Source organism: Sebastes umbrosus, chromosome 11, assembly GCF_015220745.1.
Source record: "Sebastes umbrosus isolate fSebUmb1 chromosome 11, fSebUmb1.pri, whole genome shotgun sequence".
NCBI classification, from domain to species: Eukaryota; Metazoa; Chordata; class Actinopteri; order Perciformes; family Sebastidae; genus Sebastes; species Sebastes umbrosus.
Window position 1 is genome coordinate 15,912,362 of NC_051279.1, and position 70,387 is coordinate 15,982,748.

Sequence of the window (70,387 nt, forward strand, 5' to 3'; positions counted from 1 at the left end):
TGCAGGGTAACAACAGTGATACACGACTATTAAAAAAAGTGAATATAGTGCAGAAGAGACGATGTCAGATGTGTCCTATCCATGATGCTTTACTGTAACATTTTGAGTTAGATAGATAGATAGATAGATAGGTAGGTGGATAGATAGATAGATAGATAGTAACTTTATTGATCCTGAGGGAAATCCAAGTTTCCAGCATCACAGTTCCATAGTGCAAAACATGTTAGTAAAAAGGCAGTGAAAAAGTTAGTAGTGCAAAGTACGAAAAAATATACCAAACATAAAAATACAGGGAGATGAAGAAAACTGTTAAAACCTAATATAGTGCAGGGTAACAACTGTGATTCACTACTATTAAAAAAAGTGAATATAGTGCAGAAGAGACGATGTCAGATGTGTCCTATCCATGATGCTTTACTGTAACATTTTGAGATAGATAGATAGATAGATAGATAGATAGTAACTTTATTGATCCCGAGGGAAATTCAAGTTTCCAGCATCACAGTTCCATAGTGCAAAACATGTTAGTAAAAAGGCAGTAAAAAAGTTAGTAGTGCAAAGTACAAAAAATATACCAGATATAAAAATACAAGGAGATGAAGACAACTGTTAAAACTGAATATAGTGCAGAGTAACAGCTGTGATACACGACTATTAAAAAAGTGAATATAGTGCAGAAGAGACGATGAAAGATGTGTCCTATCCATGATGCTTTACTGTAACATTTTGAGTTGATCATATCAAGACTTAGATTTGGACACACTGGACTAAACAGCACACTATTTAAAATAGGTAAACATGACACAGGTAAATGTGATTATTGTGGACAAGAGGAAACGGTGGAGCATGTCATATTGCATTGTGAGAGATATGAGGAAGAAAGAAGGCATTTGAGTCAAGGCTTCAAAGAGATTAAAGCACATTTTGATTTAATAGATATTCTACAAAAGAACTCACTAAATGAGTGTTACAGAATATTATTGATGCTTTACAAAGCTTAAAACTTTCCTGTTGGATATCTTTACAGAGATAAACATGCTCTTAGTTTTCAACTTTCACAGTGATACTGCTGCAATGATAAGCTACAATAAGACTGGTGGCAAAGGTCATTAAAGAGGGACACAAATACCCCACACCTCACCTCCATACCATTATTGACACACAGTACACCTGAACTGAATGGACTGTAATCGCAAATAAAACTCTTGAATCAATGTGTTGCAACCAAAATTACACATTTTTGTCGCTCGAGCAGGTTTCTCTTCTCTGTATACTGAGATTCAAATTTTCTTCTTTGGCTCGACCTAATAGTTCAATTCAGGGTTTACATGTTGTCAGTTTTCTCTCACAGGCCTATTATAAATTATTTATTTGTATAACACTTTTGAAAAACAAAGGTTTACAAAGTACAAAACAAATAGTGCAAGATTAAAGAAAACACCAATAAAACAGCAACATAATAAATATCTAAAATAGATAAGGAAATATAATAAATACAGTATAGGAGGGGGCAGTAAATACAGTTTATATGACAAAAAGGCTCAAATACAAATAAATCTTGAAAATATAACAGAATCAGCCATTTTAGTAAAGTAAATGGTTTAGGCCTAAACTCTGAAGTCCTCTGTCCCCATTAGATTTGAGTTTATTTAGACTGTTATCAATTTTCTCTGGGTTACCAGATATGTCTGTGTCGATCTGTCTCAACGGTCAGGTTGTGGTCACTCAGCCTGTATTTAGAAAATGTCTTGCTCAATTTTGTTTTATATTCTGTTGAGCTTCCGTTTAATGTAAATATCAAGGAATTTGTCAAGTGTTGTCAAGGGAAAATGTCTTTCAAGCCATTTTCAAAGTCATAATTGGATGTGAGTGGCACTAAATTGTTGTTATACTGAGGTAGAGACCTGGCTATCTAGTGCGCTTATACACAATATATTCTGTATGTTTATATGTTTTTTAAAAAAAAAAAAAGTTATACTTTAAAAAAGTCATTAAAATCAGTCGGCTGTCCTTAAATTTGTGGGCATCACATATTTATTATAGGGGAGGAGAAATATGCTCATAAGCCCATAATAAAACCAGAGAGAGAGAGAGAGAGGGTCTATTCAGTTGAATTCTGATCATGTGATGAAGTGTCTTCCTCCTCTTTGGTAAAAACAAGTCAAGGGATGTTTGTCGAACTTTGACTCACAATAAATGTATTTATAATATAGTGAGCTTTTAGGAGACCACTGATTATATCTGGCAAGCTAAAGTTTTGCACTTTGCTATCATATCCAGTGGGTGTCACCATTACTCTGTGAATACTGATGCCAGATTCTACCAGTTGCAGTAAAGAAGCAAAACAGCTTTTGAATATTGCTGGAAAAAGGGGGTGTTAGAAAAAGACAGACTGTGATACAGTAATTTAAAACTGTTGTTTGACTGATTTGAAATGTTTCCTTGTAGGCAACTAGTGTGTTTGTTATTTTGCTCCTTTTATTTCCTTCCCAAGCTTTGCGTTAAAGACAACACTTGGATTACTGCTGCAATATAATCCCATGAACTGGATCCATAGACTCTCTCAAAAATGCAAAGCCCCCCTTGAGATCCAACCCCAGGGGTGAAAATCAGTGAGTATGTGCACGGTGAAACAGAAGATGACTGATGTGATGACAGATATGTGCATATCAGAAAGTCTGCAGGAATTGATAAGAGAAGCATGAAGGGTGAATGTGAGTTGCTAGTTGGTGTATGCCCAGCTCTCAGTATCTGACTGATTCCGACACACAGCATCTCCCTCTTCAGAGGAGTATTCCTTTCACTGCATCTCTCACTCACTCTGCTCCCCCTCCCTTTCCACTCCTCTCCCTTCTCCGCCACTGCCGGTATCACACTCTCTCCACTTGTTTTTCTACAATCTTTCTTCCTCTTCAGACCCCGCTCTCTATCTCACTCTCCCCTTTCTTCATTCTCCCTCATCCTCTCTCTCTCTATTTCTCCCTCTTCCTCCACTCTTTCTCTGTTCATACAGAGGAATGCAGTATGTGGCAGGCTGTGGCTCTTTGGCTGTTGATACTTGTAACTCTGCTCCAAGGTGAGTGACTTTCATTGGTGCTTTACTGTGCTCGAACAAGTGTGTGTGTGTGTGTTTCTGCATGTGCTGTGTATACTGTATATGTGCTCTTGCATGCCTAGTGTCAGCGAGCACTCTGTTCCTAATAACTGTGCACTCAGCAGCTCATTTCAGCACTGGGAGAGAGTCTGCTGGGGTGCAGCCAGACAGAAAATAATGGATTTATTTTTGTAATGAGAGAGCCACAGTATGAAATGCAATCATCTTTACTGCAGATTACAGAGCTGAGCTGTGCATTTTTTTTTAGATGAAACAATGCTGTGATAGATAGATAGATAGATAGATAGTTAGATAGATAGATGGATAGATATATAGATATATAGATAGATAGATAGATAGATGGATAGATAGATAGATAGATAGATAGATAGATAGATAAGATAAACTTTATTTATCCCGAGGGAAATTGCTGTGCAGCAGTTACAATACAAAGTACAAAAGAGTGCAAATATAAAAATAAAAAATGCAAAAAAACAATAGGGTGCAAATAAAGTATAAGTAAGTGTAGATTTGCATGGTTACAGTAATACAGAATGGTCATGATTATGTCCATGATATTGCACATATAATGTCCTATTATTGCACATTTTGTCCCATTTTGTCATGTGAGTCAGTTGTAAGGTGTTGAGTTGTAATGATGAAATAATCCGATGTAATCCACGAGACACATTTAGATTGATAGACACTGTAGATAGATAGATAGATAGACATGCTGAGAGAAACAGAAGGGTGATTATGATGGTTAATTTAATATGTCTGGACATTATGGACACTGGGGACTATTAATCTGAATTATAGGCGTACCATCTGTGGAGTCATATTGATATTAATTAAGGTCCAGTAAATGAATATAGATTTGACATAATGCAGCAAGTGCATTAATCTCAGACCATTTAACACTAAATAAAGTGGTATGTGCTGGTTTCCTGCAGAAGAGGCACTGTGGAGCTGTTTAAAGTGTAGGCCCTATTATTTAAAAAAAACAAAAAATAAAACTTATTCAGTGTGCCTCTTATAGCCACCAATGATAGCTCCCTCTTTATCAAAGCGATTGCCTTGTTGAGAATGAATCAAAAGTGAATTGGTGGAGTTATAGGGCGAGGAAAGAGACATAGTTCCCTGCTCTCATCGTCGTGAGTGCTGCTGTGTGTGTCCGTCTGGGGTGTTTCAGTGTTTAATGGCCTCACTATTTCCTGCATGAAATGAAACTGACATTTTTACAGCGGTGGGAAAGACTCAGACTGTCTGCTGGTGATCAATCAGAGACGCAATTGATTAGGAGGAACAGGATTTTTCCTGCTTTCTCTCCTCTCTTTCTCTCACACATTTTCATTCCGTGTTCTCTTGTCCCGTGTAATCTCTACTCTACTCTATATCTCCGTCTACATCTCCATCTTTAAACATTTTCCTTTATCTTGAAAAGTCCACCCTCTGTTTTACCTCCATTGGAGCATGTCTTCTCTCCCTCTCTTTTTCTTTCATTCACCTGGTCTTCCATTTCTACACCACTTTCTCCCAAACTATCCAACAGTCTTTGTAATCACACCGTTTTTCTGCTTTCGCTCTCTCTTCAGTGCTTTCTGCTTGTCTTCCCTGACACAGCTTTCACTTTGTAACTGTCACTTTTTCTCTCTGGATTCAACTCTCCCATTTTTTTCCATCCCATCCTCTCCCCTCAATTGAACTCAGTATCACTGCAGGGTCCTCACCAGCGGTTTCTGCTCAGGGAGCTGCTGAAGGACTACAACCCTATGGAGAGACCGGTGGCCAACGACTCCCAGAGTCTCACTGTTCAGTTCTCCTTCACGCTAATGCAGGTCATGGATGTGGTACGCATGGCACAAATGCACCATAAACACATTTATACACACATACAATCCATTCAAACAAGAAATATACTCTTAATATATCTCCTCCTAATGCAATTCCAACGTGAAAATGCATTATAAAGTTCAGCTGAGGCTAATAAGAAGTTTGATCAGTCTGAATCAGTCAAATCAAATGGATACCTCCCAAACTTGAAGTAATGTTAGCGTGTTTCCATGGACAGTGTTTCCTTGTTGAGGGATAGTAACACAAAGATTGAATTTTATACTAAAGACTGAAGATATCCACTTAATTCTTCACACTGCTGAAGTCTTATAATAGCTTGAGTTGAACTTAGGAGTGCATTTTAACACATTAAAGAGGGATCACTCTCCCTCAATTTAATTCACATAACCTTGATTGGTATGAATGTTAAAGTTGCATTATTGCCAAAACTAAATTGCAAAACAGACATTAAATCAGCTACTCTATGTTTTCTGTTATGCAAGGATGAAAAGAACCAGATCCTCACCACGAATGCCTGGCTACAGATGGTGAGCATAATGAACGATTTAATTAATGACGTGACATTGATCTATGTAGTGAACACCCATGTGTAGGTATGCACACCCATCACTTGCGGGATCAGCTACACAGTTCCATTCCAGTTTGGCTTTCAGTGTCATGATAATGGATTTGGACTTGAGTGCATATTTCTTCATCAAGTCAGTCTTATTTATGTAGCTCAAAATCACTTTACAGTCTGTGCAGCATACAACACCTGTCCTTAAACCCTTGATTTGAGTAAGAAAAAACTCCCCCAAAAGAGCAGGAGGGGCAACAGAGGAGGGACGGACAGACATGCAAAAGATGTTCGAGTAAACTGAAATTACAATAGTAAAATAACAACATGGAAAATCAGAATGGCAGTGTGTTTGTTGTATATTTATGTGTGTCTTCATATTTACGTTCATATGTAAAAGCATTGTTGTGCTTGTGTCTCCCAGCAGTGGTACGACCACTACCTCCAGTGGAACCAGTCAGAGTATCCTGGAGTTAAGAACCTCCGTTTCTCTCCCGGCCAGGTCTGGACACCTGACATATTGCTTTACAACAGGTATGTGTGGCATATAAACACACGCACTCACACACACACACACACACACAGTGCTGCTGCTGATCTCTAAACTATCTCATCCCTGTGTTACTCTCCTCCAGTGCTCATGACAAGTTTGATGCCACCTTTAAGACCAATGTGCTGGTGAACTCCAGCGGCTTCTGTGAGTATCTGCCTCCAGGTAAGTTTTTATTAATCAGCATCTCGTCCTCAAAATCAAACTACAGTCTCCCGTCATTCTGCACACGTACTCATGCTGCAGCAAATTAATCCTAAAATCTAATCTTCACATCCAGATGGCTGCACCAAACAACATTTTTTATCAAGGTTCTTTTGCTCCTAGTACATCTTGGGACGATTTTATTTTATTTTTATATTTTCTCTCTTTCACTTTTCCTGCTTTTCTCTCAAGGAATATTCGTCAGCACCTGTAACGTGGACGTGCGATGGTTCCCGTTTGACATCCAGCGCTGTGAACTGAAGTTTGGCTCCTGGACCTTTGATGGCTGGCTGCTGGACATACAGATGAAGGAGGCAGATGTGTCAGGGTACATGACCAACGGAGAGTGGGACCTAGTGGGTAAGAAGACAGGCTGCCAAGGCCCTGGGAGACAAACAGTGCTGCTTAGTAACAGTGCTTAAATTACATAGATTTTAGTAGAAGTTGAGGTATGCTTAATGAACATTTTGAAGAATTTAGTGGTATACAAACAACATATTCTGCCACCCTGCATCCTTGATTTTCATAAAACCATCCCTCTATAATCTACTTCAGCTCAATAGCATCTTTTTATGATGCCGGTCCTATGTCAGACTTTTCTTTGCCTCACTGGTGTTTTCTGCATTGTAATGCCGTCTTTGCTCCCATCTCTGCCCCCTCAGAGGTCCCTGGAGGTCGTCACGAAGTTTTCTACGACTGCTGTGCAGAGCCCTACCCCGATATTACCTTTGTGGTGACCTTACGAAGGAGGACCTTGTTTTACGCTCTCAACCTCCTCATCCCCTGCGTACTCCTCTCCTGCATGACCCTGGTGGTCTTCCTGCTCCCCGCCAACTCGGGGGAGAAGATCAGCCTGGGTGAGGAATAACAAGAGGAGGGTGGAGAAGAACAGGGGTGAGGGATGGTGTTACAATAAGAACGGTTGAGAAAATATGGAAATCAACATATATATATATATTTCTTGCTACATATTCCTCCTTGTGAAAGCCTTTCACTCTTTTAGTGTTTCTACTATTAATCTCTGTCTGTCAACATTACTGGAAAACTTTCAATAAGCTATGCAGAGCTTTTGTAGTGTGTCAGGGGGGCTTAGATGGAGGGAAGGAGAGACAGAGAAAAGACAAGGCGAGAGGGAAGATGAGATAGACAAAAATCGAATGAGTTTTCCTAGGGGTGTCAGAGAGACTGATGATTGTGCCGAGAAGTCAAGTGCGCCATACCAAATATACTGTTCCACTAAGGATTCTCTCTTCTTTTCCTTTTAAATCCGCTACTCCCCGGTGTCCTGTCTCTGCCTCCAGGCATCACGGTTCTGCTCTCTCTGACCGTCTTCATGCTGATGGTTGCAGAGATTATGCCCGCCACTTCAGATTCTGTACCCCTGATAGGTCAGTTTCTCTCTGTGAAAGCACACGTGTGCATCTGTTTGTGGGTTTTGGTGTTTCTTGGGGAGGGGGACTGACATTGTTCATAGCACCCTAATGAGTGAAACATGCTCCCCTCCTGTCTGTGTCAGGTCAGTACTTTGCCAGCACCATGGTGATTGTCGGGATGTCAGTAGTGGCCACAGTCATCGTCCTTCAGTTCCATCACCACAACCCCAACAGCGGAAACATGCCACGTTGGGTGAGTTTTAATAATTATAATATAATAATAAAATGTATTCATGGAGCACTTTTCTAAACAATATATAAAAACATTTGTTTCAAATACTTTACAACAAAACTCCAAAACATCCACATAAAATGGATAAAATAAGGAGCCAAATGAAATAAAATCATGGTAAGCTTTATGATAAAAGTGGGATTAAAAAGAGGGCACTTTATTTGTCATTTTTCAATTCCAGCAAAGCAGTCATAGTGCTCCAGGGATGACGTATTTTTGTAGGCCAGCCAGGAAGTTAGCATCGCCCTGCATGGTTCCCTCGACAAAAAGCCAATGGGATTTTTCTATTGGGTTTTGGATTATTGCTGAAAATAAGCTCTGTGGCAAACAAGCGTTTATGATACTTACATGGTTTGTTCAGCAAGATAATCTTCACAAATGAACACCACTTTTGTGAGTTTTGAAGTGTGAATGCAATCACTAGAAGTAAAAAGCTAACGTTAGGCTATAAACTAACTGCCCTACGGTCGCTTAAGCGTGAGTATAAACAACGAGGCTGTAAAGGCGGATGAGTCGGCGTGATGATTTTTAGTATAGTCTCATTTAGCCACTTGTTAGCTGTTTTTTAAGACACATAAAGACTTCAAAATTCACGAGTGGGATATTTGCTGACGTTTTTTATGTGGTAGAACAAAACGTTAAAATCACTTAAGCTTGTGTTAACCGCAGACCTTATTTCAGGCATCTAACTAAAAACTCATTAAAAAAAAACATTGACTTCGAGATGAGGGAACCGGAGGTGCTAAAATGCTAATTCATTTTCAGGTTTTAGGACACATTCCTGTCGCACTCTATTGGCAATGAAAATCTTTGGTCTCAGGTTCCTTGAACAATGCTCATAACATTTGTATATATAAAAGGGGAAATCAAACAAGTAAAAGAAAAATGATAATCTAAGGCATAAAATAGTGCAGTTCAAATATAGGGCTTAAAAATAAACATAAGTAAATATAAAAGTAACGTGTAAATTTGTTTGGACTCTTGGATGGCCAAGAGGCCATTGCTTGAGGATCTCAGATTATGTGAAGGCTCATAATAATTCATTAATACAGCAAGGTGGCTGGTCATGCAATGCTTTGAAAGTTAAGAGTGAAAGTATTAAATCAATTCTAAAATGAACAGACAGCCAGTGTAGAGAAGCAAAAACAGCTGTAAGAGTTTTATAGCCTAAGGGCATTTGATCAAGGCAGATGAAAAGGGCATTGCAATAATGTGAAGATGTGATGAAATAAAGGCTTGTATGAGATTTTCAGTGTCTGTAAAACCAAATCTTTGCAGTACCCCTGACAAGACTAAACAAGCTTAGAGACATGTTTATCCAAATTTAAAATGGGATTAAATGCTCTACCTAGAAGATTTAAAGCTAGTGGTTTAATGTGGCACGATACTAGATGTGGTTGAACCTGATGAGCAAAATGTTGAAGGCCAATAAAGAATCCTTCGTGCTCATCTGACGTGTGTTTGTCAGTATTTGTGTCTTTGTGTGTTTCAGGTGAACCTGGTTCTGCTGCAGTGGGTTCCTTGGTTCCTGCGGATGAAGCGTCCAGGAGAGGGAGCGGAGCCGCCTCTTTCCAGCTGCCAGGTAGACTCTCAGAGCAAGACCATGTCCTCTCCTACCACCACCCATACCACCACCACCATCCCAACGCCAGCGCCCTCCATCCACCCCCAGGGGCTCAACTCCCTGCAGGCCAGCCTGGCTCAGCTCAACCACCCTCTGTCACACCCACCGCCCCACCGGCTCAATCCTCAGGCTGTCATCCTCCCCAATCCCATCAACAGAGACCCCAGCCCCAATCCGCATCCACAGCCCAACGGCCATCTGCTCTACATGGGCTTCCAGACCTTCCAGACCACTGCAGAGCTGGAGCCAGTTCAGAGGAATAGAACCACAAGTCACGGGAGGGTTAACAGTGGACTAGGTGGAGGGGAAGGAGAGGGAGCAGCAGCAGGAACAGCTGGAGATACACCTATCCATCACCACATCCAATCTTCTAAGTTTGGGAGCCCCCCACAGGAAACTCCCCTGTCCCCAGACCCTGACCCATTAGCCACATCCTCTGGACCCTGTGGCCTAGAGGCCGGGGCTGGAGCAGGGAGATCTATACACACCCACAGCAGTGTGATCCGATCTGTGGCAGTGGACAACCAGCTGCAGGCTCTCCTGTCGGAGGTGCAGTTTTTAGTGGACCGTGTTAAGGAGCAGGACCGGCAGCTCAGTCTGGCAGAGCAGTGGCAGTTTGCTGCAGCTGTCATCGATCGCCTGTGTCTGGTGGGATTCAGTGTTTTCAACATTATCTGTACCATCGCTATTCTCATGGCTGCACCCAACTTTGGAGAAGCGCTGTCAAAAGACTTCCTCTGACAAACCAGAAACAGAGAGAGAGTGGGGGATGTTAAGGGATAACACAGATGAGGATTTGTTGGAAGCACAATTGCTGTTAATAACAGCGGGACATGCAACTGCAAATATTTCCTATTCAGTAGGATGGAGTGGACTATGATTCAGAAACATTATGGTGCAATTTATTTACATTTTCATGACAGAATAGACCTGACGATGCTCACATTCACACATTCTTTCAAGTTTGATTGATGTGTTTGTTTCTCCCAAAAGGCGGCACTCCAGTCTTAAAAAAAGTGAAAGATCGTCTCATGCATTGATCCTTTTGGTGAGTTTTATTTCCAACTAATGGACTGAAACCTTCAACAGAGCATCACATGTTTCAATGGAATACGGATGATCGTTGGTAGATTTTGATTTTGATTTTTGAAAAACTTTGACAGTTTGACAGAGTTTTGAGGATCCCAAAGGAAATTCATCCCAGAATCTATGTGAAAACCTGGAAGCATGACTTAACTAAATTTGTTATAAAGTATTTGTACTGCCGTCTTTGGATGCTACATGAAGATGCTCAGTAGAGAAACTGGACACTGATGTGCTGCATGTAAACCTGTATTTCCTGACAATACAGACCAGAGTCTCTGTGTGCTGTGTGTCACGACTGATGGGTTTCTTTACAGGATTTTATTTCTAATTTATTTTTTTTAAATTTCAATTTAATTTTTTATTTTCATTAAAGCTTTGCCCAAGGATTCCTTTTCAATAAGATGTCATTGTATTTTTCCCACACAAATACTCTTTATCACAATAATAGAGCCTGAGCATCACCCATGTAATGAGATGATGACATTGGTGATTCATTTCTGCAGCACCTTTAACAATCATGTTAGCTTCAGAGTACACTGTAATGCTTACTATGAAGCAGAAAACGTACTATCCCAGAAAAATACCCTGCATACTGCCATAAGGATAATTTTTTTTTACCTTTGTATCTCTATTTAACATTGAGATTAGGGGTGTGACAATATAACGGTATTGACAATAATTGTTATATTCAAAAATGAAATATTATTCAAGTTAATAATACACATATGATAAGATTGTGGAAATATTCCAGCGCCTTTTAAATCATTTTAAACAGCCTATACAGTTAATGTTTACGGACTCTCTCTCTACCTCCCTACTCGTATTTTGAGTGTAATTAATTTGGCAAAAATGGGACAAAACCCACAATAAAAAAAGTTAAAGATGAATTTGACTGATAGCATTATTATTATTATTATTATTATTATTATTATTATTATTATTATTATTATTATTTCAAATTTTCTATAGAAATCGGTATAATATCGTTTTCGTGAAATCTTTTGGCCAAAATAATCTGATATTGTGACAGCCCTTATTGTGATTAAAGATCTCTTTTTCAAGGGAGTCCTGGACAAGATAGTTAGCCGCACAAGATAAAAACAAGTAAATGTAAACAGACACAAAACAGACAATACTACAATATATGACATCAAGCAACAAAGTGCAGTACAAGCCACACATCCAAAATAGCAGTTTAAGCACCAACACCCAAACAATTCTGTCTTCAGGTCTTTCAAAATGGATTTGTCATCCGCTTTCTATAAAACTGAACTGTGCAATGAGCTGAGAAGGTTGTTTAAAGTACTCTCTCTCTCTCTCTTGTTTCTGAATATGGGATTGACAGTCACAGCTAGAACAAATATTTCAAAGCTCTGATTATATTCATAATGTGGAACAATGTTGTCCTTCTGTGCAAACATAGATAAGGTTCAGATTGCAACATGTGAAAGAGAGAAGAGAAGCTTACAGACACACACATACACATACTACAGCAGGATCCACTCATTCACTCACACTCTTGTCTATGCAGACAAATAATTATCTCTATGACCCTGTCTCTACTCTGAATGTAAATCGCTCCATACATTTCGCAGAAGTGTTGGACACTTTGAATGCCAATAAGTTGTGGCACACCGAGCTGTAAACATTGTGAAATAAACGGCCTTGTCTTTTGTACTCTCTATACACACATCAAATGTTCTATTCTCTGGCTCCCCTCCCTTCAATTGAAGTTTACGCAGAAACAACAGAAGACAAGGAGGAGTGAAGGAGGGAAAAAAAGCCAGAAAGAGGGGAAGAGGCAAGATGGAGGTGATGAAGCGCAGCAATAAAAGGGGCAAAAGGAAGAAAGAGAGATGGAAGGGAGGGCTATGCAGAGGCGCAGACAACGGAGAGGATGCAGAATGAAAGAAAGAACATGGTGGTTGCATGGTTGAGAGAAACAGAGTAGGGAGGGGAAAAAAAGTGCTGAGAAAGCCAATAGCAGCCGATAAAGTTTTTAACTGATTGCTCATTAATGAGAGAGGAAGAGAAGAGGAGAGAATCCCCCTTTTCCTCCACCTCCTCCTCCTCCTCCTCCTCCTCCTCTGGGATGCTGCTAAACTGTAGTTACAGCAGCATTTAGGGGTGACTGGACATATATGCTGAATTGGCAAACAATATATGTAATAAGATCTTGGCAAACATTCCTGTGTAAAATGATTGACTGATATAATGCTAACACTTTATGATGATTGAATTTGCCTAATTGATGTTTTGGCACAGCTGTGCTCAATAAACCTTCAGCCCCGAGGCTATTAATTAGGATTTAAACTTTTTCATTGCAAGTACAGTATATGTGCAGGCAGGGCAGTTCACTATTGCATTGCAATTCACCGTGCATTGAGCTCCTTTTGACTGTGTTGACTGCCGGGGCTGCTGCCTAACACAGCTGAGAGATGCAATACAGCACAGGTAATAAATCTGAGATACTCCCCCCCTCCTCTTCCTCCTGGGGCTCAGTGTGTCGACACAGCTCATGCAGAGCTGTTTGTTCAGAGGAGAAGCAAACCGAGTCATACATTACAGTGGAGCAGCGAGCAGGAGAGTGGGATGCAGGAATCTTTTGGTATCAAGGGGCCGCTGCAACGTGGGGCTGCAGTTGTCGCACAAATTTGCACCCACATCCACAGGCACAGGAAGCAGAGCAACCCACTCACGTAGAAAGTGGTGAAAGTATAGGGACCCTGCTGCAGACCTAATGCAGTCACCTCACATACTCCTAAAGCTCTGTCCCTTTAGTTCTCACACTCACACTGCTGCTTGTGCAGTGCTGTCAGTTCAGTTCTGTGTTGGTCATGTGGGAAAAATAAGAGAGGGAGAGAATATAAAAGAAGGGAGTAATATGTGCTGCATTTTAATAGAGTTTAATTGAACTACTGACATGAAAGAGAGCTATATGACTACACAATAATGCAATATTCTCTTTGTTTACCCTCTTATTTTAAGTCAGTCAGCTTTCCATGCTTTAATAGTGAATAGGCGGACAGGTTGACAGCCTATCATACGATTTCCACAGACAATCACAGTCCAACTGGCTGAAGCAACTGAGCCACTGTAACACTCCTAACTTCATATTTCAGATCTCTAATGTTACATTTTGAAATATCGAAATCTCAATAGTTCGGCAACAAAATCTTTGGTAACACTTCATTTTACAGGTCCGCAAATTTCATGGTAATTAGGTGATAATAGCAAGTAAACTATTTGAAATTTCTTTGGAATTACTGCCAAATTACGCCAATATTTACCTCAACATTTTGCAAAAATGACTATCAAAAACATTATTTAATAATTATATTCTGCTATTTCCCAATAGCTGGTAATTTATTTAATACATTTCCAGGAAAAGAATACAAAGTTAATTGATATCTTTTATTTCCATGTCTGCTGATAAATAGATAATAATTGGCAAATAACTTATTTGAAATTTCTTTGAAAAAAAACCTCCCTGAATCATGACATTAGCTACCAGGATACATTTGTGTAGACAATAAGTCACACAATGGTGAGAATTGTGCCTGATCAGAAGTGTCCTCTATTAGTTTTGGTTTTCCACCTCCGATGAAGAGCAGCGCACCGCCGCTTCTCAAGTGTAAGGGCCCGATTTTTAACGATTATATGCTATTTTAGCATATAATTATTAAATAATATTTATAATAAAGTCATTTTCAATCAATTTTGAGGTAAACATTTGGGTAATTTGGTAGTAATTCCAAAGAAATTACAAATAAGTTACTTGCTAATTATCACCTAATTACCATGAAATTTGCGGACCTGTAAAATGAAGTGTAACGAAATCTTTTTATTTTTAAATTCAATTATCCTTCAAAGCGGCACATCAGCCTCCTCCTGTGATCAAACTGATCAACACTGACGTCAGACCATTTTCAAGACATCTTTCAGGAACGGTTTCCCAAGACATGTGTCCCAAGATAACATCCCAGACCACCGACAGTCAATAGCTATTAATTATAAGGTGCAGGCACTCGATGCAGGTCGATATGGAACGGCCATTTCACTGCCTGTAGGGTAATTGTCTCTCAGATCTCATTAAAATACGTTGGAGTCGAGAGAGAAGAGGACGGCAACGCAGGAGAGAAGAAGAAGGAAAACAGATGTGGTTACACAATGAGAACGAGTGCAAAATCATCTTTACAGGATAAATCTCACTCTGCTCGATTTATTCAACTTCATTTTTTTCATTTTGGTAGTCCTTGAGTCTCAACTCACACACACTCACAGTCATTTCCATCACCTTAGAGGACATTACGTTGACTTACATTCATTTTCTGGAGACTTACCCAAACCCTAATCAATCATAACCCTTTAAACCATGTTGTCACCCTAAAATGTAATGATTTACATTATGGAGACTTGCATTTTGTCCCCAAAAGGAAAGTGAGTCCCCATAAGGGAGATGTGTAAACAGATTTATGTCCCCACAACATGAGTAATATGCACACACACACACACACACACAGTCGTGTTTTCATGAATTTTGAGGACATTACATTGATTTCCTGGACCAACCCTAACTGTACCTGCTACTTGCCTAATCCTAACCCTTACCCTAACCTTAACCTAAATCTAAACCTAAACCTAAACCAAGTTCTCACCCTAAAATATAATGATTTACATTGTTGGGGCGTGCATTTTTTGTCCCCATTTGGAAAGTGAGTCCCCACAATGTGACTGTGTAAACAGGTTTAGGTCCCCACAACAAGGGTAATACACACACACACACACACACACAAAATAAAGAAAAAGAACTAACTTTGCATCAATAAATCGGTTTATTTAAAAGAATATGTTACAATTTATTACAGTAAGCGACGTAACCAAACACTTTGTCTTAAATTTTACATTTCAACATGTCATAGAATCTGCAGGTCGTCAATCTCCATCCTCTTCTTCTTCTTAGCGGGACTCTTCTTCGGAAAGCCAAACCTTATCAGGTGAGAAACTTAACAACAGAGATGCTGAATTTAACATAGTATCTTACTGAAATAAATAATATTAGTGTGACACAAAACTTTAAGTCAGGATGAGAGAGAGAGAGAGAGAGAGAGAGAAGAGAGAGAGAAGAGAGAGAGAAAGAGAGAGAAAGAGAGAGAAAGAGAGCGGGCCGGGGTGAAGGTGGGCAGATCAGACAACGTCAGACAATCGACCGCGTCAGACACGGTCCAGTAAACAGACAAGAATCCTGGGAAATGCATTCAGCCTTTAGGATTGCAATTCTCTCAATTCAAGGCTCAGTACATTCAATTAAGCCTCCTTTGCACAACCACCAAGGTCTGTTGGAGCTCATTAATCACCCAAAATGGCTTTGTTGAACAGCACCATCGTTACAACAAGCACTCTTAGCAAGAGACGCTTTACTTGCTCGTAGATAACAAAAAATACCGTTGATATTCTCATTAGGAGCTAAATAGGAGTCAGGGCTGGGTGATGATTGAATATTATGGTTTACTGACATTCACTGGCATCATATACTGATCATGTGACTTAGAGGAATATTAACATTGCGTAACATTTTGAGGGCTCTATTAGCAGAAATGGAACATACTATTCATAGTGAAATAATAATATTTTTATAGTGTAATATATTATATTTCATTAGTGTATAATCAACTGAAACTAAGAATCGTGTTTTCGTTAGCTGAGAATGAGCCCTTCATATCTACATAGGGAGCGGGTCCTCTTCATGGAGTCCGCCATGGTTCTACAGTAGCCCAGAACGGACAAACCGAACACTGGCTCTAGAGAGCCTTTTGCATTTTTGCGGTACCTGCAGGCCACGGTAGTTCTCTGACGCATTTGTGAAAGTGAGGTAGCGTGAGCCAGTGTGCAAAACCGTGGTACCGCCAGCCGCAGTCTGACTTCCGTTGCTCCTAAAGTAATGTTATTATGGTAAGGATGGCCTCTGAGCATGGCGAACAGCGTTACCACGGTTTTGCACTCAGCGGCTCACGTTTACCACAGTCTTGGAAAGGGAGGAGTGAGCGGAGTGGTACTCAGTTGGTTGCAACCTGCAACCACACCACTAAATGCCGCCAAATCCTACACACTGCCCCTTTAATTAATAACTAGAAAATTTAGTTGAAGTTTTTGTTTTGCACACATGAAGTTTTTTATGCAGTATATTGATTTTGTTAAATTTTCTTTTTACCTTCATGATAATAAACCATAATCACCCAGCACGAACAGAAGGGCTCATTTTGTAAAAGCTAAAAGCAACTGAACATGTAGCATCTTTTGGAAAAAGTAAAAACTTTAAAAAATGTCCTTTTAAATGGGTTCATAATGCAATAAAGCTTCTTATAAGGTAGTACTATCACAATATTGCACTGAGCAATGATTAATGTTTAATGTCAGCATGGAGTCACATTTTAATGATGTAATAATCTGTAACTACATTATTTTATTTTTTATTTAGTTGTCAGCCTGAAGTCAGTATTGCATCATCAGATAATTATGTTATACCTACCTTATCACATTATTTTTATTACATTATTCTAGGAATGAGAGCATTAACTGGGCTCATTTAGAGGGACATTGAATTACACTGTTTATTACATTACACTGCAGTTCAGTTGCTACAAAGCCTTTAGTGAATGTGCACAGTTCATTTCCATATCTATCATGTTGATGAAGTGTGCAAGTTGCCGTTTTTTTGCTAAGAAATCCTCTTCCCACTTAACCCGACTCTGTAGTGCATAAGTGGTTCAACAGTACGGCGAATGTACCAGCTACAGAGATAAATAGTGCTGCAAGTGGAAAGGCCTTCTGAATTGCAGGCCTATTATAAATCCTGTGGGAGCTCTCAGGAACAAAGTAATCAGAGCCTGTAGGGGAGTAGAAAGGAGGAGAAGGACCCCTGCTGTCTCTTAAGGGTAATGCACACTAAACATACTGTACTCCACTGTCTGATCAGTGCTCTACACCTTCACTGCTGCATGGAGTGTTCACGTAATACTATAAATACATAAAAGTGTAATGCATCACTCTGCACACTGCACATACCATTTGGTGATGCAGTACACAATCATACTGTAGTCAGTCAGTCAATCGTGAATGTAAACTAACTAGTAGTTCCAGTATTATGCCCACTATCTGCTTCTTAGGTTACATTTCCCACACTTGGAGGTTGTTAATACTGTTGGATAAAGTGCAACATTAGTCTAAAGTTTAACATTGTTCCTGCTCATGTGTCAAATCATCACAGCTGTGTCTCTGAATGAAAAAAAAAAGAGTCAAAAATGTCCGCTTTCTCTCTCCCGCTTCTCATTTGCCACATTACAATGTTAATAGTTTTCTTTTATAAATGCAAATTGATCAGCAAACAGATGAAAATCTATGTATGTGACGTCATTCAGCTGTGACTTACATTCTGAGGGCCTCGCTCTGGTTGGCCCCAGGCCTTTTTGGGCCCCCTGTGTTAACACGTTAACAACTGGCCAAAGACAAAAAAGACACTGCTGCTCTGATCCGTAAATGGAGAAACTAAGTGTCTTCCTGTGGTCAACGCTCAGTATCGCTGATCTGTGTTCCCCTTTGCGAGCACTAACAGCTTCCACTTTCCCTTGTTAGTCCGACAATATTTCCTTACTCACTTCAGCTTCCTCTTCCCGGTAGGACTCCTTCAGAGGAGGCTCAAAACCACCTCATGTACAAGTCCCATTCCACTTCCAGTCCCTGCCAATAAGAAGAAGGCTTGCATGAATCCATGACTGTAAGTCTATAGAGGCCTCGTTTCTTTTTGACAGAGCTCTGCTTAATGCATGATTATGGTGCGCTGGATTCAAGAGTTCTGGTTCATGTGTCTGTAGCTTTTAATGCTTCGATTTGTTCGTTTGCAGGTGCTTGTTGGTTTGCATGTGTTGGGGGTAGCTTCTCAGGTTGTAGCTGATGGAGTGTAAATGATGACCATGTAGTTAATAGCTGCTGGGTCTGGGGCTAGATGAGGGCCGAACTGAGCCGAGTCGGTGACGACGGTGTCTAGTTAAGAGGTAACAATCTCCCTTCCTAGGTGCCTCCATCCCTTCTGTGCCTCAGCAGCTGGAAAATATTCTGAAACAGAAACAGCAATCAGGAGGAAGACACACAAACTGAGAAATTCACCCAGACTATTGATTAATCATCGACTGGACAGAGGCAGGCAAAGCCTTACCTTGCCACACATACCATCTTTACTGCAGTTCTTATTGTCCTTGTCTGTAGCCTCCTCTTCCACCTGTAGAAACACACACGTTGCAGGTATGATGAAGGAAAGAAATAAATGGTTTGTAATAGAGCAGGTTAGTCTGTTCGTAGATGGTCCTTACCTCCTTCCTCCACTTCAGCTCACAGAAGACTCTCTCAAAGCACTCATGCATGTAGTTAAACTGAACAGCACGACAAATACAAAGAGAGAAACAGAGATTGAGATTTAAGACGAATAAGATTGATGTTGATAAGGTTCACATATTTTCCTTTAAAGGAATAGTTTGATATTTTGGGAAATATGCTTATTCACTTTCTGGGAGAGTTAGATAACCACTCTCATGTCTGTACTGTAAATATAAGGTTACAGCCAGCAGCTGGTTTGCTTAGCTTAGCACAAAGACTGGAAACAGAAAGAAACAGCTAGCCTAGCTCGGTCAAATGGTAAGAAAATCCACCTACCAGCACCTGTAAAGCTCACTAAATAACAAGTTATATCTATGTTTAATCCGTACAAATACTGAAATATAAAAAAGAAATTTGCAGTTTTAGCGGGAGTTATGTGCCAGACTATTTCTTGGCTTTAACTTTAACTTCCTGGAGTCTCCTCTGTTTGCCTGGCAACTGCTCACAGCCAAGAAATAGTGTAACCGGACAAAACTTTGGGTTTTGTATGGATTAAACAATTGAGAGGTGAGCTTTAGCTCGTAGACTGTTTTTCTTGTCAAGTCTTTAGGCTAAGCTTAGTTAGCCGGGCTGCCTGCGGTAGTTATATATTCACTATACTGACATGAGAGTGGTATTGATCTCACCTAACTCTTCGCAGAAAGCGAATACGCGCATTTCCCAAAAGGTCAAACTGTTCTTTTAAATTATAGAAGTAACGCTAGTGATCTTACGCATTTATATTTCACTTAGACATTTTTATTTTACTTATTTACAAAGAAAAGCAGGTTCTGAAGCTATGTAACAGGAATTTAAATACTGTATAGGCAGACACTTTTTTTAAAATTAAAAAGCTGTTATGAATGTTGCAGGTGCGTAAGATCAGAAACTGGTTATCTAAGTCATTATTCTATAACACTGAACAGATGACATGTCAGGGTTCCTACACATTCTCCATTCCTACGCATTTTCCATTTAAATGATATTTTCACTAGAACTTCACTGTGATAATGTGCATGTGTTACTCACATAGGGTGTAAATATCTTGACCCAGCGTGGTTTCTTCTCTCCTCGTGCATATTCAAAGCAGAAGGCCATTCCCTCTTCGTCCGTGTCCCACCTCTGCATTTCCCCCCAGTCAAACGCAATCACCTGGTTCTGGAGCAACACTGAGGCTTTAATACACTCACTCCATTATACATATAAAACATGTTTACACGCACACTAACAAACAGTTGCCCTTGCCTCGAGTGTCCCTTCCTCAGTGCAGGCGTGCAGCTTGAAGTGGTGAATGCTGATGGCTGTGATGACGTGGCCTTTACGTCGGGAGTCGCAGGAACAGTGTGGGAATATGATCTCATTGTAGCCCTCGCAACCCCTCAACAAACTCAGATACTGAGAAAGAAAGAGGCAGAGGAGACAGGAGAGTGTTTTTTTTACTATATATTACAATATGTAGTTCTGCAAATGACTGAAGTTTAGATGCAGGATGCACCTTCTGTATCTAAGCTTTATAGCTAAAAAGCAGAGAACAGTCAGGGCCTCTAGTTATTCTCTGCAGCCAAACTGATCTGAAAATAGGGCGTGAGTATTTTACCTGCTGGGGCAGGTTCAATCTATTTATGTTTTCAGACAGAAGAGAACTCACTCGCTTTCTCTATGCACATTTTCCTCTACATTCTCACTGTTAGACAACCTCCACCTCCAGAGGACTCTGTACCTTTTCCACTGCGTTATATCACACACAGTGAAGGGAGACTGAACAGGTGGTAGAGGGGATGATATAAACCACACTGAACTATAACAAGTGACTCTATCTGTCTCTGTCTGTGTAAGTTACTCAGGAGCAGTAGTAGAGTAGATGTGTGGTGTCTGTCAACATGTGAGAGACTGACCATGGACATCTTCTTCTGCTCTGCCAGCTTCTGCAGCTGGTAGGACTTCTGTTCGGCTTTGATGAAGCCTTTCTTTACGTCATCCACAGCCTGCGAAGATAGGGACAAAAAAGGGGACACTGTGAAAACAAACCCTAAACACAAAAAAGCACATCCATACACACACACCACGATAAAGAAAGACAGACGTAACTGTATGCACACACACCTGGTGAAAGAAGTAGTTGACAGCAAGCTGGTTGTCATTGAGCAGAATCTCCTCTTCTGTAGTGAAGAGCCACTTTCGCAGGGTGAGGCAGGTTCCTGGGATGGCTGAGGTATAGTTCTGTACATACAGTTTGTGGGGGAACTCGTTGGGGGCAAGCTTACGCACTGAAGAAGAAAGAAAAGAAAGTGAGGGAGGGAAGGAAGGAGAGTTATATCCCATTCTTATGTGGCGAGAAATTAAAAACTGTTGCTCTGTCTTGACATAATAACTACTTTCTCTACCTTTGTTGCTATTAATGCTATTTCTTGTAGTTATTCAAACCACAGGAAAGATTAGCATTTAGTGTTTAAATATGTTAGATACTAGCTGCTGAATGAACACATTCAACTAAGATGCGTTGGCATTTATCACTGCGGTACAGCCTCAAAGAGCTGCTATAGCATGGCTGTTGATTCTCAGTCTTGTTTAACTCTTGCCATTAAAGCTTGACTGACAAATGTAAGAGCAAGAGGTGTTACAGAGGTGAGAACAGAGGTTTTATAGTGAAAGCAAAAGTAAGGGTCAAGAGGTGATCTAACAGATGGTAGGATTCATTCAACGCTTCTCAGACTAAAGTCCAATAGCTTTGGCAAATTGATCTCATCTTTAAAGCAGCCAACAGATGCATATTAGGTTAAAAGGTTATGCACTACAGCGCGCACATTAAATGTAAGGAAACGTATCTTCAAGTCAACCCTGAAACTAAAAGGTAACCAGTGTGAAAAGGCAAGAGGAAGGGTGGCGATTCATCATCTTGTTTTTGCTCCAAGAAGATCTCTAGCTGCTGTCTTTCCTCCAATTCGGAAATAAGAGAGAGATTTCGAAGAGCGGAAGGAATGCAAATATTTATGATAATCTAATCTGCAACTGATAAAAACATGTTTGACTTTCTCCGCATGACTGAGGGATACAAAAATGCTGAACTTCTAATTCATTTTTTGGCAGAAAGAAACAATTCTGAACTCTTGCAACCTGCATGCAAAATTCTGATCAAAAATCTCTCGTTTTTACTGCTGCTGTGCTGCTGCTTCTGTCTTTGCGGCAAGAGACAGAGCACACGGTTCATGGAGAATGAATTCAGTGGTGCTACGTGGGTTGAAAAGAACTACTTCTGATATTGATTCATTTAGCTGCTTTTTTAAAAAATCCGAACTGTCTTTGTACTACACTAGCCTTGAAGGGACATAAACGAACATTCATAAAAATCAGGTCATGATTTTAGATTATTTTGAAAAGGTCGGCTATTGAACAACCATAACTCTTTGTCATTAGGCGATACTGGCAACAACTAAAGTCTAAATCTGTGTTTTAAAGAACAATGGGAAACATATTTCGGTGTAGAAAAGGAGCATGCACACAAATTCAAAGCTAAATAATTACATGTTCTTACTAACCGAAGGTGTGGTTGATGACCTCAAACAGAGCAAAGTAACTGGCTGTTACGCTGTCCATCCCTAGTTTCATAACCACAGCCTGAAGGAGAAAGACAGAGACAGAATGAAAGGGGGTGAAAAAAGGAAACAGAAAGAGTAAAACCTTTGCGAGATGACCGTAATGATGAGGTCATGGTTATAATGGTTAAAAGTTATTCAGGCCTGTGCGTGTGTTTACCTGGTAGACCTGGTCTGTAGTAGAGTTTTTGCGAACTCTGACGGTGAGCGTGGTTTTGTCGGGCATGGCTATTCTCAACTCCACATCCGACACGCCATTATAGTTCTAGGTCACAAGAAGGAGAGACAGACTGCACGGTGAGTCACGGGCAGACGACCACAAAAAGATACAAACAAGTAGGTTTTTCTTTTTTTACCTCATCTGATTCAGACAGGAACTCCTGCATGATGTCACTTTCTCCAATTACCCGTACAGAGCACACTGCAGATAAGAGACAAAATATATGAGGCAAAGATTTTTTTTAAATGTGAAATAACAGTGGTTATGCAATAGGGCTGGGACGATAAACCTATCCCCCGATTCGAAACTTGGGTGCCGATTCGATATGTATTTTGATTTTTAAGTATTGCGATTCGATATTACTCGATGATTTATTGTGATTTTTGTTAACTTTTTTAACACTAGACCATGAGAAAAAGTAAAACAAAAATATGGAAAATATCTAAATTAATACAGTAAAAATGTTTGATTTAAAATATATCAGTCATTGTCAGTTATTATTTATTGAATTCTTTCAAGCAATCCAAAAATCAAAGAATAAAAGACATTTCCCTCACAAATTAGTGGTATTTTATTTATATGGACATGTAACATTTTTTATACTTCTAGTGAATATATCCAATCCAATCAATCTTATTTACATGTATGCATTTTGTATGGACAGTTCCCTTTGTTAACACCTTAATTTGAAACATAGGACGTAGTCCCATGTGTATACTTCCCCTAACTTGCCAAGTCTGTCGCTAGCTTTCCCGTCAGCTCTGTTCTCTTTATAAAGCCATGGTCAGCTCAATTAGGCCCATTTGAATGCATTTAATATGAATGTCAGTATATGGGTGCTCTACAGTTGCAGTGGCGGCTGATTTGATCACAGAGATGAGAACGGACCCTGCGCTGTTTTCTACTTTCTCGTTTCGGCTCGCTGGGGTTGGCTGCAATTTGTTTTGGGTGAAAGATACGGAATGAATATAACACCACGTTACTCAGACAACAACAATAAAAGTGGTGATTTCTTCTACCTCCTCAGACTCAAATGAAGCAAATATATTGATTCTGACATTAAAAAATGTATTTAAAAATCGTAAAATAAATCGTGATACATAGGTGAATCGATTTTTTTCCCCCCACCCCTATTATACAATGCAACACAACAAACAGTTATGTATTCTTGAGTGGACAGTACTTCTCCCAGGCATTTCCACATTTTTTACCCCATTACTTAACTTTAAAACCCTGAACGAGGGTTATCAAAAGTTTTATAGAAACCCTGCGTCTCCTTACTTCTCTCTCCCTTACCTTTCTCCAGGTATTCTTCCAGGCCTCTGCGTCGTGCGTCCAGCTGCTGTTCCGACAGAGAAAATGGCCATTTCCCAGGCAGCTTGGGGAACGTAAAGTTGGCAAACTCCCTCTTCAGGTTTTGGTGTAGGATCACAAACTCGCGGTAACGCTTGGAGCACAGCTGCCTGCCCGCCATGTACACATTATATACCTGGAAGACAGAGAGTGCAGAGAAAAAGATTACTGAGAATGAATGTCCTAACACAAGGACAGGGAGTTGAAGATCAATCCTCATCTTCATCCACAAGTGCACCCACCACAAACTTTTCCTGGTTGAGCTCAGTGTGTTTGTAGCTCGGCACAGAGATGGGGACGGCCTGCTTGTCGGAGTAGTCATAGCAGGACTGGGCTGACACGTCGTCTCCGGGATCCAGGCAGTCGGCCTCCTGAGGCGGGACGGCCAGCACGGCCAGAACCAGCTCCCTCTCTCCAGCCCGGATCAGGTCCACCACCTGCTTGTGGGTTGCTCCCTCTACATTCACACTGTTACTGTAGAAAAAACATGGAGCAAGAGATTTAGATAGAAGTTGAGTTTCTTTTTTATTCATGCAGAGCCTTTTCTCATTTCCTTACATTGTTTGTGTCTATGGCACATTCTGAGGCTGAGTTTGTACTGGACTGAATTAAACTGAAAGGTTTTACATATCCAAGAGTACAAATACACGACACATCTCACTATATAAAGCAATCAATTATAATAATACTAAAAATTACAGCTTCAAAAAATTTAAATAGACGTGGATTAAAGGTCCAGTGTGTAAAATCTGGCGGTATCTAGTGATGAGGTGAGGAGACTGCAACCAACTGAAGCTCCTCCCGCGTGCCAAGCGTGTTGAAGAGCTACAGTGGCCGATGCAAAAACGCGAATGGAGAGTCATTTGTTGGAAGAGAAGCGTAGGTCATTTGGAGCAGAGCCAGTGCGTAGAGAGTGTGTATGTGGGAAGTGAGTGGTGAAGAGAGAGAGAGAGAGAGAGAGAGAGAGATAGATAGAGAGAGAGAGAGAGAGAGAGAGAGGCGGTGACAGAAACGAGTAACGTTATTGACAAGCAGGAAAAGTTAACAGTGTTTGGTTTGTCCGTTTTGGGCTACTGTAAGAACATGGCGGCGCAACATGGTGGACACGTGGAGAGGGGACACACTCCCTATGTAGATATAAACGGCTCATTCTAAGGTAACGACAACACGATTCGTATTATCATGTGATTATACACTAATGAAAACATACTTATTTATATTATATTCCATTTCAGCCAATAGATCCCCCAAATTGTTACACACTGTTCCTTTAACACATTTCTGACACACTGACAACAACAATGAAAAATTGGCAAGTTTCACAAAGGTAACATTTACACAGGACTGTTGTATTTAGACACTTAATTCATAATAATGGTGCATTGTAGGCTTATCTCAAGGGGAAAGAGTGAAGCATTGAATTATCAGAGCCCTAAATAGAACCTAATTTCTGAATGAAATGGCCGAAAGTGAATCAAGAGAAACAGCTTCTGTTTACGCGTGGCAGAGTGACAGAGTGACAGAGGCTCTGTCCTCAAAATCACTCTGCCCTCACTTTTTCCTCCTCTGGAATAAGACCTTTGGTTTATGTCATTAGCACAGCTGAGCATGAGTAACACTGGGTGTGTGCCCTATGGCAGGCGTGTGTCAGAGGCATGACTGTGCTGACGTAGCGCCCTCCCGACCTATAGTTAACTTTACTCAAAACAGCCACAGCATCTCTTCTTAAAGCTCTCAGCATCACCTCTAGCTGTTTCTGACACTATTCAAAACAAATTCCAAAGTTATTGGACTAGGTTGGCGAATAAAGTTGTAAACTATGCCAGAATGAGACTCAGTAAATTACATTATCCTGTGATTTATGCTAATGTAATGGACTTTTGCAATTTAAACAATAGCTTGCAAATATTTGCATGAATATACTGTATAAGTTGGCCTAACTTCTACTTGAACATTTTCCAAAGACAAAACAGACAAACTGCCTCAAATGGCACTTCAGTGTTTATTTGCATAGCCTGAATGTAACCCAGTCAATACCTTTGGGAAAATCCTAATCAAAATTTGTGTGGCATAAATTGGTAAGTAAAAGCTGGCTCTGATCTTCTAATACAATGGCTTCCTTTTTGAGCGTTGCAAAATAGGTCAATGTTAGAATATGTTGTTAAAATATACTTCCCTGACAGGTAAAACTCAATTCTCAAGTCCCTGTTCTCCATTTCCACACTGCCTATCCGTGACCAAAAACTGCCAACATTCTTTAATAGCTTTCAAGGGTGTAACTGTGTACAACAAGTTTGTATAGGCCTATAAGCTAATCCTACTTTTATTATGATCTTCAGAGCATTTTGTAAACAAACATGCCCAATTCATATCCAGAAAGGCCCACAAATGTTATTATGTCATCTCTTCCTCATGAGAACTGAGGCTGTCAATGTTCAATGAACCCAATTGGCAATGTCCACAGATGGGAAGCCAGTTAGGAATCACATCCTTGAGATCCCTGGCAAAAGCCCTCTGTATCAGAACACCATTAAATAATAGAAAATGTTATGTTTTGTTTTTACTGTAGATACACCATTAAATAACAGAAAATATATAGTTTTTTTTTACTGTGGGCACACTGTTAATTAATACAAAATGTTACTGTTATTTTATAGATTTTTTGCTTAGAGTATAGCATGTCTGTATACTGCCTCCACAATGACAACAGTGAATAGGGAAATTGATAGTGGTGTAAGAAAATATCGAGTATCGCAATATTATGTTTTGTGATACTGTATCAATTCTCAAAAACACTGTATTGATTTTTAATTAATAGTTTAAATGCAAAGATGTTGGATGTTACAGGGACTGTGATAAATGCAAATGCAGATCCCATTATTCTGATAGAATAAAAAAGTAAACTTTTTTTTTTTAACTCACATTTTATGCATATGGTGGTGTGGTCTTCATTCTATCACATTTTTCCTAAAATGAAATTTTAAAAAAATCGCAAGATATTGCTTTGCTTACAGTATTGCAATATATTGAATCGTAACCCCTGTATCACGATACGTATCATATCGCTAGATTCTTGACAATACACACAGCCTTAGAAATGGAAAAGGAAAAATTAGGAAATAAGAACTCAACTGGAATCTTAATAATACACATACTCAAAATAAGGCACTTCATCGCATTGATGCAAAAATGCTGTAAAGCCAACACTGCCATACAGCGTTCCTGCTTCCCGACTCGCAACATATATACTTGTGACTGGCAGCTGATCTGTTATATCAGCCATGATGTCATGGCTTATGTCGACAGGGTGACACGAGACTAATGCTCTCTAACACCTAATAACTTCACACGCAAGCAAGTCAAGGGAGAGAGGCCTTCCGAGCCAGGGCGCACACATTGCAAAGCTGAAAGCTGATTATGTAGGTAGAAATAAGCAAAGACTGATAGGGGGGACACAAATAAAAAACATCTTGCAGGTGCAGTGCGAGAAAGAACAAACGTCTCCTACGACACAAAGTACAGATGAAGCATTTTGGCAGCTTTATGGCTAGCCTATATAATAAGCACCTGATGCGGTGCCCTTTGCACTTGCACTATCAGCACTTCTAAGCATCATAAATTGTTTTTAAGAGACATTTTCCCTATGTGTCATATTTTCACTGCTTCTATCTGTATATATAATTCAAGGTAATGGTTTATTTGTTCATATCACTGCCGTTTTCTATTATGCACTCTAGGCATGCACGCTTATGCACAAGCAAACATGCACACATACACAAGCTAAAACTCAAATATGCTACAATAATATAAACTGCAAGAGAGAAGGTGTATTGTTCTGAGTGTTTACATAGCCTTTATCATCAAGCAGGAGGCTGAAAACAGTTGTCTGGCACTATAGATTATTCTGCATCAAAGGCTAAGAAGCAGGAGTTGTTTGTAAATGTGCAAAGAAGTATTGATTGCATAGAGGCTCCTTAATACCGCAGCTAGCATGCAGGCACAACACTGTGTGCATACTTGCAGTTATTGTGCACATACTGTGCCTTGAAAGGAAGGCAGAAAGGCTGCATGCACCAAAGTCAAATCTTCAGCTACATACAACAATGAATGTGTAAACATCTAGTCATATTTGGGCCCGTCTTATCTACTGAATGGGAGACACAGGAGATGACACGGTCCCAAATTAAGCTATTAAACCTGCAGTAGGTAGAATATTTTTGGCATCATTGGGCAAAAATTCCATAATAACCTTTCAGCATGTTGTAATTCAAGTGCTCTGAGCGAAAACTAGACTTCTGCACCTCCTCATGGCTCTGTTTTCAGGCTTTAAAAAAATCGGGAGACTTTGGCCAATCACAGGTCATTTTAGAGAGAGAGAGAGCGTTCCTATTGGCTGTGCTCCGACTGGTGGGCGGTGCTTGGTATTTCCACAGGAGATCTCGACATGGCTGCCGGGTCACAAACTTTCTCATTTAACAGCTAAACAGTACACTACAAGATGTTTCTGAACACATTTGAGGCGAGAAATAGGCATTACAGTAACAGAATATTGATTCGTATTTGATCAGCGCTGCCTAGTTTGACCGTTTGATCGGAGTTCGCGAGTGATTGACAGCTGCTAAGAGACAGCAGGCTCCAGCTCGGCTCTGATTGGTTGTTTTCCTCCGGTCTGTGAAATCTTGCAGATGCCATTAGGAGCACCAGAGGACACACAGGACACATGTCTTTCAGATTACCTGTCTCATGCACTACTGTCAGGATATAGTGACCGTTTTATAAAAACTTTATTTAAAATCATATTTTATTTCTACCCACTGCAGCTAAAACAGCATAAACTAGTGCAAAGGGTATAGGCATGAACATGTACCCACACATTACATTCATCACAATGAATAATAGGATACGGGGGGTGAAATAAAAGGGCTAGCAGGCTGTCCTTTGTATACAATATACAAAAATGCACATAATTACACTCAGTTTGCACCAGTGTAATGTTGACTGGCTAATTGAATTGTGTGACAAAAACGCTCTTATCATTAACACTAGTAAGACAGAAGAAATTATTTTTGGCCTTCCTCCTGACTGTCAGCTGCCTCCAGTTACAATTCATAATGTAGAAATTAAACAGGTCTCTTCATACAAATACCTGGGAGTTATGATAGACTCCACTCTATCATGGACCCCTCACATTGAATTTACCTGTAAGAAGATACAGCAGCGCATTTACTTTCTTCGCAGACTCAGATCATTTGAAGCCAGTAGCCAGATTATATTTCTATTTTTCAGTTCAGTGATTCAGAGTGTCCTGTTGTACTGCAGCACAGTCTGGCTCAGTAGTATATCTGTAAAACTTAAAACTAAACTTTATAGCCAAATCAAAATCTGCGCGAAGATCATTGGCCAACCTGTGACAGCCTCCTTTCAAGCAGCTCACAACAAGAGTATGCTCAGACTTGCTAACAGCATCTCTTCTGATCCCTTATATGTTTTAAATGGGGAATATCAACATCTGCCCTCCAAGAGGCGATTCAGAGTCCCTACATTTAATCGCATCAGGCTAAAGAACGCTTTTGTCCATCAGTCCATCTTGTTGCTAAATAATAATGAATGAGCTGCTAAGGACATGTAAATCCAGAGGACAGATTATCATTGTTTAATGGGTCATGTGTGACTGCAGGCCATCCATTAGCAAAGTAGTGTGCAAAAGCCAGCCAATGAGATGCTGAATTGTTTTAGAGAGCCAAGCCAATCAGAATCGAACTGAAGGCATCCCTCCCTTTCTGCATCACCTTATTCCACACAAACAGACACACAGTACTGACGCTGCGCTGTGTGCTCCTCTCCATAGCAACAGAGCCTAACATCAGCCAAGCAATCTCCATGCATACTAACGGGGCCAGTGAGGACAACCACCTCCATCCATCCTTTAATGCAGCACACACACACACATCACTGATATAGTAACATCAGAGCCATGTCTTGTTAACTGACCAAATCCAGTGATGTAAGTAAAGCAAAGCTATGGAGAAATATTACAAACATCTGGTTCCAGATGTTTTATTTCACCCCCGCATCCTATTATTCATTGTGATGAATGTAATGTTTAGGTACATGTTCATGCATATACCCTTTGCACTTGTTTGTGCTTTAAAGCTGCAGTGGGTAGAAATAAACTATGATTTTAAAATCCATGCAAAGCAAGCTATGCAGAAATATTACAAACTGCATCTGGTTCCAGTGATATGAGTGTGCACCAGGGGTGACTTTTTTTTATTTGTTTATTTGTTTATTTGTTTTGCACAATTTAAGACTATACAACATAACAAAACAAAATTAAATGAATGATATACAGTGCAGGAAGAGGCAAGAAAAAACAACTAGGCTTATCCGAAGCCTCCACCTATAGAGACAAGATTAATATAAAGAAATAATATGAGTACATAATAGTTGACTTGAGAGAATATTTGGCATGGCTGTGGAATAGGTTTCAGTGTGACAGGAATTTCTAATGATCCCTGGATGGTTTCTCTCTTGACACACAAACACACACACAGACACTCCTTTCATGAGGATGAACAGGCTACTCTGCCCCTGCAAGACCAGTATATGATAGTGTGCATGCTCACACAGGCTACTCTGCCCCTCAAGACCAGTATGATGATAGTGTGCATGCTCACACAGGATACTCTGCCTCTGCAAGACCAGTATATGATAGTGTGCATGCTCACACAGGATACTCTGCCACTGCAAGACCAGTATATGATAGTGTGCATGCTCACACAGGATACTCTGCCACTGCAAGACCAGTATATGATAGTGTGCATTCTCACACAGGCTACTCTGCCCCTCAAGACCAGTATAGTGTGCATGCTCCCAAAGGCTACTCTGCCTCTGCAAGACCAGTATATGATAGTGTGCATGCTCACACAGGATACTCTGCCACTGCAAGACCAGTATATGATAGTGTGCATGCTCACACAGGATACTCTGCCACTGCAAGACCAGTATATGATAGTGTGCATGCTCACACAGGATACTCTGCCACTGCAAGACCAGTATATGATAGTGTGCATGCTCACACAGGCTACTTTGCCCCTCAAGACCAGTATAGTGTGCATGCTCCCAAAGGCTACTCTGCCCCTGCAAGACCAGTACATGATAGTGTGCATGCTCACACAGGCTACTCTGTCCTTGCAAGACCAGTATGATAGTGTGCATGCTCACACAGGATACTCTGCCACTGCAAGACCAGTATATGATAGTGTGCATGCTCACACAGGCTACTTTGCCCCTCAAGACCAGTATAGTGTGCATGCTCCCAAAGGCTACTCTGCCCCTGCAAGACCAGTACATGATAGTGTGCATGCTCACACAGGCTACTCTGTCCTTGCAAGACCAGTATGATAGTGTGCATGCTCACACGGGCTACTCTGCCCCTGCAAGACCAGTATATGACCAGTATATGATAGTGTGCATGCTCACAAAGGCTACTCTGCCCCTGCAAGACCAGTATATGATAGTGTGCATGCTCACACAGGCTACTCTGCCCCTTCAAGACCAGTATATGATAGTTTGCATGCTCACACAGGCTACACTGCCCCTGTAAGACCAGTATATGATAGTGTGCATGCTCACACAGGCTACACTGCCCCTGTAAGACCAGTATATGATAGTGTGCATGCTCACACAGGCTGCACTGCCCCTGTAAGACCAGTATATGATAGTGTGCATGCTCACACAGGCTACTGTGCCCCTGCAAGACCAGTATATGATAGTGCATGATGGTCTGCATGCTCACACAGGCTTTCTGTTTCATTAGGATAAACAGGCTACTCTGCCCCTGCAAGACCAGGATGATAGTACATGATAGTGTGCATGCACTCACAGACTACTCTGCCCCTGCAATACCACCAGTATATGATAGTGTGCATGCTCACACAGGCTTTCTGTTGGCCGACACTGGTCCCAGCAAGGAGACAGTGAATGACACCCACCGGTGACAGTCATTCTGAGATGAAATAGTCATGTATACGTTAGTTAAAATGTGAGTTTAAGCTGAGATAGTAGCCACTTACACCTCCAGGATCCTGTCCCCCTTGGAGATACCGGCTCTGTCGGCGGCTCCTCCCGGTAAAACAGCACTGACATGCTGCAGTGGAGCATACAGCTCCCCGTTAATGCTCCGTAGTTGCCCTCCTTCACTAACTTGTCCCCGTACATTGAAGCCGTAGCCCGAGTCAGACTTCACTATCCGGACTAGCCGTGGGCCTGAAGTAACGGTGGTGGTGGTTGTTGCTGCTGTCTGGCAACCGCCGCCGCCGCCGCCGCCGCCGCCGGTGCCCGGTGTAACGTTACCGCTACCGCCACCGCTACCGGAGCCGTTACGAGACGAAGGGTGAGGCAACGGAGGGATTGATGAACATATTCCTTCTCCCTCGACGTCCGCCATATTTCACTATACTCTTTGTATCATCCACTCCGGTTCAGCTGCTAACGGTAAATATCCCACAAACATTAGCTTTGCAGTAGCAGGCTAATCAGCTTCGGCTATAGCTAACTGACCCGAGTTCTCCGGAAAGAGCCGACAGAGTCCGGTGATTCACGAAGCCCGCCCCAGGATGCGTTCCATGTGGGTCACTGTGGATGTGGTGGAGTTTCCTGGATAGGATAGGCCACATACTGTAAGTGTATGGCAAGTTGTGAGTCAGTCAGTCAGTGTTATTTTCAGGCTAAATTAGTAATTAACAAGTCAGACTGTAAGACAGTGGTTCCCTACTATAGGGTGACCAGAACATCTGTCTTTTGCTAATACATACATACACAGTACATATAGATAGATAGATAGATAGATACATAGATAGATAGATAGATAGATAGATAGATAGATAGATAGATGGATAGATAGGTAGGTAGGTAGGTAGATAGATAGATAGATAGATAGATAGATAGATAGTAACTTTATTGATCCCAAGGGAAATTCAAGTTTCCAGCATCACAGTTCCATAGTGCAAAAACATGTTTGTAAAAAGGCAGTAAAAAAGTTAGTAGTACAAAGTACAAAAAAATATACCAGATATTAAAATACAAGGAGATGAAGACAACTGTTAAAACTGAATATAGTGCAGGGTAACAGCTGTGATACACGACTATTAAAAAAGTGAATATATATATATATATATATATAAACCAAGTGCTCCACAGACAGACTCAGGAAATCCTTTGTCCCCTATCAAACTGTATAACATCTCTCTAGTGAGGGAGGTGAGGGGGGGTGGGGGGGGACAAAGGAGGACGGTCTTCAGGACAGATAATAATGCACACAGTGCACCTTCACAGTCTCTTCTGCACTATATTCACTTTTTGAATAGTCCTGTATCTCAGTTGTTAGCCTGCACTATATTCAGTTTTAACAGTTTTCTTCATCTCCTTGTATTTTTATATCTGGTATATTTTTTTGTACTTTGCACTACTAACTTTTTTACTGCCTTTTTGCTAACGTGATTTGCACTATGGAACTGTGATGCTGAAAACTGTAATTTCCCTCGGGATCAATGAAGTTACTATCCATCTATCTATCTATCTATCTATCTATGTATCTATCTATCTATCTATCTATCTATCTATCTATCTATCTATCTATCTATATGTACCGTGTACGTATGTATTCCCCCTTTGTGAAATAAAAAAAAAATGACTAAAAACTGAAAATGAATCACCTTCCACTGGCTTCACAGTTATAAGTACTTTCCTAGTATTTGTTGTAGTCCTTCCTATCCTTTAAGAACATTTGGTAAATATTGTTCATCCCCTTTCTTAATTGATTCCAGCCATGGGGAAATAAATAGCATGGGCACCTCAGAGTGAAAAATCTAAACACAAGGGGGCAACATTGCGACATAAAATCTATATCATCTATGGTGGACAACTCAGTTGTGAACACAGAATAATTACAGACATCTGTATGAACATGTGGGTGAAGATTACCGCTTATAAGGTTTGGAGCTGTATTTTATCACGTAATTGCCACTCTTAACTCAGCCTTTTAAGGACCACATGCAGATGTACAGCTGTTTGCCTCTCCCTCAGTGTTATTTCCTGTGTAAAGCATCTAAACAGTGACATAATAGTGAACATTTACTGTATGGGATCGGCCCCTGAATGATGAGCTAAGAGACATTTTAGTTAACGTGTTAGCCTATATGAAAAGGCAAATCATGTTTTTTAAGATAATTTTAAAGGTATTTCTGCCTAGTAGATGTGCAGTAGAGAGGGTCAGCTGAGTTTGGACAATATCTGTAATTCATTTAGGGACACACACAAAGCATTCACAAAATGTGACAACGTTTATTTATGTTTCTTTATTAATCACTTCAATATCAGCGATACTCAAATTCAGTAGGTCCTCAAGCCTACATAATAATCCTCATCTGTATGTGTTTAGCCAAGTTTTCTTTCTCAGAACAAATGATAATGACATGTATATTTTATAGATGTGACTGTAAAACTGGTGCAAGTTGGATCTTCCATTTTTTTTAATTTAGTACAAATTTAGTTTTGAGGCAATGTGGCCGAATTATTGACCCTTGCACATCGAGCAGAGGGCTGCTACGAAAGTGACGTACTCCTGGAAATCAACAACACCATCCCCGTCGTTATCCAGCGCCTTGAAGAATTTGTCCACATCCGCTTTGTTGCTGGGCTAAAGAAATAAAAACAGAAGGAGAAGTAGTTGTAAGTAGATAGTAAATATAAAAAATATGTCAAAGTGGCACAGCTCTCTATTGCAATAGTGCTACATCTTTTCTACTTACTTTCAAATCAAGCTCTTTGTGGAGCAGTTCAGACAGTTCGTTCTTGGTCAAAGTCTTGCTGTCTCCGTCTTTTCCAGCGTACTTGTCGAAGACGTTTCCGAGGAGGGCCATTGCCTGTGGGAGCTGCGTCATGTTGGCTGGAACGAGAAAATAGTGTTGACTGTGTATTCCAGTGTTTATTTATTTATTCATTTTACATGGCGGTGGTAATGCAGTACCGTGGTAATGATTCATGCTACATTAAAACACATGGGTTGGACTCTTGGTTGAGTAGCTTGTCTTAACAAGCATGATCTTAGATCAGGAATGTTACCGCCCAACGCCCTTCCTCATTAGTCTCATGAATAGAACAGATTCTTTTAAAAATGCATTCAGTACAAACTCAGATTTTCCTTCTCTCTAAATGTTGCTCGTTTGTTTCCTTGTCATATTTTCTGTGTCCCTCAGGGCTAATACTCCATTTCTAGTGACCATTGGTTTTAAACAAGAGACATGATCAAGCGCTGTATGGGTGGTGCAACAGAGAAGCAAATTGGTAGTTTGGTGTGGCATTCAAGTCTGCATTTTTCTAAAACAATTCAAGGCATCTAATAGCTGCATGCCCATTCACTTTACTGGTTGTTTCTTCTCAACGGCTTTGGCTCGGCTGTACCGTTATACACTGTCGTGACTCACTACTTTTCACATCCTCAGTTGCCCCACCCTACTGCATGCCTTTTTAAAAGAACTTTTCATTGTTTTTTTCCCCCCAGAATCCCTTTTAGCTTTCATTTCCTGAATTCCAAACCAACTTCACATCTGTCGCCGTTATAACATTCAAATTAGAATTGGTATAATCTTACATTATATTTACAGCTTAACTCTATTTACACGTAGCACTCCACACAGTACACAAACCACACCCAGAAGCTGATTCATGCATCTCATACCACATCATGCTACATATCAGGTATCAAGTATTTAGACAAATGAAATCCAAAATAGTTAATGCTGTATTTCAAAAAGGATTCATGAAAATATTTCCACTCACCAGAATTGTATGATAATTTTGAGTTGTTGAGATGGTGGAAGAGAGGGATTTGTGAAGAGAGCACGGACACAAACCTTTTTAATCAGAGGTTGACACACCCTCTTCCCAAGTCCCCACCCCTCTTGATGTACTTTTTTCTTTCTTTCTTCTCTCCAGAAAAAAGTCCAAAACGTGAAAATGACAATGCTGCAATGTCCTCTTTCTTACTTTCTCTCTAACATAAAGTCCCCTTTCATACCAGTACTACGGATGTGGGAAAACTACAAGTCTACATATAAGGATGCTCATGCAAATAGATGATTGCATGTCATGTAATAGTAAGTAATGGTGGTCAATATAATCTCTTTTCACGCCGCATGATGAGTGGACATCAAATCCTCTAGATCAGGGGTTCTCAACCTCTTGTAACTTGAGGCTCACTTCTGATTGTTCAAAAATGTAAGTATTAAAAGTATATATTTTTTCTGCCACTCAGAAATTTTATCTGCCACTTTTAAAGGATCGGCGCAAAACAAAGGAATAACATTTTAGATCTGATGTCATTAATAATAATAATGATAATAATAAATTCGACTTATATAGTGCTTTTCAGGGACTCAAAGACGCTGAACACTATAGAGGGGAAACGGTGTGGGACAAACAGCAGAGGAACGACACACACAGGCGCACTCTCATACATACACACGGACAAATGGATAAGGGGGGCGGGGGGGCTAGGAGTAGGCAGAGGAGAAAAGATGGGTCTTGAGGCGGGACTGAAATAGGCTGAGCGAATCAGTCTCCAATGTGTTGTGGGAGGGAGTTCCAAAGCTTGGGAGCTGCCCTGGAGAATGCTCTCTCCCCAAAGCTGCGGAGGTTGGACTTGGGGTTGGAAAGTAGACCAGCTGAGGTAAATCTGAGGGACCGTGGGGGTTGGTAGGGGCAGAGGAGGTCAACGAGGTAGGGAGGAGTAAGTTGGTGGAAGGCTTTGTAGGTGAGGGTCAGGATTTTGAAGGTGATCCGGTGGTAAACAGGGAGCCAGTGGAGGTCTTTGAGGACTGGAGTGATGTGATGCCATGATTTGGTGTGAGTTAGGAGTCGGGCTGCTGCATTCTGGACCAGTTGGAGTTTATTGATGGAGGTGGTGCTTATGCCGTAGAGGAGAGAGTTGCAGTAGTCGAGGCGGGAGGAGATGCAGGTGTGAATGAGCTTCTCGGCAGCAGGAGATGTGAGGGAGGGTTAAATCTTGGCAATGTTGCAAGGTGATAGAAGGAGATTTTGACAAGTTGGCGAATGTGGGGCTCAAGGGAGAGGGTTGGGTCAAATATCATGCCACGGTTGCGTGCCGGGGGGGAGGGGGAAACAGAGGTGCCATCAATGGTGAGTGTGGGGTTGTTGATTTTGCTGAGGGTATATTTGGAGCCGATGAGGAGGAGTTCTGTTTTGTCGCTGTTTATTGTGAGAAAATTCTGTTGCATCCAGGTTTTCTATTGCAGAGAGGCAGGAGTTGATGTGGGAGGAGGGTGGGTTGTGGGGGGAGTTGGTGCTGAGGTAAATCTGAGTGTCATCGGCATAGCAGTGGAAGTCTAGGTTGAAATAGCGAAGGATCTGACCAAGGGGAAATGTTCCAATATTAAAAAACATAATTAAAAAACATTATACGCGTGGTAAATTACAGTGTTCGAATTACATCATGGCTTCCGGGGAGCCCCATTTTTCTGGGGTGGGAGGGTACTGTACACAGTACTGTACTTTGTTATTGTCATCTATAGTGGTTGTTTGCATAAAAACACATAATTCAAATGATTATGATTATTAAAATATTTGCTTTGATTAAAACAATCTTGGCAAGCTGCTTAGAGTTAGTGTTAGGAAGTTAAACAGGTCATAATTCTCTCTCTAATACAGGGGTGTCAGATTCAATTTCATCCCGGGCCACATCAGCATTATGGTTGCCCTCAAAGGGCCGGTTATAACTGTAAGACTATATAAATATATCTACTCTTTATCATATTACATAATTACCTCTGCATTCGATTATTATTGGTTTTTAGTAAAAACTTAATTAATAACTAGCTCTGAAAGCAGAAGTCTAGGAAAAATGATTGCAAGCAGACATTCAAGTGTACAACTATTGTACAATTTATTTAAAAAATGAGTTCAGTAACAAAAACACATGCTTGTGCATATATGCATGTACTTAGACACAAAAATACTGAATGTGGGCTCACACACACACACACTCACTTTTCTCTGTGTTATTATAACACAGATCCCATGAATTTATGAGATTAAGAAACCCTCATCATTACTCATCCATCAAAGCTCAACATTTTCAAGTGAATAGTAAAGTTCTTTTTTTTTTTTACCATGACACAAATATTATCAAGCACTATTTATTACATTGACTTTGTTTAACTTTTTGGTCGCAGTTGAGAGGGGCAGAACTATGGTACAACAATGTGACAGAGTAGCTGTCACTGACGGTGGGCAGCGCACTCACACACACACACGCACGCACGCACGCACGCACACAGACACACACACACACACGCCAAACATTTCTCCGCTCCCTTCCTAATTCACTAAGGAGTTAAAACACCTCGCGACATATCCCTCTCCCCTAAACTGTTTTTCAGTAGTGCGACCAAGGGTGCAAACTTGATTGTTCTGCTGCTTCCTGTACGGATATGTTCACACAAACATTATTCTTTGACATTTTGGCGACCACGTGCCGCCGCTGGAAACTACTGATATTGACACACTTTAGTGCGCAGGTAACAAAATGGAGATGCATTGTGGGACATGTAGTTTATGGACACCGTACTTCTGTAAAGCGGCATAGAATTGTATGATAAGCAAATTATATTCTTTGCCAGCTCTCGCAGACCACATCAAATGAGGTGCGGGCCTTGAGTTTGACACATATATCTATTTTATATTACTATGAAAACATCTCCTTCAAACACATCATGATAGTGTTGTAATTAATCTCCACCCAATGTCATTTTTCTTGAGCAGCGTTTGAAGGCGTCATAATAATAAAACAATGGCACCTCCGTTAATGTTAGTAGCCCCATTATTTATTTAAGCAGGACTGTGCTGCCCACCGGCTGCTAACAGGTAACATTACTAACTCTCCTCCTGCCGATTTCAACACAGGTTTGTTGTTCACAGTGAAGCTTTATCAGGGAAAAAATAGGGTGCGTCCCGTTTTTTAGCTTCCTTCCAGACATGCTAGCATGACATGGTTGGTAACAATGGATTCCTTAGTTTCTTTAGTACCATGGTGATTACCGCTTATACGGTTTGGAGCTGTATTTTATACATACATCACGCAAGCCACTCTTAACTCAGCCTTTTAAGGACCACATGCAGATGTACAGCTGTTTGCCTCTCCCTCAGTGTTATTTCCTGTGTAAAGCATCTAAACAGTGACATAATAGTGAACATTTACTGTATGGGATCGGTCCCTGAATGATGAGCTAAGAGACATTTCAATTAACGTGTTAGCCTATATGAAAAGGCAAATCATGTTTTTAAAGATCATTTTAAAGGTATTTCTGCCTAGTAGATGTGCAGTAGAGAGGGTCAGCTGAGTTTGCACAATATCTGTAATTCATTTAGGGACACACAAAAAACATTCACAACGTTTATTTATGTTTCTTTATTAATCATTTCAATATCAGTGATACTCAAATTCAGTAGGTCCTCAAGCCTACATAATAATCCTCATCTGTATGTGTTTAGCCAAGTTTTCTTTCTCAGAACAAATGATAATGACATGTATATTTTATAGATGTGACTGTAAAACTGGTGCAAGTTGGATCTTCCATTTTTTTTAATTTAGTACAAATTTAGTTTTGAGGCAATGTGGCCGAATTATTGACCCTTGCACATCGAGCAGAGGGCTGCTACGAAAGTGACGTACTCCTGGAAATCAACAACACCATCCCCGTCGTTATCCAGCGCCTTGAAGAATTTGTCCACATCCGCTTTGTTGCTGGGCTAAAGAAATAAAAACAGAAGGAGAAGTAGTTGTAAGTAGATAGTAAATATAAAAAATATGTCAAAGTGGCACAGCTCTCTATTGCAATAGTGCTACATCTTTTCTACTTACTTTCAAATCAAGCTCTTTGTGGAGCAGTTCAGACAGTTCGTTCTTGGTCAAAGTCTTGCTGTTTCCGTCTTTTCCAGCGTACTTGTCGAAGACGTTTTCGAGGAGGGCCATTGCCTGTGGGAGCTGCGTCATGTTGGCTGGAACGAGAAAATAGTGTTGACTGTGTATTCCAGTGTTTATTTATTTATTCATTTTACATGGCGGTGGTAATGCAGTACCGTGGTAATGATTCATGCTACATTAAAACACATGGGTTGGACTCTTGGTTGAGTAGCTTGTCTTAACAAGCATGATCTTAGATCAGGAATGTTACCGCCCAACGCCCTTCCTCATTAGTCTCATGAATAGAACAGATTCTTTTAAAAATGCATTCAGTACAAACTCAGATTTTCCTTCTCTCTAAATGTTGCTCGTTTGTTTCCTTGTCATATTTTCTGTGTCCCTCAGGGCTAATACTCCATTTCTAATGACCATTGGTTTTAAACAACAGACATGATCAAGCGTTGTATGGGTGGTGCAACAGAGAAGCAAATTGGTAGTTTGGTGTGGCATTCAAGTCTGCATTTTTCTAAAACAATTCAAGGCATCTAATAGCTGCATGCCCATTCACTTTACTGGTTGTTTCTTCTCAACGGCTTTGGCTCGGCTGTACCGTTATACACTGTCGTGACTCACTACTTTTCACATCCTCAGTTGCCCCACCCTACTGCATGCCTTTTTAAAAGAACTTTTCATTGTTTTTTTCCCCCCAGAATCCCTTTTAGCTTTCATTTCCTGAATTCCAAACCAACTTCACATCTGTCGCCGTTATAACATTCAAATTAGAATTGTTATAATCTTACATTATATTTACAACTTAACTCTATTCACACGTAGCACTCCACACAGTACACAAACCACACCCAGAAGCTGATTCATGCATCTCATACCACATCATGCTACATATCAGGTATCAAGTATTTAGACAAATGAAATCCAAAATAGTTAATGCTGTATTTCAAAAAGGATTCATGAAAATATTTCCACTCACCAGAATTGTATGATAACCTTGAGAGGTTGAGATGGTGGAAGAGAGGGATTTGTGAAGACAGCACGGACACAAACCTTTTTAATCAGAGGTTGACACACCCTCTTCCCAAGTCCCCACCCCTCTTGATGTACTTTTTTACCTTATTTCTTTCTTTCTTCTCTTCAGAAAAATGTGCAAAATGTGAAAATGAAAATGCTGGAATTTCCTCATTTTTGTTTCTTTATTGGTCACTTCAATATCTGTGATACCGAAATTCAGTAGGTCCTCAAGCTTACATAATAACCCTCATCTGTATGTGTTTAACCAAGTTTTCTTTCTCAGAACAAATGATAATGACATGTATATTTTATAGATGTGACTGTAAAACTGGTGCAAGTTGAATCTTCCAGTTTTTTTCATACAAATTTGTTTGAAAAAGTTTTGAGGCAATGTGGCCGAATTATTTAGTGCCGCAAATCACGATGAGGGCTGCTGCAAAAGTGACATACTCCTGGAAAGCAACAACACCATTTCTGTCGTCATCCAGCGCCACTTTTGAAATCTCTGTGCTAAATGAAGGAATACAATTTTAGATCTGTAAAAATATTGGCAACAGGTCATAATTCTCTTTCTAATATCTATTTTACATTACTGTGAAAACATCTCCTTCAAGCACATCATGATAACATTGTAATTTACTTTCAACCAATATCATTTTACCTGAGCAGAGCACTGACTGTGCTGCCCACCGGCTGCTAACAGGTAACATTACTAACTCTCCTCCTGCTGATTTCAATAAGGTTTGTTGTTCACAGTGAAGCTTTATCAGGGAAAAAATAGGGTGCGTCCTTTCAGGTTTAGTAGCAACATGCTATTGAGCGCTTTGTCTCAGGTCCAAAACAAACCGAAACATGATACAGCATGCGTATGAGTCATTCAATCAGTTCTTAAAGGGAAACGATTCTCTATTCCCATCACTAGCGTTTTCCCTGCCTGCCAAAGTGACGATTTTATCCACCACAACCAACAATTTATCCGCATTTGGGGGTGCTAATTTCAGACCCTGCTCACCACATGCTTTGAAGCTTTTGCTGGTGCAGGGTTGTCACCGACATCATTTTTTTGTTTAAAAAAACGCTCTATTTTGTGTCCCTGCATCCGAGACATAGGGGAGACTCGTGGTTACCCATAGAACCCATTTTCATTGAGATATCTTGAGGTCAGAGGTCAAGGGACCCCTTTGAAAATGGCTACGCCAGTTTTTCCTCGCCAAAATTTTGCGTAACTTTAGAGCGTTACTTTGCCTCCTTCCAGACAAGCTAGCATGGAGCAGATAATGAAGACTGGAGTTGAGAGCAGAAGCAGTCACCAATTAGCTGACTATCATATAGTCATGCACCCTGACCCCATGATGCTGATTCAGCATTCCCAGTATTGTTCTTCTAAGGTTTATTCAACTTCTTCAATCAACTATTTCTTCCGTATGTTTTTTGGCCTTTAACTAGTACCGCATACTTTTAGCTACAGAAACCGTTCAACTATCAAAATATTCAGCTCTTTAAGGACATTACTGCTATATCTTGACTTGTTTCAACTATTTATACTTTTTAAAATATTAAGGTTTTTCCACATTTTTTTTACAATGTAACTCAATGGAGAAAATCTTCAAATCCTCTTAAACCTACTCCACTTTGAAATGCTACTGCTTCCGCATACTTTCAGCTACAGACTTCATTTAAACTTTAAACGGGTTACAAGTCTTTGAACTATTAAGCTATGATTCAGCTTTTTGATAACTTTTACAGATTTTCATTTATCGCAGTTTACGTTTTATGAAATTTTCAGACCATTTCAGATTTTATAATGGGTGTGTATTGCGTGGATCGTTAAGGCTAGAGCACGGACATCATCGTTAGAGTGGAGCAGAGCTTAAAAATCTTTTGAGAATTATCCAAACAAATTGCTACCTAGCCCACAACCTCCACTCCTTATACACAATTAATACATCAAAACGTAGGTATTTTTGTCTTCTTTCAGATGATGTGCCCATTTAAGCAATAGGTCTTACAGTTTGGGATTTATCTCCTTCAAAGCACCAAGAGATCCCTTCCTCTCTCTCATCCGCTGCAATGTTAATTCACCTCTAAAAGTCTGGAACAAAAACTCAACAGTGGAGACTTTTTAGACTGCCAGTGCTCAGTCATTTTTAACTTTATCCACACAAACGACACGTCAACATCTTTATCAAAGTCTTGGGGTGCTCAAACTGAAGAGATTTTAGCTATACAATGTATAGTTTTTAACTGAGGGGGTCTTTTTCAGGTAGTACCTTCTCTGTGTTTTCACCAGTCATTCCCAACCATGACTCAGCACTTTCAGACATAAACAGGTATTTCTGACTGGCTGATTTGACAGCAGTCTCTGCCTGTCTCTGATTGGTGCATTGCGCTTAGGCTCTTTTTAAACTGTACAAGTTTAATTTCTATTTAAGCCTATACAGTTACTGTCTGCCTGATCAGTCTCTGCCTCTCTGATTTAAAAGTACCTCTGTCTCTGTCTCTCTCTCTCTCTCACACACACACACACACACACACAGAAGGTAACTGTATCTCAACAGGGAACTCAGGACAAGTTTTTTTTTCAAAATAAAATCTCTATAGAGTAACTCTATCTACTATATTTTGTCTAACGACTTACAATTTTAAAAGTTCTAGCTGATGCTACTACTACAACTATTATTGATACTACTACTGTTGCTGCTGCTGCTGCTACTACTACTACTACTACTACTACTACTACTACCGCTACTACTATTACTACTACTGTTACTGCTACTACTACTACCAGTGATGTTACTGCTACCACTACTGCTACTATTACTACTGCTCCTGCTGCTGTTCCTACTGCCTCAACTACTACTATTACTACTACTACTGCTCCTGCTCCTTCTGCTACTACTACTACTACTACTACTGCTCCTGCTCCTTCTGCTGCTACTAATACTACTACTACTACTACTACTACTACCGCTACTACTATTACTACTACTGTTACTGCTACTTTCCACCCAAATACCACTTTCTGTGTAACAACTTATAGTTTTAAAGGTTTATTTCACCCAATACTTCTCTCTTCCTCTCTCTCTCTGTCTCTGTTTGTGTTTAGCAATGCAGTTCATCTGTCTGATATACATAAAAAGCATTTCTTTGTTCCGCCTATTCAGGAAAATTCAAATTTACCACTTTTGACAGTATTACAGTTTAGCTTCCAGCTTTTCTAGCAATGTATTTAATCTTCTAGGGTTTTCAGTAGTGCAGTGCAATGCATTTGAGTTGTCAGCATTCCCACGCATTTTCAGCAGGAAATGCATTTTCTAGTTTCTGTTGTTGTTGTATATCTTCTTGTATATTGTATATCCTTGTAGCCCATATGAATATGGTTTCAGGGCATTACTGTAAAAGAGTTTAATGCTCAGTCAATTATACCTGAATAAACAATGGTTGATGGTGATGATGACATTCTAGTCTTTCAATACCACATAATAACCCATCTTCATCTGTATGTGTTTAACCAAGTTTTCCTTCTCAGAACAAATGATAATGACGTCTATATTTTATAGATGTGACTGTAATAGTGGTGCCAGTAGTATCACTCAGTTTTTTTCATTGAGTACAAATTAAATAAGGCAAGAAAGTTCTGGGGCAATGTGGCCAAAGGATTTATTCTTTGTTACTGACCATCGCGTAGAAGTCTACTACAACAGTGAGAAACTCCTCGAAAGAAACAACACCATCATCGTCGGTATCCAGTTTGCTCATCAGACTGTCCAATGCAGCTGTGCCTCTGGGCTAAAGAAAGAAAAACAGAAGGAGTTGTAAGTAGATTGTAAAACATAAAACATTTGTTAAAGAGGCATTATCAGCTCTCTATTGCAATAGCGCTACATCTTCTCTACTCACTGCGTCAGGAAACTCTTTGTAGAGTATGACACAAAGGTCTCTCCTGGTCAAAGTGTCTGACTCTCCTTCGTATCGAGCGTACTTCTCGAAGTTGTCCTTGAGGAGTGCCATTCCTTGTGAGAGGTTTGACTTGTTGGCTGAAACGAGAAAATAGCGTTGACTGTGTATTCCAGTGTTTATTTATTTACATGGTGGTGGTAATGCATTAATGTATTGCAGTTGGATGAGCAGCTTGTTAAGATCAGGAATGTTACCGCCCAACACACTTCTTCATTTGTTTCATGAATAGATCTGATTATTTTAAAAATGCAGTCAGTACAAGCTAAACCAGATTTTCTTTCTCTTTAAATGTTGCTCTTTTGTTGCCTTGCCCCTCAGTGGTTTTCTTCTGAATGGCTTTGGCTCAGCTCTGTCTTATTCTGTCTTCACTCTCAGTTTTTTTCCCCAGAATTCTTGGTTGCCTTAATTTACTGAATTGCCATCAAATTCACTATTGTCGCTATTTTAATAATCAAATTAGCATTGTTATAATCTTACCATAGATTGACACGTTAATCCTATTCAGTGATACTCAAAGCCATCAAGCCTACATAATAACCCATCTTCATCTGTATTTGTTTAACCAAGGTTTACTTCTATGAACATGATAATGACATGTACTGTATATTTTACAGATGTGACTGTAATACTGGTGCAAGTTGGATCACTTAGTACAAATTAAATAAGGCAAGAAAGTTCTGAGGCAATGTGGCCAAAGGAGTCATTCTTTACTATATATCAGATGGACGTCTTCTACAATAGTGAGAAACTCCTTGAAAGTAACAACAGCATCACGGTCGGCGGCCAGCTGGCTGAACAAATCTTCCACTTCAGCGTTGCCTTTCTAAAGAAAGAAAAACAGGAGTTGTTAGTGGATTGTAAAACATAAAACATTTGTTAAAGAGGTATCCACAGGTCACCATTGCAATAGTGCTACATCTTTTCAACTTACTGCATCACGAAACTCAGTGTTGAGCAGCAAAACAAGTTCTGTCTTGGTCAAAGTGGTATTGTCTCCTTCTAGTATAGCGTATTCATTGAAGGTGTCGACGAGGAGGCCAAATGCATCTTGGAGCTCTGGCATGTTGGCTGGAACGAAAAAATAGAAAATAGTGTTGACTGTTTACTCCTGTGTTTATTTATTTATTCATGTTACATGGCGGTGGTAATGCAGTAACGTGGTAATGCTTCATGCTACATTTAAACACATGGGTTGGCTCTTGGATGAGCAGCTTGTTCAGATCAGGGATGTTACCGCCCAACACACTTCCTCATTTGTCTCATGGATAGATCTGATTATTTAAAAAATGGATTCAGTACAAACTAAAAGTCTTATTTTGTTCCTCTCTAAATGTTGCTCTTCTGTTGCCTTGTCATCTTGTCTCTGTCCCTCAGTGGTAAATACTACATTTCTGAATTGGTAGTTTGGTGTGACAGGCAAATCTCTAAATGTTTCTGAAACAATTCAGGGCATCTAATCGCTGCTTGCATTCACTTTACTGGTTGTTTCTTCTCAATACACTATTGTCGCAATTTTAATATTTAAATTAGAATTGGTATAATCTTACAATAGGTTGACATGTTAATCCTATTCACACGTAGCACTCCACATAGTACACAAACCACACCCAGAAGCTCATCATGCTACATATTATGTATCAAGTATTTAGATAAATTCAATCCAAAATGGTCAATGCTATATTTTAAAAAACATTTAAAAATGTTTTTTTCCACTTACCAAAGTTGTACGATAACTTCGAGAGGTCAAGATGGTGGAAGAGAGGGATTTGTGAAGAGAGCACCGACACAACGTCCTTAAATGCAGGTTGACACACCTTCTTTTCAAGCCCCCACCCTTCTTTCTGTCTTTTTTCTCACGTAAGCCCCTTCCATACCAATAATACCAGTTTGGGAAGTATTGTTATGTAATGGTGATCAATATTATCTTCTTTCAGTCTGTACAATAAGGGAACATCAAATGTTCCTGATACATGGATATCCATAACCTGTAAAGACTTTTCTTTTTAACTCAACCTGAAAAAGAATATCTGTTTTCTTATTTCAGTTTAAATGTTGACTCTAAATTACAGAATAATTTCCTTTATAGTCAAACTAGCACAGCTGGTTTTGCAAAGGTCATTGTCCCAGGGTTGTAATACATTACTGCACGCAATAACCCTGACAGGCATTCTATAGATAGAGTTGGTAAAAGGAAAACCAACTTGTAAATCAACATATCAATGTCTTTATTTTTTTGTTGTTTAAAATCTGCACTATTAATTGGTGAATATTGCTTTTTATTTCTTTGATTTAGATCTATTTCAGTTGATGTTTGCATTGATTGTTGTTATTGTTTATTTTCCAGTCAAATGTCACTTAGTGAATTACTTTTCAACTATTTGAAAGACCTCCATGCATCCGTTGAGCATTTCTACCATGATGCTGCTGAGATGGTCGTCCTTCTGGCAGGTTCTCCCATCTCTGCAGAGGATTTCCGAAGCTTTCTTACAGCGACCGATTGGTTCTTGGTCACCTCCCTGACCAAGGCTCTTCTTTCTATTTCACAATTATTGAGGCCACTGCGCTCCTGGGAACACTGGTTTTATACCCTTGCCCTGATCGATGTCTCACCACAATTCTATCACGAAAGTGTAGGTGTGCCTTCCTAAACTACGTCCAATCAGTTCAATTTGCCACAGGTGGAATACAATCAAGTTGTAGAAGGATAATTAAAGAGGACCTATAATGCTTTTGTGTTTCTCCCTTTCCTTTAGTGTGTTATACAGGGTTTTTCCTGCCTCAAAATGAGGCGGAGGTGGTACCATCCTGACCTCGGACCATCTAAGGGGGTCGGCATGCTCCCAACCAGCTGCTACATTAAAGTGATGAACACATTCTTTTGGTACTTTATGTAGATTTTGATGCTAATACTGTTATACTTTAGTAACATTTTGAATGAAGGACATTTACTTGTAACAGAGTATTTTTACACTGCGGTATTACTTTTACTTAAGTAAAAGATCTGTGTACTTCTTGCACCACTAAACCACCAATCTAAAAAATTTAGTCATAATTGGTAATAATTGGTTGTCACACCCACAAAGCATGGTAAACGAGACGGACCTGTGTTTCAAGACGGGTGGATTGCACATCGCCGACCCCTGTGACACTGACAGTTGCGCCCGGAGCAGGAGGCCTCTCCCTCCCCGTGGGAAAGACGGCACATCAAGCACTAGTCAACGACCCTGCAGAGCGTGAGACACTTTCGCCTTTCTGAGCCGAACAGTGTGCGGACCGTCGCAGAGGAAATGCGCCCGGCGAGTGCAAGCCAGCCCACTTGTTTAGAAGTGTAAATAAACTCAGAAAAAAAAGTTCGGAAATTTGTGTTTGGTCGATTATTTCTCTCGTTACAATGCAAATTGGCATTGTGTTTTACATCGTTGGAAAGCCTGTTTATTTACCTTCACAATGATGTCCAACCTGTAAGGGTCATGCATTTGTGGGACGAGCAGCACAGCTGATTATGTGGGTAGCGCCCAAGTAAAATTTGCCAAAATTCTCTGCCAATGGTAAACAGTGTGTTCTCCTGTTGGTATTGACTCTTGTTTTGAGTTGTTTGGTGGATTGGATGATTGAGTCAATCAGTAACAAGGAACAAACAAGACATAATGGCAATTTTACACTTTATTCATTTAATACACCGTCAGGAGCCTCAGTAGTAGTGGAAGATCCATACGCAGCAACAACAGCCTGGCACCTCCTCCACATGCTGGTCACCAACTTGGTCACACGTTGCTGTGGGATGGCGTTCCATTCCTCAACCAGGATTCGTTGCAGGTCAGCCAGCGTGGTTGTGTGTTTCCTCAATGATGTCACTGGCAAAACAAGGCTTGTCATCATTGAAGGCCATCTCAATGCAGTGAGATATCGGGATGAGATTCTGCAGCCAGTGGCGATCCCATATCTCCACAATCTGGCACCTAACTTCATCCTCCAAGATGACAACGCTTGCCCCCACAGAGCCAGGGTTATCACAGACTACCTCCACAATGTGGAAGTAGAGAGAATGGAACGGCCTGCCAAGAGTCCACACCTCAACCCAATTCAACACTTGTGGGATCAGCTTGGGCGTGCTGTACGTGTTAGAGTGACCAACACAACCACGCTGGCTGACCTGCAACGAATCCTGGTTGAGGAATGGAACGCCATCCCACAGCAATGTGTGACCAGGTTGGTGACCAGCATGAGGAGGAGGTGCCAGGCTGTTGTGGCTGCGTATGGATCTTCCACCCGCTACTGAGGCTCCTGACGGTGTATTAAATGAATAAAGTGTAAAATTGCCATTATGTCTTGTTTGTTACTTGTTACTGATAGAGAGTTCAATCATCCAATCCACCAAACAACTCAAAACAAGAGTCAATACCAACAGGAGAATACACTGTTTACCACTGGCAGAGAATTTAGGCAAATTTTTCTTGGGCGCTACCCACATAATCAGCTGTGCTGCTCATCCCACAAATGCATGATCCTTACAAATTGGACATCATTGTGAAGGTAAATAAACAGGCTTTCCAACGATGTAAAATACAATGCCAATTAGCATTGTAACAACAGAGAAATAATCCACCAAACACAAATTTCCAAACTATTTTTTCAGAGTTTATATATTCGGTTTATTATGAAACTGTTAAGGCACACATGTAGAGGTAGATGGAGCGTTTTTCACAAACGCAGACTGCCGCTTTCAACGGCATTTATAAACACCATCTGGCGATATAAAACTATAATAAAACATTGAACGACGGGGAAAAGGAGTTTTGTTTACTTTGGTGACTTTTTTCAGTGGTTGTAAAGACGTTACCAGCAGAAACCCTTTTGTTCCCGCTTTGCTGTCGTCCAACTGAAAACAGACGGCTTGTCTCTTCTTTGGCAGTTTTGGCAGCACCTTTCCTGGTTTACTGTGCTGGTTACAGTATGTTACAGCGCCACCACAACGGCGTAATGCCGCAATTGCAGTTACAAATGACAGAAATCCTCCAAGTGTAATGCTTGTTAGAAAATAGTGTTTTCCATGAAGACACTCATCACAGTGTTGTTGAGAGCTGGAGGTGGGGCAAAATTTGACAGAGCCTTCGTAATTCTCTATGCAGGAGGAACCCTGGTTATATAGTTTATTGTGCATGTAAAAGGTCTGCAAAGTTAAAAAGCCCAAAGTCCATGCCAAAGGGAGTCACTCTCCCCCACAGAAACACTGCTCCTGAACTGCCTGAAACACCTTGATTGAAGTCCTGCATTTTCTTCTGTAACGTGATGATGTCACAAAGTACAACAATTGCATAATACCTGCCTAGCAGCTAGTTTGGCACGCCTTCAAACAGTTTAGTTCTTTAATCAATCACAGCAGTGGGCCAGCTGACCAATCAGAGCAGCCTGGGCTTTTTCAGGAAGGGTGGGGCAGGAGTTCAAACAGAGCATTTCAGACAGAGGGTGAGAAAAGGTGCTGCAGCACAGCCAGTATGAGAAAAATAAAGTGTTTTTTGAACATTAAAGCATGTAAACATGTTCTAGTAGAAACCAAAAATACAAGTATGTGCCAGATACTAGGCATAATAGTTCCTCTTTAAAGCAAACAGGATGCACCTGAACACAATTTGGAGAGCCACAGCAAAGGGTCTGAAGGAGAGATTTCAGTTTTTGATTTTTAATACATTTGCAAAAGGTTCCAAAAACATGTTTTCACTTTGTCATTATGGTTTATTGAGTATAGATTGATGGGAAAAAATGATATTTTATCTATTTTGAATTATCTACAACACAATAAAGTGTGCAAAAAGTGAAGGAGTCTGAGTACTTGAAGCTACATGGATACCCATAACCTGTAAGGATTTTTTAAATTAAACTTAACCTGATTTCGGGGGAAATTTTGACTATAAGTTTGAGAATAATTTCTTTCATTAGTCTAACCCAGCTGGCCTTGCAGGGTGGATCCCAGGTCTATAGTAAACTACTGAATGCAATAACCCCACACATAAGCCACATTGACAACCATATTGTCATAAGAATTTATGACACTAAATGTACCTGACTATAATTTAGGGTACTGTTATTGACTTTATTATAGCTTTTTGCACCACTAATTCAATCTCAGAAGTGCATTAATTTGTCTCCTCTGACATTCAGAATCAGTGATACTCAAAGTCGGCACATTTCAATTCCATCAAGCCTGCATAACAACCCATCTTCATCTGTATTTGTTTAACCAAGTTTTCCTTCTCAGAACAAGATAATGACACGTACTGTATATTTTATAGGTGTGACTGTAATACTGGTGCAAGTTGGATCACTTAGTACAAAGTAAATAAGGCAAGAAAGTTCCGAGGCAATGTGGCAAAAAGGATTTATTAAGCACTGATCATCATGTTGAAGTCTGCTACAATAGTGACAAACTCCGTGAAAGAAACTTCACCATCAGGATCGGCAGCCATCATAGTGAACAAATTCTTCACGTCAGGTTTGTCTTTGGGCTAAACAAAGAAATACAGAAAGAGTCGTAAGAAGATTTGTAAAACATAAAACACATGTCAAAGAGGCATCCACGGCTCTCCGTTGCAATAGTGCTACAACTGTTCTACTTACTGTGTCAGGGTATTGTTTGTTTAACATTTCAGCAAGCTCTTTCTTGATCAATTTCTTTGGGGCTCCTTCATAGTAGAATCCCAGGAGGATGTCCATTGCATTGCAAAGCTCTGACATGTTGGCTGGAACAAGAAAATAGTGTTGACTGTATAATCCAGGGTTTATTTATTCATGTTACATGGTGGTGGTAATACAGTAACGTGGTAATGCTTCATGCTACATTTAAACACATGAGTTGGACTTTTGGATGAGCAGCTGTTCAGATCAGGAATGTTACCGCCCAACACACTTCCTCATTTGTCTCATCAATAAAAATTATTGTTTTTTCTATAAAATGGATTCACTACAAACTCAAATTCTTATTTTGTTCCTCTCTAAATGTTGCTCTTCTGTTGCCTTGTCATCTTGTCTCTGTCCCTCAGGGGTAAAAACTACATTTCTGAATTGGTAGTTTGGTGTGACAGGCAAATCTCTAAAAGTTTCTGAAACAATTCAGGGCATCTAATCGCTGCTTGCATTCACTTTACTGGTTGTTTCTTCTCAACACACTATTGTTGCTATTTTAATATTCAAATTAGGATTGGTATAATCTTACAATAGATTGACATGTTAATCCTATTCTGACATAGCACTCCACACAGTACACAAACCACACCCAGAAGCTCATTCATGCATCTAGAAAATGCTACATATTAGGTATCAAGTATTCAGACAGATTAAATCCAAAATGGTTAATGCTATCATTCAAAAAGAATTTTAAAACGTATTTCCCCTTACCTATATATCTTCGAGAGGTCGAGAGGTTCAGACGGTGGAAGAGAGGGATTTGTGAAGAGAGCACAGACACAAACCTTTTTAAATGCAGGTTGTCAAACCTTCTTTTCAAGCCCCCACCCCTCTTTCTGTCTTTTTTCTTGAATGTACTCTTTCCTGCTTTTCCTCTAACGTAAGCCCCGTTTAAAACCAGTGCTACCAGTTTGGGAAGTAATGTTATATAATGGTGGTCATGTAATCTTTTTTCAGTGTGTACGATAAGGAAACATCAAATGCTCTTGATACATGGATATCCATAACCTGTAAGGACCTTTTTTTTTAACTCAACCTGAAAAAATATCTGTTTTCCTTTTTCAGTGCAAACATTGACTCTAAGTTCCAGAGTCATTTTCTTTATTGTCAAACGAGCACAGCTGGTTTTGCAGAGGTCATCGTCCCAGGGCTATAATACATCACTGCACATAATAACCCTGACAGGCATTCCATAGGTAAAGACGCAGTATGTTACACACAGCTCTCTCCAGACTTGTCATATACATGCCAGGGTTGAGTAGCATTTCTTTCACAACAAGGCTCCAAGAGTTGCTAAAAGGAAACCCAATTGTAAATGGAAATGTCAATGGAAAAAGGAATTCCCTTTCATGTTCTTGTTTAAAATCTGTACTTTTAATTTGTGAATGTTGCTTTTTATTTCTTTGATTTAGATCTATTTCAGTTGATGTTTGCATTGATTGTTGTGATCATTTATTTACCAGTTAAATCTCACTTACTTTAATTGAAGCTACTTAGCAGAATTTCAGGAGCAGGACCAAGCCTCAATAAAGCCACTCCCTGATTTCCATAAACTATTTAGCCTCTCCAGAGGCTGTAATTGTCGGTCTACTTCTCCACCCATCAACACAAAAACCTGGTACAACTCACCTGAACCTTATTTATAGAACTTGAGATAGAATTTTAGGAATGGTTACAACTTCTACTAGAAAACTGTTTTTGTGAGTCTTTTGTTTTTAGACAGATTCCTAACTTAACTAAAACACACCATGGAGCATAAGAGTGAGGGTGTCTTTATGCTCTTTTCTGAGCTAAACAAAGTTTCAGATTTCTCTCTTCCTCAGTGTTTTTCTCATTTTTCCTCACTTTAGTTGCTACATTTTGATTGATTAGTTTAGCCCGTCTGTGTTTTTTGGGCTTCCTCGCAGCTTTCAGTTCTACAAGTTTTGAAGGGCTATGAACACTTTGAATCATTCAGAAAGAGTTGTCGTGGTAACTCATGAGGCATATGTAGCAATAACGAAATGACGTAGATATTGCTTGTTTTTAAATTGCGGTAGACAGAAGGCACACCTAGCTCACAATGTGTAACAGGTAGTATAAGAAGCACTGACCATCACTCTTTACTTGATTAGAGTGATGGCATTACTTTTGGGGAGCTGTCATGTCGTCCATCCTTGTATAGAGACTATGGTTAAGATAGATGTGAAAAATATGGAATCATGTTACTATTCTAACTCATTGTTCCCTAAAACAACCTACAAAAGACCCCCAAAGCACTTAGAAATATGCAACTCAACTGTATACTACTTACCGTGTACTTCTACTTCAGAGGAAAACATTGTCGTTCTACATTTACCTGACAGAGAAATGTTACTAGTTACGTTGCAGATTCAGATTTGACTCACAAAATATAACAATTAAAATATTAAGTATTATAATTAGGGCTGTCAAAGTTTACGCGATAATAACGCATCAACGCAAATTTGTTTTAACGTCACTAAGTTCTTTTAACACATTAACGCAATCAATCTTTCAGAAGTTGTAATGGGCTCAGCTAGAGTGAGTGCAAGAGTTTGACTAATGAAAGAACATTTTTCTGAAACGTATTTAATGTACATACTATTGTAGTGGTACGTATCGATTTGGCCAAAATGTAGCATGTAGTATGCAGTATGCAAACAAAAGCAGTATGCCAAAAATACCCGGATGTCATACTTATTTGGAAAAAATCTCCGGTACGCATCGAACCTAGAAAACCAAAGAAATCCATTGATACCAACCCTTTCTTACCAGCTTGTCGAGAAGGATGTTCAGTAGCGCTTTAAAGTTAAGCTACATTTTAGTGAGGAACTGGCATGTCCATTTTCAAAGGGGTCCCTTGACCTGAAAATGGGTTCTATGGTTACCCACGAGTCTCCCCTTTACAGACATGCCCACTTTATGATAATCACATGCAGTTTTATGGCAAGTCATAGTCAAGTCAGCACACTGACACGCTGACAGCTGTTGTTGCCTGTTGGGCTGCAGTTTGCCATGTTATGATTAAAGCATATTTTTGATGCTAAATGCAGTACCTGTGAGGGTTTCTGGACAATATTTGTCATTGTTTTGTGTTGTAAATTGATTTCCAATAATAAATATATACATACATTTGCAGAAAGCAAACATATTTATCCAGTCCCATGTATATTAAATACTTGACAAATCTCCCTTTAAGGTACATTTTGAACAGGTCGTCAATTTCAGTTTATTGAGACACACATCTGGTCGTCAAGGAAGAGAAATCAAGTGCAGATTCACATTACTCCCGGTCCGTGTAGCATAGATTTTGATAGTTTGTTTATTGGATTAAATCCTGAATCCAAAGTGGCAGAAAGGAAGGTCCGTCTCTGCAAAATATGACAGCTACAGTGGCTTGGAAAATGGCGATATGAAGTGGGTAAAGTAGCCAAAAACTAGTACAAGTAGTCATCCAAATAACTACTTGAGTAAGAGTACAAAAGTATTTACTGAAAAAAAACCTTGAGTAGTGAGTAACTTAAGAAATAAAATAATAAAAAACACTGGCACACTACTGTCTTTTCCCCCATTTTATTTGATGTGATTATGACTGGAATTATCAACTCAGGTAAAGTTAAAGAAGTGAACATACACCTGTATTTATTTGTGATGAAATGACAAGTCATCATGTCCTGATAGATAACCTGCCGCATACTGTATACACCAGACAATATTCCCAGTCTGTATCTCTGAAGTGTGATCACTAAATATCATATTATACTCTGTTAAGTACACTAATAAGTAAATATATTCTTTAAATTACATTCTTTGCTTGTTGTCTCCTATATTATATTATGATTTGGCAAATAAATCAGCAAATCTGAAAATGTCTCATATCAGATGACTCATTTAGGCTAATTAGGAGATATTGTAAGGCTGTGATGCTTCATCATGAATGACCTATTAAATACAGGTGTGTTCACTTCTTCACTTTGACCTGAGGAAGACCATCTGTGGTTGAAACATTATATCAGACATGTCCACAGGAAATAAAAGCAGTTTGTCTTTTTTTTTTCGTGTGCACGATTTGGTCTCTAAGTTTCTGTCTCTCTTCATCCGGCAACACAAAGCATGACTGATTAAATGCACACCTTTAGCTTGATATTTACATAGCATGCTATACTGTGTGTATATGTTGTTAAACGTATTAGCATTAACACACACAGACATACTTAATGCTCTTCGTCAGCTCAGTGTCAGCACGGTTTTCTGAGCCGGAGCCGGAGTCGGAGCCGGAGCCGGAGCCCGCTGCACTGCAAACTGTAAATTCCTATGTAAATATTAGCTGCTAGCGCAATTTGAAAGCCATAACGTAAACGTCGCTGTGTAGCTTCAGTCATGCTGCTGTGAACGGAGTCATTTGTAGGCGTGGCTGCGGTAGGATAACAGAGCTCCAGCAGACCTGGGACCAGCTGACCACCTGCCTCTTAACAGATCATGAATGCATAAAATAATAAATAAAAGTAGCGTGATGAATGCATCCAAATGAAACAGAGTTAAAGTAATGATTTTATCTCGAAATCTACTTAAGTAAGAGTAAAAAGTATGCTGCATTAGTACAATTTACTCAAAAAAGTTACTTGAGTACAGAGTAAAATGTTACTCGTTACCCACTACTGGATATTAGGTACTGAATTTGATGAATTTACTGTTTGTCAGACCACAAATGAGCACTGTGTGCTTGCAAGGTTGATTAATATTGAACGTATCGCATGCCCAAATTGCAACAAAATTGGACACTGCATGTCCTTGGGTCCCCAGCAATACACCCGCCAAGTGTGTAGTCGATCGGATGTACAGTTCTCGATATACGCGAATAACACAGACAGGGACAGACGGAGACAGATAGGCTACTTTATAGTCAGACTAGTACAGTGCTGTTCAAAACATGCCTGTTCAGAGCGGGTGAATGCTTTGCCTGGGGTGTTGCTGCTTGCAGCTTTCTCGAGAACCACTCAAACAACTTCACACTCGACACTGCGCTTCCTTGGGTCCTGAGCAATACACCTGCCATGGCATGGTTGCGTCACACACCCAAGTCGCAGCTACTCGCGGTCAAAAACACCGGTGAAATACACTCTGGTTAACGGGGGAAAAGAACACATCCAGGTCTCCGTTACTTGCAGTCAGAAACATCAGTGAAATACACTTAGTAAGTTCCAAATAGGCGTATTAGTCGCTTGCTTTGACATAACCACCACGGTTATAAAGTAGAGCATGGATTTAATTAGTGGAGGTATTTTGCCGGAGGTAACGTTATTAGTGTTATAAGGTAGTATCAAGTCTGACACCGGGGAAATACCGTCTTACTTATGGGGGAAAAACACACACAGGTCACGGCTTACTCTCAATCACACCGGTGAAATACACTCTGCTTCCAATTGGTTATCCGCTGATTCCGCTCGTGTTGACTCCAGAGAAGTGATGAGCTTGGTTGTAAAGTGACCGGCAGTCATTGAGCCGTGGCCGTTTGGAGCGCTTGCTGCTTGCAGCATTATGTCTGGAGCGCGGAGCGGCGGTATGCCTGCTGTGAACGACATGCTTGTCTTATGCTTTGTTTATACTCGTGCGCGACAGCATGGCGCGGGCCTCCGTAGATGCACCTGACCACAATTTGGAGAGCCACAGCAAATGGTCTGATTACTTATGTAACTGAGATATTTCAGTTTTTGATTTTTGATACATTTGCAAAGGATTCTAAAAATATGTTTTCACTTTGTCATTATGGTTTATTGAGAGTAGATTGATGGACAAAAAACGCTATTTTATCCATTTAAATCTACAAAACAATAAAGTTTAAAGGGGTATGAGTACTTTCTGAAGCTACATGGATACCCATTACCTGTAAGGAAATATTTTTTTAACTCAACCTGAAAAAAAAAAATCTGTTTTCTTTACTTATTTAAGGGCAAATAATGAGTATAAGTTTCAGAATAATTTATTTCATTAGTCAAACTAACCCAGCTGGCTTTGCAGGGTGGATCCCAGGTCTTTAGTAAACTACTGTATGCAATAACCCTGACAGGCCATATTGACAACCATATTGTCATAAGAACTAGAAAGCTCTTATTATAGCTTTTTAAACCACCAATTTGATCTCAGAACTGCAGGTATTAGTTAATTTGTCCCTTCTGACATTCAGAATCAGTGATACTCACTCAAAGTCGGTACGTTTCAAGTCCATCAAGCCTACATAATAACACTCATCTGTATTTGTTTAACCAAGTGGTGGAATGTAACTAAGTACATTTACTCAAGTATTGTACTTTACTTGAGTATTTCCATTTTTATGCGACTTTATACTTCTACCCCACTACACTTCAGAGGGAAATATCATCCTTTTATTTTTCAGATTCAGATTAAAAATACAAAATATAATCAATAAATACATTTTGTCTTATTATAGGTTAAGATAAAACTTAATTGATCCCTTGGGGGTAAATTCACAAGTTACCCAGCAGTATGTAATTAAATGTCATTAAAATGATCTCCACTTTTACCAGCTGCAACTTTAAAGTGATGAATACGTTATTGCATTAATAATTATAATCCAGTGTGAAGAATCATATATATTATTCTCAAATGGGCCATTCTGCATAATAAGTACTTTTACTTTTGGTACTTTATGTATATTTTGATACTAATACGTTTACTTAAGTAATATATGGAACGCATAACTTTTACTTGTAACAGAATATTTCTACACTTTGGTATTGCTACTTTTACTTAAGTACAAGATCTGAGTACTCCTTCTAGCACTAGTTCAACCAAATTTTCCTTATCAGAACATATGATAATCATGTGTATATTTTATGGATGTGACTTAAATACTGGTGCAAGTTTTATCACTCAGTTTATTCATTTAGAACAAATTGAACAAGGCAAGAAAGTTCTGAGGCAATGTGGTCAAAGGATTAATTCTAAGAGCACATCATCCTGAAGTCTGCTACAACAGCGGCGTACTCCACGAAAGTAACAAGACCATCACCGTCGGCATCCAGCTTCCTGAACATACTGCTCACTTTTCTGGGGGGCTAAAGAAAGAAAAACAGAAGGAGTTGTAAGTAGATTATAAAACATAAAACATAAGAGGCATTATCAGCTCTCTGTTGCAATAGTGCTACATATTTTCTACTTACTGCATCAGGAAACTCTTTCTGGAGCAGCTCAGAAAGTTCTGTTTTGGTCAAAGTGGTATCGTCTCCTTCTTTTCCAGAGTAATTCAGGAAGGTCTTCCGGAGGATGGTAAATGCCGCTTTGAGATCACAGTCTGACATGTTGGCTGGAATGAGAAAATAGTGTTGATTGTGTACTCCAGTGTGTATTTATTTATTCATCTTACACATGAGTTGGACTCCTGGATGAGCAGCATCAGTACAAGCTAATACTCTGATTTTGTTTCTCTCTAAATCTTGCGCTTTTGTTGCCTTGTCATCTTTTCGCTGTCCCTCAGAGGTAAATACTCCATTTCTGAGTTGGTAGTTTGGTGTGACAGGCAAGTTGCATTTGTCGCTATTTTAATATTCAAATTAGGATTGTTATTCTTACCATAGATTGACATGTTAATACTATTCAGAGGTAGCACTCCACACAGTGCACAAACTACACCCAGAATCTCATTCATGCATCTCATTCGACATAATGCTACATATAATGTATCAAGTATTTAGATAAATTCAATCCAAAATGGTTAATGCTGTATTTAAAAAAAATTGTAAAACATATTTCCACTTACCAAAGTTGTACGATAACTTCGAGAGGTCGAGACGGTGGAAGAGAGGGATTTGTGAAGAGAGCACAGACACAAACCTTTTTAAATGCAGGTTGTCAAACCTTCTTTTCAAGCCCCCACCCCTCTTTCTGTCTTTTTTCTTGAATGTACTCTTTCCTGCTTTTCCTCTAACGTAAGCCCCGTTTAAAACCAGTGCTACCAGTTTGGGAAGTAATGTTATGTAATGGTGGTCATGTAATCTTTTTTCAGTGTGTACGATAAGGAAACATCAAATGCTCTTGATACATGGATATCCATAACCTGTAAGGACCTTTTTTTAACTCAACCTAAAAAAAAAATGTGTTTTCTTATTTCAGTGCAAACATTGACTCTAAGTTCCAGAGTCATTTTCTTTATAGTCAAACTAGCACAGCTGGTTTTGCAGAGGTCATTGTCCCAGGGCTATAATACATCACTGCACATAATAACCCTGACAGGCATTCCATAGATAAAGACACAGTATGTTACACACAGCTCTCTCCAGACTTGTCATATACATGCCAGGGTTGAGTAGCATTTCTTTCACAACAAAGCTCCAAGAGTTGCTAAAAGGAAAACCAACTTGTAAATGGAAATGCCAATATCTTTATCTTCTTGTTTAAAATCTATTTGAGAATGTTGCCTTTTTTCTTATTTGATCTATTTCAGTTGATGTATGTGTTGATTGTTGTGATTATTTATTTTTCCAGTCACTTAATTAATTACTTTTTAACCATTTCAAAGACCTCCATGCAAGACTTTTGCTAACACATATATGTGTCAATAATCAAACACTAAATGGGACAATTGTAAATGGAGTACTTTTTGCTGTAAATCATTTTTACTTGTTATGGAGTATTTTTATATCGTGGGTAATTTTAAATAAAAGATTAGGGTATTACTTCCAACACTGCCAGCAAACTGTGGCAACACTGTGTTTGACTAACATCACACCAAACACTAAGCTTTAGCCTGCTGAGTCATATGTCAACAGCAAATTTAATGCCACCTGAAGCTACTTCTGTACAAACTGTTTGTATGTCTTTCTGTATGACTATTATCTCAATTTAATCTACTACTCATGTCAGCTTTAATACTGTGTTTGTATACATCAATGTGTCCCAGGAAAATAATACAAACTATCACGAACAAAGCAACAAGTACAAGAGGCTGAGTCGGAACTTCAACAATGTGTCTAGTCTGCACACAGACAATTATCTTGCAACTGTGGGTTATTTCTAATATCGTGACCTGGTCACTGTGTGGTGAAACAGCTGATGGTTAGAGTGAGGGGTTTGTATAAATGTAATGAGAGACACCAGTACAGACAGTAGAAGACAAAAGCAGAGGATAGTCATGGTCAAGAGACACCATGATTCACTGGTGGGGAATGTTTGCAGACACCAAAATGTGCCGAGCAATTCTGCATATAGAGAATACTGTCCTCCCTCCACACACCAACACCTACTGAAAAAATATCTGCTCAGTACATCACCCATTAAAAACGGTGTAATGGTTTCATAACTATTGTGATAATTAACCCCCTTCCTATAGTGTAGATTTGTCAACAACTCTAGGGACTGTGTTGGACTGGGTGGTAGAACGATGTACATAGAAGTTGTGTTTTGTGAGTTCCCATGATTCAGCACAGCTGCCTGTGGTTGAGTCCTTATGGATTATCCAGTTACTTAAAAGGGCAGGCCAAACCCTCAAACAAATACTGGCAGTTAAACCTTTAAACAGCTTCAAGTGTTGAATAGCGAACAGCCGTTACACAAGTTTCAACCAGCCTAGGTATTTGCAGGAATGCACCAGGATTATTTGTCTATCTGTCTGACTTTTGTGAAGAAGATACTGATTTGATGTATTTAGCCATACCAATGTCTGTCTGTTGGACAGTCAGTCGATCCACCACTTGGGACCAGACTGAAATTAACAACAGAAACAACTATTGGATGGATTGCCATGAAACTCGGTCCAGATGCCCAAAGTTTTCAATTCTTCAGTGAAATATTTACATATCTACTTGATGGATTGCCACAAAAGTGTGAACAGACATTCATAATCCTCAGGACTCTGGTGATCCTATGATTTTTCCTCCAATGCCACCATGAAGTTGACTTTTTGTGGTTTTGAGTGAAACATCTCAACAACTGAAATTTCCCCCCAGGATGAATAATAATCATTTTGGTGATCCCTTTGCTTTCCATCTAGCGCCATCATCAGGTCAAAATGTTCCCATAAGCCTCAGCTGTACTTTGTTTTTAATCCTAATTAACAGGTTAGCATGCTAACATGCTAAACTAAGATGGCGAACATGGTAAACATCTTAGCGTTGTCATTGTGAGCATGTTAGCACGCTGATGTTAGCATTCAGCTGTTCCTAAGTGAAGCCTCAGAGAGTTGTGAGTGTGGCTGCAGACTTTTAGTCTTGTTAATATATTTTTGAAAACAAAATCTGAAAACTGGATTATAGTATGATTTGAGTGTGACATGTAGACTGTATATAAGAAATGGATATAGTCATGGTGACGTCACACATGGATTTGTGGACTGACGTTTTGAAGCCTCGAGTTCGGCATTTTGGCCGTCGCCATCTTGGTTTTTGGCCGGTGCCATATTGTTTTTTTGCAACCAGAAGTGACACGAGAGGGCGGAACTAAGCACAGCCGAACGCTGAATAAGACATTTTTAGGCGACCAAAAATGTTATAATTAACTTTCATGAACAGAAAACACATTGTGAAAGGGTTAAAGTTGTAAGACGAAAACATACCCTGCTTTATGGTCTATTTGACTCTAAATGGGACGATAATTTACTAAATGAACATCATGCTGTATTGAAGAAGACTTGAAACTAGCGATTGAGACCATAAACTCATGTTTACAATGTTTACTGAGGTAATAAATCAAGTGAGAAGTAGGCTCATTTTTCTCATAGACTTCTATACAATCAGATTTATTTTTGCCACCAGAGGAGTCGCCCCCTGCTGGCTATTAGAAAAAAAATGCAAGTTTAAGGCACTTCTACATTGGCTTCACTTCTCAGACCCAGAGGTTGCTCACTGGTGTGACACACAGCAGCAGTATGTGCAGATATTTACCACTTGGCGACTTCTAAGATAAGACAAGAAGAGATCAAGTTTATTGTCCGTTAACACAAAAAGTTGTTTTGCCTCACATACTCCAAACAATAAACTGAATAACAAAAAAACAAAACACAAAAAACATCTGGTCACCCTCCAGCAACCATCAGAAGACACACAACATTGCAACATCTGAGAAAAACCCACCCTCACACACACACACACACACACACACACATACAACTCCAGCAGCTCCAGTAAAAGTGTGCAATGTGCTTCGGGGCTGTTTTTGTCAAAGCAGGCTGCTGTTGTGTGTTGTGTTGTCTCTGCCTCTCTCCCGTGGTAACAACACCAAAAAAAAAATTTCCACTACAACCCAGTGGTTGATTGTGTGTGTATGTGTGTGTGCACAAGAATGCTTGTTTACCTCAAGCGGAGGATTTCACAGAGGAAGTAAATTGCTCTTCATTCTTTCTCCGCCCTGTTTTTTTCCGTTTGGATAATACACATCCACCGAAAATGCAAAGTTATGTGATGTCAACAAATCATTCACTTCCTGATTCCTGTAAATCAACATATGCATTCAATTATTGCAGCTTGATCAACAAAAAGCTTGTAGCTGTTAAACAGCTCCGCTTGCGCAAGAGTGTGTCATAACCCTGTTGAGTTCATTATGGTTTATGGGCTATGGTTTGGCTGAAACTATCCCTGGAAAGGAATGACAGATCAAAACCGAAGCTTAGTTCTCTTAGCAGTTGTGTGGTTTGAGCAAGAATAATGCAGCTTGGGTTACAATGAGTTACCACTGGACAGCAGGAAATGTGACACCCACAGACACAATGGAGTCCAAGTTTGTCCTGTATGCCTCTCCCCCTCTCTCTCTTTCTTTCTTTGTGCTTTTTTGGATCTGGTTTTCATTGTTTCTCTGCTTTGTCAGTTAGTATTATTACTGCTTATGTGGAAGCTGTCGATGACAATATGCTCTTGTAAAACAAACAAACAAATGTAATTGGACTCTTTTGCAGTGCATGTAGTATAACTCTATATAGTGAAGAAACACATTCTCATCCCAACTCGTCGCATACTGCTGCTTTGTCACGCCCCTTGGTGTCACTTTGTTTTCAGCATCAAAACCACTATAGTTACCCTTGGCGTCACAACAAAACCACTATTAGGTTTAGGAAAGAACTACATGGTTGGGCCTAAAACTACTATGTTTGTACAGTGAAAATGACACTGAACGTTGTGAACACGGGACATGAACCAACAGCTGATTGTAACGTGAAACTTAACACACGGGAGCGCACGGGACATGAACAGCGGTCTTCTGGATGAAAGCCAAGTTGGCTTTCGGATTGGTTTACAATATACTGTAGTTAATGGCCCGGTGTGATTCATACCAACGCTAAAGGGTGTCTTGTATGGCGGTACCGAAAGTCGACGGCTGTGACAAAGCTTTGGTATTTGACACCTTGTGAATGATAACGGGCAGAGTGAAAGCACCATTCATAAAAAATAATTTGTGCTGCCTGCACTCTGTTCTTGCTGTGGCTATTGAGTTTGTTGTGTTTACCTTACTACTACTACTACTACTACTACTACTACTACCATACTACGGTTAGAAAGAGCCGTTGTTAAAAGTCAACGTTGATTTATTTGTGATGTAACTTCCGTACTTGAGTTACGCCTCTTATGGAGTTATTTTAAGCCAAACCACGATCTTTTGCTAAACCAAACTAAATAGTTTAGTTGGCTAATCCTAACCAAATTGATCCTTTCCTAAGCCTAACTAAGTAGTTTTGTTGCCTAATCCTAACCAAGTGGATATTTTCCTAAACTTAAAGGGACTATTTGTAACTTTTTAAGCGTATAAATGTAGCGGGTCGCCACACATGCGCGCTCGCATATGCGCGTTCGCGTGTGGCCGCTGCCTTTCCTCCTCTGCCTGCCTGCCTTCACTCAGAGAGCGCGCGTGTTCTCAGCTCGCTCCACCTCGCTCCACCTTTAGACGTGAACGCGCGCTCACTCCTCACTGCAGAAGAGTTAGTTTAGCTCTGAGAATATCTAGTGGACGTTTTTGCAGAAATAACTGCTGCAACTCCTCCAGACCAACAGAGGTTTCCCGTGTCTTGTGAAGTGACGGAGCTCCTCAGCTAGTAACGTTATCGTCTCGTTACCGACCGGGTACCGGTGTCTCCCTGCTCTCTCCGGCTGCGGGCGGAGAGAGCAGGGAGACACGCTGCAAAGCCCCGCTGCATCAGCCTGCGCTGAGGCAGTAAAGGCCAACACTAGGATCAGATCTAAATCATGTTCATGGAGAGACCTTCGTCTGGTTAGCTAACATTACTGCCAAGCAGCTGAAATATAGAGTTATATTGTGGTTTTAGCTGACGTGTGTCGCCTCACTGTTTTGAGCGATGCTCGTTCAGGTATATTTAGAGCGAGCAAGCGCGAGCCCGACGCTGACTTTCGTTGATTTCACGGCCACAGGTGTCGCTGTTAAGAAGCATTTCTGAAAGTTACAAATAGTCCCTTTAACTAATTAAAGATAAGATTTAAGATAAAAGACCGAGAATCTTTTTGCTGCCTAAACCTAAGGAAGTTGTTTCCTGTGAAGACGGAAGTATATTTTGAAAAGACTGTATGCATGTAACGAGCTGAAATTGGCGCGTGTTGCTGGACATTCGTAGGAAAAGAAACGAAAAAGAAAAAATAACTTTTTCGTAAGATATCATACGAACCGTTGTTCTACTACATGTGAGGTTTTTGTTGTGCAGGTGCTGATTTGACGGTTAATGAGTGTTCTAATGTTGTGATTTATAGGGATGAAATCAAGTTTGCAAGTGTGTTTATAACATATATGTATTGCCTTTCATGATATCACCTTCATGGAATTACCCCCCTGAGTAATAATTGATGACTAATGTGGTTATTGTAATTCAGTAACTACTACTATTTTTTGTTACTTTATTTCTGTTTAGTTCACCTTAGAAATTGAGATGTGACAGTGATACCATAGATATATATACTGTATATATCCTCCGGGAATCAAAATAAAGAACAAAGAAGCAAAGGTGGAGATGATGACACCTGGGCAGGGTGTGTTCTTCTCCCCGCCTGGGGCGTGATTTGAATGGACATTTACGCTTGTCACTGATTCATTTACTTTTATAGACTCTTCAGGATTAATTATATGTCATTATGGAGTAGAACAGGAATTAGGGTTAATTTATGCTTACACTACACTAGTTTGCTTCTGCAGCCAGTAATTTGGGTTCCTTGTCGAGCACTTGTTAATCTGTTATAGTGGATTACACAGAAATATGTTTAGTACTTGTATCTGGAGGTTTAATATCATAAATACATTTCACAAAGAGCACATTTTAACTTACAGTAGTTTGAAAGCAGGATGCTTTTATAGCCAATAGTGTGCTGACAGATGTGCTGACATGATTGTTGGTCTCACGCCAACAGGTGTAGCACTATATATATTATATAATCGTTTCTTGTTACAGCCTGCAGCAGCAACCTGAGTCTGCTGGAGTGTGAGCGAGTTAACACGTTGTGGATTTCTTATGTCATCAGATCAGTGATATGGACACATTCCAGTTGTTTGAAGGGATAAGAGGCAAATAACAGCAAACTTGATTAATGTATGGATAAAATAAAATGTCTCATGATTATGTCGAGTTTTACGTCTGCCTTCTGTGTTTTGTTCCTAATATATATTAAACAATAAATCCACTGTGCATTGAGGGGTTGAGGATTACATCATGTTTCAAAAGTGGTTCTTTCTGACTGAGAAGGAGAAAAGGAGTTGGCTTTACATCATGCCTTTGTTTTACACAGACATCAGAGCATTTGCATTCTGTTTATTCAGCTTGAACTGGCTGACGGATTCATGAAGGCGATGCTTTCAAACAAATAGATGCAAAACTCCAACGTCATCGACCTAACAGAGTTTTCTTTGTGTGTGGGTTACGCAGTCAATGACTACCACAGTACAACAAAAAAGCAAGGTGAACACTACACAGAGGATCACTGCCTGCAGCAGGTTTTTTGTGGACGGACAGGTTGCTCGGTTGACAGGTTGACGGCAGGGTTACCTGGCCCATAAAGTTGATTTTGAATCCTACTCTCAATTTCTAATTGATTAAGAGGTCTTTAATATGTGAAATAACAACGGAAACTGAGTTTTTAATGTTTTCTGATGTTGTTGATGTTTGTTCACATTAATGGTGTGTGTAAATAAAACCTACTTTTTCAATTATGAGCAATTGAAAAGAAACAAAATGCAAGATGTCTTTCTTTGTAAATCAAACTTTTCAATTATATATGTGTTTAGACCTGTAATTATGACACAAAGATAGAAGTCCTAAATGGGGATTACAAATGACACCATCTAAAATCAACAATAGATGACAAAGCAGAATTTTCAAGGATTATGTCAAAACGTGAAGTATTCTGTTTGAAAGTTTATGGAAACCCTCCACATTTCAGTTTCGAAACATATTCACAGTACATGACAGAACAGGACAGGCTTTTATGGCCAACAAAGTGCTAGCAGATGCTCACCTCTTACAGTATATACAGTATTTCAATGCACTTGCTCCACCTGGCAGGCAGCAGGGAGAATGCAGTGTTTAATAAACATGGGCGAGCAATGGGTGTGACTCTTAGGAAGTGGTGAGGACACAAATTGCAGGAGATTCATCGGTCCTTCTCCATAAAAATATAACATCACTGAATCGCTGAATTTCTTCCAGTGTTACTTTACACTCTGTGGCTACTCAAAGCTTCTAAATACAAACTTTTCTACGCCGGTTTAGAATATATTCTTAGTTGTGTACACACACTTGAGAACTGTATAACTAAAACATTTGTCATGCAGGTTGATAAATTCGATGTCGGGGTTAAACGGTCTAATTTCTTTCTATTATGTGTATTTAATGTGCGACAGGCACATTTTGTGGACAGACAGGTCTCTCAGCCAATCACAAGTGGCTCGCAGGGAGGCGGGAGCATGGCAAAGGAGAGCCAATAGAAATGTATGTTTGTTTCCAGACAGACAGGAATGCAAGGGAGTTAACTTACAACTTTATGTCATCAGAAAAGTGATATGGACACATTACCGTCATTTGAAGGGACAACAGCGAACCCAACTGACTCTAATAGTTTATTAATTAATGGATAAAATAAAATTTCTCTGAAAATATGGCCAGCTCTGACCCTTTGGTGTTTCAAAAGAGGTTCTTTCTGACTAAGAAGCAGAAAAGGAGTTGGCTCAGTTTTAAAGCTAGAGTGAAGATACTGGCATCATATGAAACTAGAAAACCTCAGGACTCTATCGGTACTATGTCAAGCTAACTTGTTGCGAAGGAGGCTAAATAACGCTCCAAAATTACAATACATTTTGGCGAGGAAAAACTGGCTTGGCCATTTTCAAAGGGGTCCCTTGACCTCTGACCTCAGTATATGTGAATGAAAATAGGTACTATGAGTATCCACGAGTCTCCCCTGTACAGACATGCCCACTTTATGATAATCACATGCAGTTTGGGGCAAGTCATAGTCAAGTCAGCACACTGACACACTGACAGCTGTTGTTGCCTGTTGGGCTGCAGTTTGCCATGTTATGATTTGAGCATTTTGTTAATGCAGTACCTGTGAGGGTTTCTGGACAATATTTGTCAATGTTTTGTGTTGTTAATTGATTTCCAATGATAAATATATGCATACATTTGCATAAAGCAAGCATATTTGCCCACTCCCATGTTGATAAGTGTATTGACTGAAAAGGAGAAAAGGAGTTGGCTTTACTTCATGCCTTTGTTTCACACAGACATCAGAGCAGGAGCATTCTGTGTATTCAGCGTGAACTGGCTGACAGATTCATAAAGGCGGTGCTTTCAAACAAATAGATGCAAATAGGCATGGATAATCGGTTCGACACAAATAGATGGGAAAGAAAGAAAGAGAGAGTTTGAAAGGGAGTTGTGATGACTCTTACTGGGGGAAAAAAGGATGCAAAATGTAATATAATAATGTTGATATCAGCCAAACTTGCGGGGGGACTTCCATCAATAATTGCTTAATTGTTTCCATCCACAGCAATGACATTGAAAACTACTATGCAAGTGACAGTAAAATAAACAGATGAAGACACCCACATTGATTTAAACTCATTTTTATTTATTCTCAGCCAGTAATGAGGTTACACTACTTCGAAAAACAATTGAAAGTCACATTATGTAGCTTCTGGTGTTTCATCTTCATCTTCTTGCCCCTTGCCTCCCTTTTTGTTGTAGTGACGTTTGATCATGAAAGACACACACATAACGAACTCTCCAAAGTGGAGCTGTCCGTCGTGCTTCCTATCCTTCTTCTTCAAGATCTTGTTTATGGCAGCTTCATTGAGCTTTTCCTGGAGAACATACCATCACAGTTAACATGAAATGCATCCGAGTGGTGAATAAGAAGCAGGATAACAAGTGAATGTAAATTGTCATGTGAGTGTGTTGAGTGTCTTACTTTCATCTCGGGGTCTTCAATTTCTGTCTCCATGAGCTTCATGAACTCGTCCTTGCTTAGAACGCCATCATCACTAGCATACTCCATAAACATCTCCACAAGGTTGTTGATGGTTTGTTCCATACGAGCCATAGTTGTAGCTGGACATATTAAAAGAAACACAGCAGTTAATGCTTTTGAAACATAGAGGATGAACAGAACAGTTGTTGCCAAGATGTTTCCATGTCTTGCGAAGTATCTTGGTGTTGTTAAATTCGATATGCTATTAGACCAAAGTTTATGAAAGCTAACAATGTAAGAGTCAGAAGTTCAAACTCAACACTATGGAGGATTTCAAATGCACAGAGCTACTTGTACTTGCAACAGGACATTATAAAATCTTAGTAAATGAAAGGAACTAATTTAGTTTAGATTAATAATTAATGCTAATGTTTTGTCATTTCTGATGTGTCAAACTTTTCTGTATTCGTCATGCTCAGTATCTGGACACATTACAGCTATTATATTTCCCTCCACAAAACGTACTCCCTCCATATGTTGCTTTCCATCAGGACTCACCGTAGTTTTTCACGTTCACCAGGCGAAGAGAGATCACGTCTGTGTCAGCAGCTTGGTCCTAGAGGAGACTGATGTCGGACTGAAGGGGAAGCCTCCTTTTATAAGAGCAGTCAGACAATATCTGACACCTGTGAACAAACATGCATGCGGTGACTAGTGTACTGCTAGCCTACTCCCTACAAACCAGCTTCACCGGTCTTTTTTTACCGTAGGGGTGAGCAGGGTGATTTGAGCCTGTGGGGAAGTGGACCCACCCTTTGTTTCTAGGCAACCGTAGATAAAATTGGTAACGTGACCACACGTTTTTGAAGAGTCGTCCATTTTACTGATCCTGGGTTGGAGAGAGGCCCATATGACAAATGGTAAGCACATTTAGGTCCAAAAACAGTTTTTTTGCCACTCAAAGTGATTTTTTTATGTTCAAGGAGTCGTTATTTTTGTGTCTGAACAATTACAGACAAGTTTGATCTCACACGTGTGTTGGTGCTTTAGGAAGTTACAATATGAGGCTATACTGTTAAGGCAAATTCAAGTTGAGCCAAGGTACAACTTTATTTTTGAAAG

The 70,387-nt window shown here is 39.9% G+C and overlaps 6 protein-coding genes and 1 long non-coding RNA gene across 17 annotated transcripts in view; 1 reads left to right on the top strand and 6 right to left on the bottom strand.

Moving 5' to 3' along the window:
• LOC119496863 (neuronal acetylcholine receptor subunit alpha-7-like) overlaps positions 1 to 11,030 on the top strand; it is an 11,931-nt gene extending 901 nt beyond the window's left edge. Inside the window, exons 2-12 of one of the 7 annotated variants that reach the window (XM_037784501.1) lie at positions 2,495 to 2,612; positions 2,917 to 3,076; positions 4,805 to 4,944; positions 5,431 to 5,475; positions 5,929 to 6,038; positions 6,140 to 6,219; positions 6,451 to 6,618; positions 6,921 to 7,115; positions 7,560 to 7,646; positions 7,775 to 7,884; positions 9,416 to 11,030. In XM_037784501.1, coding sequence (XP_037640429.1) covers positions 3,025 to 3,076; positions 4,805 to 4,944; positions 5,431 to 5,475; positions 5,929 to 6,038; positions 6,140 to 6,219; positions 6,451 to 6,618; positions 6,921 to 7,115; positions 7,560 to 7,646; positions 7,775 to 7,884; positions 9,416 to 10,288 — 1,860 coding nt within the window. In that variant the 5' untranslated portion in view covers positions 2,495 to 2,612; positions 2,917 to 3,024 and the 3' untranslated portion in view covers positions 10,289 to 11,030. Of the gene's footprint in view, positions 1 to 2,494; positions 2,613 to 2,632; positions 3,077 to 4,804; positions 4,945 to 5,430; positions 5,476 to 5,928; positions 6,039 to 6,139; positions 6,220 to 6,450; positions 6,619 to 6,920; positions 7,116 to 7,559; positions 7,647 to 7,774; positions 7,885 to 9,415 lie in introns of those variants that run through there. The other 6 variants (XM_037784502.1, XM_037784503.1, XM_037784499.1 and 3 more) reach the window with 6 other exon arrangements.
• Positions 11,031 to 15,447: 4,417 nt separating this feature from the next.
• Positions 15,448 to 32,870, bottom strand: snx27b (sorting nexin 27b). 3 transcript variants are annotated; one of them, XR_005208844.1, is made up of 14 exons: positions 32,284 to 32,657; positions 24,451 to 24,682; positions 24,152 to 24,344; positions 22,992 to 23,056; positions 22,796 to 22,900; positions 22,579 to 22,657; positions 21,146 to 21,309; positions 20,938 to 21,027; positions 20,288 to 20,437; positions 20,072 to 20,200; positions 19,000 to 19,059; positions 18,860 to 18,908; positions 18,289 to 18,745; positions 15,448 to 15,638 (listed from the first exon to the last, which is right to left on the bottom strand). XR_005208844.1 is itself a non-coding variant. In XM_037784650.1 (13 exons), exons 1-13 carry the CDS (start codon positions 32,655 to 32,657, stop codon positions 18,701 to 18,703), a joined length of 1,749 nt encoding a protein of 582 aa, XP_037640578.1. In that variant the 5' UTR covers positions 32,658 to 32,870; the 3' UTR covers positions 17,223 to 18,700. The 3 variants fall into 3 exon arrangements, 2 of the variants coding, with proteins under 2 accessions (XP_037640578.1, XP_037640577.1); XM_037784650.1 differs by lacking the exon at positions 15,448 to 15,638 and having other exon boundaries at positions 17,223 to 18,745; positions 18,846 to 18,908; positions 32,284 to 32,870; XM_037784649.1 differs by lacking the exon at positions 15,448 to 15,638 and having other exon boundaries at positions 17,223 to 18,745; positions 32,284 to 32,868.
• Positions 32,871 to 34,536: 1,666 nt separating this feature from the next.
• Positions 34,537 to 41,272, bottom strand: LOC119496959 (ictacalcin-like). Of its 2 annotated transcripts, none has more exons than XM_037784652.1 (3): positions 41,179 to 41,272; positions 35,020 to 35,156; positions 34,537 to 34,907 (listed from the first exon to the last, which is right to left on the bottom strand). In XM_037784652.1, exons 2-3 carry the CDS (start codon positions 35,149 to 35,151, stop codon positions 34,782 to 34,784), a joined length of 258 nt encoding a protein of 85 aa, XP_037640580.1. In that variant the 5' UTR covers positions 35,152 to 35,156; positions 41,179 to 41,272; the 3' UTR covers positions 34,537 to 34,781. The 2 variants fall into 2 exon arrangements, with proteins under 2 accessions (XP_037640580.1, XP_037640579.1); XM_037784651.1 differs by lacking the exon at positions 41,179 to 41,272 and adding an exon at positions 36,050 to 36,176.
• Positions 39,677 to 41,316, bottom strand: LOC119496960 (ictacalcin-like). The gene is made up of 3 exons (XM_037784654.1): positions 41,179 to 41,316; positions 40,149 to 40,285; positions 39,677 to 40,036 (listed from the first exon to the last, which is right to left on the bottom strand). The coding sequence occupies exons 2-3, from the start codon at positions 40,278 to 40,280 to the stop codon at positions 39,911 to 39,913; spliced, it is 258 nt and encodes an 85-aa protein (XP_037640582.1). The 5' UTR covers positions 40,281 to 40,285; positions 41,179 to 41,316; the 3' UTR covers positions 39,677 to 39,910.
• Positions 41,317 to 44,866: 3,550 nt separating this feature from the next.
• Positions 44,867 to 46,239, bottom strand: LOC119497362 (probable calcium-binding protein CML21). Its single transcript, XM_037785440.1, has 4 exons — positions 46,108 to 46,239; positions 45,888 to 45,999; positions 45,117 to 45,253; positions 44,867 to 45,005 (listed from the first exon to the last, which is right to left on the bottom strand). The coding sequence occupies exons 1-4, from the start codon at positions 46,237 to 46,239 to the stop codon at positions 44,877 to 44,879; spliced, it is 510 nt and encodes a 169-aa protein (XP_037641368.1). The 3' UTR covers positions 44,867 to 44,876.
• Positions 46,240 to 51,546: 5,307 nt separating this feature from the next.
• Positions 51,547 to 52,746, bottom strand: LOC119496692. The gene is made up of 3 exons (XR_005208778.1): positions 52,569 to 52,746; positions 51,792 to 51,913; positions 51,547 to 51,679 (listed from the first exon to the last, which is right to left on the bottom strand). It is a non-coding gene; the product is annotated as an uncharacterized LOC119496692 (long non-coding RNA).
• Positions 52,747 to 68,905: 16,159 nt separating this feature from the next.
• LOC119497239 (protein S100-A9-like) overlaps positions 68,906 to 70,387 on the bottom strand; it is a 2,204-nt gene continuing 722 nt past the window's right edge. The window contains exons 1-3 of one of the 2 annotated variants that reach the window (XM_037785201.1): positions 69,824 to 69,983; positions 69,266 to 69,405; positions 68,906 to 69,158 (exon numbers count right to left, since the gene is read on the bottom strand). In XM_037785201.1, the coding sequence (XP_037641129.1) occupies positions 68,982 to 69,158; positions 69,266 to 69,397 (309 nt within the window). In that variant the 5' untranslated portion in view covers positions 69,398 to 69,405; positions 69,824 to 69,983 and the 3' untranslated portion in view covers positions 68,906 to 68,981. Of the gene's footprint in view, positions 69,159 to 69,265; positions 69,406 to 69,823; positions 69,984 to 70,387 lie in introns of those variants that run through there. The other variant, XM_037785202.1, reaches the window with a different exon arrangement.

Excerpts from the sequence above, each read along its gene's own strand:
- snx27b (XM_037784649.1), bottom strand. The coding sequence starts at position 32,657 with ATGGCGGACGTCGAGGGAGAAGGAATATGTTCATCAATCCCTCCGTTG. Across the intron at positions 24,683-32,283 it reads GGGGACAGGATCCTGGAGGT|TAACAGTGTGAATGTAGAGG; the intron begins GTAAGTGGCTAC and ends TTTTTTCTACAG. Across the intron at positions 21,310-22,578 it reads GGTCATCAACCACACCTTCG|TGCGTAAGCTTGCCCCCAAC; the intron begins GTTAGTAAGAAC and ends TTTCTTCTTCAG.
- LOC119496959 (XM_037784652.1), bottom strand. The coding sequence starts at position 35,151 with ATGACGCAGCTCCCACAGGCAATGGCCCTCCTCGGAAACGTCTTCGAC. Across the intron at positions 34,908-35,019 it reads ACAAAGAGCTTGATTTGAAA|CCCAGCAACAAAGCGGATGT; the intron begins GTAAGTAGAAAA and ends TTATTTCTTTAG.
- LOC119496960 (XM_037784654.1), bottom strand. The coding sequence starts at position 40,280 with ATGACGCAGCTCCCACAGGCAATGGCCCTCCTCGAAAACGTCTTCGAC. Across the intron at positions 40,037-40,148 it reads ACAAAGAGCTTGATTTGAAA|CCCAGCAACAAAGCGGATGT; the intron begins GTAAGTAGAAAA and ends TTATTTCTTTAG.
- LOC119497362 (XM_037785440.1), bottom strand. The coding sequence starts at position 46,239 with ATGCCAGAGCTCCAAGATGCATTTGGCCTCCTCGTCGACACCTTCAAT. Across the intron at positions 45,254-45,887 it reads AGACGTCCATCTGATATATA|CCAACAAGTCAAACCTCTCA; the intron begins GTAAAGAATGAC and ends TTCTCGTTTCAG. Across the intron at positions 45,006-45,116 it reads ACAAAGAGTTTCCTGACGCA|CCCAGAGGCACAGCTGCATT; the intron begins GTGAGTAGAGAA and ends TTCTTTCTTTAG.